At 40.0% G+C, this 72089-nt stretch overlaps 1 protein-coding gene across 2 annotated transcripts; it reads left to right on the top strand.

The window, feature by feature from the left end:
* The first annotated feature begins 4025 nt into the window (after window positions 1–4025).
* Window positions 4026–32428, top strand: herpud2 (HERPUD family member 2). 2 transcript variants are annotated; one of them, XM_008112842.3, is made up of 8 exons: window positions 4026–4569; window positions 13532–13609; window positions 16601–16714; window positions 17771–17925; window positions 23068–23181; window positions 25037–25360; window positions 26678–26792; window positions 31859–32428. In XM_008112842.3, the coding sequence occupies exons 1-8, from the start codon at window positions 4435–4437 to the stop codon at window positions 32015–32017; spliced, it is 1194 nt and encodes a 397-aa protein (XP_008111049.2). In that variant the 5' UTR covers window positions 4026–4434; the 3' UTR covers window positions 32018–32428. The 2 variants fall into 2 exon arrangements, with proteins under 2 accessions (XP_008111049.2, XP_016849911.2); XM_016994422.2 differs by having other exon boundaries at window positions 4430–4569; window positions 13477–13609.
* The last annotated feature ends 39661 nt before the right edge of the window (window positions 32429–72089 follow it).

Genomic DNA, 72089 nt, shown 5'->3' on the forward strand with positions numbered 1-72089 from the left:
GAATTCTGAGTGGAGACACTGGGGAACTAGGCAGGCGTTCTTTTCCCGATTAGGCAATTACTCCCATTGTCGAGACCGGTTCTATCTACATGGACGATTTAATACATCTTATGTCTCACGATTAAATCTAACCGCAACCGAGTGGGCTAGCATGTATCCAGATTATCCTACATTTAGTGTGAATGATTCTATTGAGGGCCTAAAATCTTATATGAACATACTGCAACAATTAACCCAACTGAGCCTAGGTAAAAGCCTCTGTCCGTTATGGCAAATTAGGGATCCAAATCTATGGTTTTTCTTTGATAAATGGGCCACAAATTATCACCCCGGCAACTACCAGTGTGTCGGTGTGGGTTATTTGACATTCCCAGTTCAGGTCTTACACAAAAGGCATCAGCGCCTGAAACGGGACATTGTGCAAACAGGCCCTCTAGGACCAGAATGCTCGGATGAGGTCATTATTAACAAGGCCCTGTCAGGTTCAGAAGCCTCCCGTGTAGGAGGAGGCCTGATCACAGGCTTGTTGACCCTGGGTGCTTACCCAGGGATTGTAGCTCAAGCAAATCGTAGAAGTGTTCTAGGCCTGACTTGCCGCCTTGAAAAGTCCATAAATGCCACTGGTAAAATTTTCCGGGAAATCCAGTCTGAAGTAGAAGAAATCAGCCAGATGGCCCTACAGCATAAGCTGGCCCTTGACTACCTACTGGCGGCCAGGGGGGGTTTATGCGCCATGGTCAGAGGGTGTTGTGTAGTGAAATTTCATAACTTGAATAGTACTATTGAAGATGACATCGAGTCATTACAAAAGTTAATTTACAATAATGTCCAGGAGGTAGAAGGTTGGTCTCCCTTCTCCTGGGTGACTAGCTGGTTACCCTCAATAGAATGGTTGAAGGACATATTGTTGGTAGGGATTTTAGGATTGTTCATTGTTCTCATAGTTATGTGCTGCACTCCAATAATGATGCAAATGTGTACTAGGTGTGTCACACAATCTTTACCTGGAGAAAAGATAGCCATACTCCAAGCCAAGCGGGATTGGATGGAACCATAATGCTTTGCTTCAGCTTCTGTACATGCGCTTCGCAAAAAGAAAATGGGGGAGTGAGGCGGGAGGTTAAAGAACCCCAGGAAATACCATATATGGGCAGAGATGGCGACAGCTAGCAACCCGGGTGCATAAACTCACAGAAACATGTGACTTCTGGGAAATCATGTGTTTCTGAAGAAATGAAAGCTAAAGATAAACAAACAGCGCATGCGTACGCAGGCGCTCTGAATGATTGTGAGCACGGCACAGAAAGAGTGCGGCTGGCCCGCTGGTCAGCACTGATTGGGTCCAAGTCAGGCAGCGTCACAACTCTAAGCCAATGAATTTGCTTGTGGGCGGGCATAACCCGAACCCTGTAGTGTGTATAAATATTTACTCAGCCCGCCACTGGGGGTTCTCCCTGGAGAAAGCACTTATTTTGTGCGAGGGGGAACCCTAGTGGCCATTAGCGGAATAAAACTGCTTTCTTGGAATTATTCCAGTTGTCCGTCTCCAATCCATCCACTGCGCTCAACAAGGACCGTAGCACAAAGGTTCCGCTACAATATTAGTTGAGTTAAATTGTAATTTCAGTGCTCATTTAATTTGGTGGGAATGTCTTGTTATTGCTTATGTTGAGGTTTACTGTCATTTTAACTTATGTTACCGGTATGTCTTGTTTATTGGTTGGTTCTATTATACAGCATTGAATATTGCCATTATATGTTGTTAACCGCCCTGAGTCCCCATCAGGGAGATAGGTTGAGATACAAAGTTTATTATTATTTGTTATTATTTTATAGGCATTTTAACTTTTGATTCTTGAAATTGCTTTCTTTCTGTGCACATGTGCTAGCCATCATTATTGTGAGCAAATAACATCCTTTGTTGTGAGTATGCATGTTGAAGCGAATTGTGTCAGTGCTGGTTAATTGGCCTTGTAGCCCCTTAACTTCTGAGAGAGAATGTATGGTCTTGCTGTGTTGCCCAGACCTCGATTCCCATCACCTCACTCCTGCCTAGAAAACAAGCTCATTAATTTGTACTTTCAAGCTACATACTTCAGGGGTCAAACTGCCCTTGCTAAACTAACTTTCAGGGTGAGGCAAATAGCACCTATTAGGCAACTGGCAATTAGCTGTTCACACATTGGTTAATACATATGCAATTGTTGAACTGAATACACATACATTTTGTTAAGTAATTAAGTAGTTACCATTAACAAGTGGCTGAATATCTGTTAGGCAAAAGCAGCAAAAGCAAATAACATCGATTTCAATTATTTGTTTTTCACTACTTGTTTTTGAAGACAGATGTTTTTTGCTGTTAAACAAAAGGCTGATTTCCACTAGACATGGTAGGACAGAACATTGGCAGACATTGAGTCGACCACTTATTATTACTACAGGGCCACACTTTGCCCACCCCTACTATATAACCAAGATTATGGCAACCAGACTGATTGATAATTGGCAAATAGAGGGAGAAAACATGAAGGCAGTGACAGACTTTATATTTTTAGGCGAGAAGATGACTGCAGACGCAGACTGCAGCCAGGAAATCAGACGTTTACTTCTTAAGAGGAGAGCAATGACCAATCTCAACAAAATAGTGAAGAGAAGAGACATCACACAGAAATGGTATTCTCTGTAGTAACCTATGGATGTGACAGCTGGACCATAAGGAAGGCTGAGCAAAGGAAGATAAGACACTTTTGAACTGTAGTGTTGGAGGAAAATTCTGAGAGTGCCTTGGACTGCAAGAAGATCCAATCAGTCCATTCCAGGAAATAAGGCCCGACTGCTCACTGGAAGGAAGGATATTAGATGCAAAGATGAAACACTTCGGCCACATAATGAGAAGACAGGAAAGCTTGGAGAAGAGAATGATGCTGGGGGAAATGGTAGGAAGGAAGAGGGGCTGACCAAGGGCAAGATGGATGGATGGTTTCTTCTTCATGGTGCTTCTGTAGAAATCGCACATATGGGATTGCCTGTGCAGCATTTTCGGAACCTTCTAGAACCTCTAAGTGAAACTTTTTGGCGTGAGCCCCGCCCACTCTCCCCAGTAGAGTATATAAGGCCCTGTGGGCGGGGCTAGCCAGTTCCTTCTTTCCGCCGCTCAGTCAGCATTGTAGGCACTTCTCTAGAACAGACTGCTATCTATCATCGTTTAGATCTCGGATTGCTTTGGACTTTGATAATTACCTTTTGACCCGGACTGGCTTTGGCTATATCGATTTTCTCCTGCCCTCGACTTGGACCGTCTACTGACGGCCAACAGGGACCTCTGGTGTGGGCTGGTCCATGAGGTCACAATGCACTGGAAGCAACTGAATGAATAACCAACCTTATGGTCATTATTCTGTTTGAAGCCCTTTTCTCCTGGATGGCTGTCTTCTAGTGTTTATGGCGCATCCTTACAACTCTTAACTGGGGCCCTTTCCACACAGCTGAATAAAATCTCACATTATCTGCTTTGAACTGCATTATAGGGCAATGTGGACTCAGGGCCCTTCCACAATAGCTGCTTTGAACTGGGTTATTTGAGTCCACACTGCCATATATTCCAGTTCATGGAAGAAAATGTGCGATTTTATTTAGCTATGTATGTGTAAGGGTAACTGCGCTCCATGCAGTCATGCCGGCCACATGACCTTGGAGGTGTCTACGGACAACGCCGGCTCTTCGGCTTAGAAATGGAGATAAGCACCCACCCCCAGAGTCAGACATGACTGGACTTAACGTCAGGGTAAACCTTTACCTTTACTATGTGTAAGGGTCCACTGTGTAGAGCAGGCCTCCTCCAACTGCCTCCAACTCCCAGAAGGCCTCTCCTGTTTGTTCAACGGTCAGGAATCCTGGGAGTTGGAGGCGCAAGGCGGCAGTTGGCGGACTCCTGCTGCGCCTTCGCCACAAGCATTCCTTCCTCCCTCTCAATTTGGATGAAGCGGGAGAAGGACGCAGTGACGTCACCGTACGACGCTGTTGCGAGAAAAGAGGCCGGGAGCGGCGCGAGGTGGCAGAGCAACATCAGAGAGGGCGGCGCGAGCCTTTCCCTTGCGCCCGCCTTTTCAGGCGCCTTGCAGCACAGCGCCCCCTGGCGACGGCGTCCCGGAGCAGCCCTTCAGCTGGCTTGTTTTCCTATTTTAGGCCGCGGTGGGCGAGGCCGAGGCCCGGTTGGGCCCTTGTTACGCAGCAGGGCCTGTATATGACGCCACTGGCCCCCGACCCCCTCCCCGCCCGGCGTCGGGCCTGAACCGCAACGCGGAGACGCGCGTCCTTGCCAAAGGAGATGGGCGCCCGGCGCTGGGCCGCCCCACTGAGGCCTTCGTCTTCCTCCTCGGCCTGCCGCCCTTGACGCCGTCGCCTTCCTCGCCCCGCCACCTCCCGCCTGCTCGGATGGAGCCTCCGCCGGTCACCCTGGTCATCAAGGCGCCCAACCAGAAGTACTCCGACCAGGCCATCAGCTGCTTCCTGGACTGGACCGTGGGAAGGCTCAAGAGCCACCTCTCCCAGGTGTACCCCAGCAAGCCGGTGAGACACCCCCTTTTCCCCAAGGGCCGCCGCTCTTTGCGTTATCTTCGTGGCCTCCTTCAGTTGAAGCCTGGCACTCGCCCCTTCAGCTCTCCCCACCCTTTCAACCTGTTGAATGTTCGCCTCAGAAAACAACAAAGCAAGGGAGCGGGTGTCTTCTTTCTGTGTTTCTTCCTCTCCTTTCTGTGTTGGACTTTCCTAGAATAATAGACTTGGAAGAGAACACACGGGCCATCCAGTCCACCCCCTGCCATGCAGGAAAAGCACGAAGTACAGTACCCCTGACAGGTGGCCATCCAGGGCTCTTCCACACAGCCACATCACCCAGAATATCAAGCCATCTGGTCTGTAGTTTAGGGCTCTTTCACACAGCTGTATAACCCAGAATATCAAGGCAGAAAATCCCACAATATTTGCTTTGAACTTGGTTATATTTAAGGCCCTTTCCACACAGCTGAATAAAATCCCACATTTTCTGCTTTGAACTAGTGTATATGGCAGTGTGGACTGAGAACCCTTCCACACAGCCCTATATCCCAGAATATCAAGGCAGAAAATCCCACAATATCTGATTGGACTGGGTTATCTGAGTGCACACTGCGTCTGGACACCCTCCAGATTGTCAATACAGTAGAGTCTCACTTATCCAACACTCACTTATCCAACGTTCTGGATTATCCAACGCATTTTTGTAGTCAATGTTTTCAATGCATTGTGATATTTTGGTGCTAAATTCGTAAATACAGTAATTACTACATAGCATTAATGTGTAATGAACTACTTTTTCTTTTCATTTTCCGGTCCCAATTCAAGGTGCAGACTATCATCTATAAAGCCCTAAACGGTTTGGTACCCACCTACCTCCGTGACCGTATTTCCTTTCATAAACCTGCCCGATCTTTACGATCATCCGGGGAGGCCCTTTTAGCACCACTGTCTTTATCCCAGGCCCGCCTTGTGAGTACAAGGGAGAGGGCCTTTTCTGCTGTGGCCCCCCGATTGTGGAACTCACTACCTACTGAAATTAGGCAAGCTCCCACGCTGTTAGCTTTTAGGAAAGACTTGAAAACATGGCTCTTCCGCTGTGCCTTTGGTGAGTAACTTTTGTTATTTCTGTGTTACTCCCACCCCGAACATCTATCCTCTAGATTACCCCACTTCCATATGTCCCTGCCCGCAGTGGAGTACCCCTATGTCCCTCTCACCCCAGGTTTTATCTTTGTGTTCACGTGGCCTGCCCTTGTTTTACTGTTTTTTTGATTTCTTGATGTTGATGCATTTATTGTATTTTTAATGGTGCTATGTTATGTTGTTTTATATTTTGTTATATTGTATTGCTCTGGGCATGGCCCCATGTTAGCCGCCCCGAGTCCCCGTTGGGGAGATGGTGGCGGGGTATAAATAAAGTTTTATTATTATTATTATTATTATTATTATTATTATTACTTTTTCTGTCAAATTTGTTGTATAACATGATGTTTTGGTGCTTCATTTGTAAAATCATAACCTATTTTGATGTTTAATAGGCATTTTCTTAATCTCTCCTTATTATCCAACATATTCGCTTATCCAACATTCTGCCTGCCCATTTATGTTGGATAAGTGAGACTCTACTGTATCTCCTGAATTGTGGTTTCCAGAACTAAACACAGTATTCCAGGTGAGGTCTAACAGAAGCAGAATATGTTGTCGAAGGCTTTCATGGCTGGGATCACAGGGTTGTTGTATGTCTTTCGGGCTGTGTGGCCATGTTCCAGAAGTATTCTCTCCTGACGTTTCGCCCACATCTATGGCAGGCATCCTCAGAGGTTGTGAGGCATGGATGAAGCAGAATACAAAGGCTTTCCTCGATCTAGACACTATACTCCTTTTGTTGCAGCCCAAAATCTTGACTCTTTTAGCTGGTGCATCACACTGTTGGCTCATGTTCAACTTATTGTCCATGAAGACTCCAATATCTTTCTCACATGGACTGTTGTTGAGCCAGGCATCACCCATCCTGTATCTTCATTTCATTTTTTATGCCTAAGTGTAGTATCCCAGAGAAATCTCGTTCCTGGCCCCATAGGTGACAGCTAGGTCTCCCCCCACCAAGCATCCCATTTCTTCACTGTGCCAAGTTAGGCCCGGGAAACACGGCTTTGAGTCGTAGTGAACCTAGTTCCCACTTGTTGCTCCATTTCTGAAATATTCCAGGCCCAATGGTCCACCTCCACCAAGGGTTGATGAACAAGGACTAGACAAAGGATTGAAGTTACAGGCTTTTCAGGGGAATCTGGAAATGCTTCCTTGACTTGATAGCCCACCAGGCGGCTTTTAACACATAAATACTCCTTTAAAGAGGAGAAAGTCCTGTCACAAAACACGGAGGGCCCTTTTGCAAAGCCGTATAACCAAGAATATCAAGGCAAATAATCCACAATATCTGCTTTAAACTGGGTTATCAGTGTCCACATTGCCATATAATTCAGTTCAATGTGGATTTTATACAGCTGTGTGGAAGGGGCCCTAGTGGGCTCTGTCCCCACTTGTTGGTGGCAGCCATAGAATTTTATACCTCTATACCTATTTTCATAACCGGTATCCTCAAATTGCAGCCCTTCAGGTGATTGGGCCTCCAACTCCCGGGAGCCCTAGCCAGCTTGTTTAATGGTCGGGAATGGGAGTTGGAAGCCCAAGCAATGGAGGGCTGTAGTTTGGGAATGCCTGCTTTATAGTGTGATAATCTTCTTAAATATTCTTTGTTTGCAAATTGCGGACTGCCTGTACTCACTTTTCAAAGTGTAGTGTGGTAAGTCATATAGCTGGAAAGGTGAAATGTGAATGCAACGGGTTGTGAATTGCAGGTTTTCAATTGTGTGTTATTTAGGGACATTAATTAGGAAGCTCAGTTTTACTGTTTGCATTAAGTGTAATGGGATAATGTGTAGTGTGAAAGCACCCCAAAGCCTACAAAGGTAATCCTAACCTGCTATTTTACTGGTCAAGAAAGAATCCTAGGCTGAAAATTTCCCTTTGAGTGGAACTCCCTAAGCTAGTGGCATTTCATCATGTGTGTTAATGCATCAGTAAGCCTCCCTGTTACCAGATTTTTACTTTGCTTCAAACAGCCATGCCACATTCCTCGATGGCACCCTTGGTACTTGTATCAGTAACCTTGAGAGTTGCTTCTTATCTTATGTGCTGAAATATCATCTCTACAAGATGGCGATTGTCTTAGTGCTGCTACCTCTTTTAGTATCCTTAGATGTTTTAGTTAAAACATATTTCTTTGAAGATGTGGTTTAGAAAGCCGTAGTATTTCTTTTGCAATGCACTTTGTTTTGAATACATGGGTTCTAGAGAAAATCAAGCCTGAACTGTGGCTAGAAACCAAGATGGTTAAACTGGCTGTTGAACATATCATAGGAAGACATGATTCATTAGAAAAGAGGTCCTGGGCCTCCCTAAACTACAAATCCCAGAATTATGCAGGAGGCAGCCACAGAATGCCAACCTTATACAGTACTCACTTTTTAACGTGTACTCTGATAACAAGTCAATTATACCTGGAAAGGGAAATGCCACAGTTGCAGATTTTCAATTGGGTGTTGTTTAGGGACATTAATTAGGAAGCTGAGTTTTACTGTTTGCGTTAAGTTTATAGTTAGTAACAAACCAGGGCTCAATAGGATAATGTACATTGTGAAAGTACCCCAATGCCTATAGAGGTTCTAGAGCAAATAAATGGCTTCTAGAGCAAATCAAGCCTGTCTAGAAGCCAAAATGATTAAACTGGGACTGTTGGACATGTCATGGGAAGACATGATTCATTAGAAAAGACAAGAATGCTTGGCAAGGTAGACGGCAATAAGAAAAGAGGAAGACCGCAGGATAGGCTCAATTAAGGATGCCGCATCCCTGAGTTTGCAAGGACTGAGCAGGACTGTTGATGACAGGGTGACCTGGAGGAATCTCATTCATAGAGCCACTGTAAATCAGAGTTGACCAGAAGGGAGCTACTAGATCTTGTTTTGACATTGAGTGGAGAACACAACAATCTGCTTTTTCATTATGATTCTATATTTTCAAGTTGAATCTATCCATTTCACTAGCAGATGCAAGTGCCTATCTATTTCTTCTTTGTGTTGTCGAAGGCTTTCATGGCCGGGATCACAGGGTTGTTGTATGTCTTTCGGGCTGTGTGGCCATGTTCCAGAAGTATTCTCTCCTGACGTTTCGCCCACATCTATGGCAGGCATCCTCAGAGGCCTTTCCTTGCCTAGTTTATCCATGCCTCACAGCCTCTGAGGATGCCTGCCATAGATGTGGGCGAAACGTCAGGAGAGAATACTTCTGGAACATGGCCACACAGCCCGAAAGACATACAACAACCCTATTTCTTCTTTCTTTATAGCCTCATTAATTGGAGGTATAACCCAGCCAGATATGGGCTTTTCCAGAATTTCTACCTGTCTTCCCTGTCATTAACTGGTCAACAGTTATGCTATCTCATACCACAGAATTTCTTCATGATATGCCTCAGGAAGTTACATAGCCCTGCATCATCTGTTTCTTTATGTGTTGAGTAACAGCAATTATACTGTATATCCTAAATAATATTAACATTGAAAGGTAGCATATTGTACTTTGCCTCAAGCCGCAAGAAAGGAAGGTAATTAATAATAATAATAATAATAATAATAATAATAATAATAATAATACAATCTGCCAACTGCAAAAGGCCACCCTGCTGGGATCTGCGCGCATCATCCGAAAATACATCACACAGTCCTAGACACTTGGGAAGTGTTCGACTTGTGATTTTGTGATATGAAATCCAGCATATCTATCTTGTTTGCTGTCATAATAAAATAATAATAATATATTATTGTATATTCACAAACTATTAAATTTGCTAGAATCCATCCATTCCTCATACTCATTTTGCCCCCAGTTCACATCTTTCCAAGTTATATAGATTAATATATATAGTTAATGGTATTTTTAGTTGTTAATATATTTCACATCCAGTGTTTAATTTTATGTGCTTGTTTGAGAACTGGGGCCATTTAAACCTCAGATTTGTGAGGTATTCTGAACTATTACCAAAGAATAAAGCTAATTTTAAAAACGGATCATTTTTATGAATTCAGTTGTGGATAGTAAGGTGTGTGTGAAACATTTTACTGTCTTTTGAATTATTTTATAAAACATAAAATAATACAGAATAAAAATATTATAAAGGAAACAATATATACTAGAAAATTGCAATCTCAATATTATACTGTGTACCCTACATAAAAGATTAGAAACATTAAAAAATAATAAAGAACTTCCAATAGCTGGCATAACCAAATCCCAATTAAGCCTCCTCTGTTCTAAAAACCACTTGAAATACTTCTTTTTATAATCTATCAATTTTAATAATATGCATATGAAAAGACCTTGCAATATTAAATAGTTCTTTTGCAGAAACTTAATAAAAGATTAGCTTTCCAATAGCTATGTATTTATAATAATTTACTTCTATTTGAACAAAAATAACCTTCTGTTCTTCAAAACTAAAATCATAACATTTTATTTATAAACATTAAAATGAGCAATTTAACACATTTGTTATCCTTTATTTTTATACTATTACTACTCTGGTATCTTTCTTATGGCTGAAATCCATTATCCTCATTACGTAAATTCAGCTATTCCCTTACTATAACCCCAACATCTCCCCATTTGTTCTATTGTATGGTTTTCAGTTCCTATGGTAGTCTAGTTTCTACGCAATCTTCTTCATTTTCCTTCCCCTCCTCTGGCAATATATCTTGCCATTCCATCATTTCCAGCTGGTTCATTTCTTCCTCTGTATATTTCTCAGATTGTTCAGAACATTCATTGATTTCTACTACTCCAGTCTCTTTTCTAAAAGACTTTGACATGGAATTTCACATTCCTCTAATTTCCTGCCTTTGATGTGTATGGAGGGGTGCCCCTTCCTTGAAACACAGGCATTTTTCCACATCTACCACTAAAGTGCTTTGTAAGCAGGAACCAACCATCAATTTTAAACATTGTCCAGTTCAGTGCCTCCCTTGACCACACAAGTGACAGTTTCTCATGAAGTCTCCATCTTGTAATACAAAATAAATAAATCTAAATCAAATAAAATCAATCAACATTAAAATATTGTTGTTGCTAGTCCTTTTGTCTGTTACAAAATGTGTTATTTCCCAGTGAAACCTCCTGACCATACTTCAAAAAGAAGGCAGCTTACAGAGGTAGAAGTATGACAGTTGGATCAAAGATTCTTTTATTTACAAATATTAACAATTAAAATATGGAAACTAGAAATTAAATCAAGAAAGAAAGGCTTTTGTATCTGGCATCTCCAAAAAGGTTATTTCCAGCTTTTCCGGCAATCACATGAGAACAGGGTAGGCATGATGAAATCCAAGCTCACTCAAGACAGTTTCACTGACTGCTCAGTCTCCAGGGCAGCTGTTGGGTTAAGGAGCCCTCTTTGGCGATACCCTTTGATCTTTCCTTGATTAGGGAAAATAATTGTCTCATTAGTAAAAAAGCCACTGTCACTTCTTTCCCCTTGAACCCCACTAGAGAGAAAGCTTTAACCTGCCATCTTTTACTGGAAGTTGTGAAGGACTTTAGTATCTGAAGTACTTTGGAAATGTGTTATAAGGAATAACAAGTTTTAGGAACCATTGTGGTGGCTCCGTTTTATTCAAGATAGAATATGAGTCCCACTTCTTTGTCTCCAGTTTATGAATCTTACTCAGCTCAAAAAGGCTTATGTAGAGAGGATTCTCTTTAAGTTTAATGTAAATATTAACTCAGTTTCCACGCAGAATTGCAAGTCAGACATCATGATCTAATCCACCAAATAAGGAACTGGGAATATAAACAACTTTATACAGAAAAACTAACTGTGGATTGTTCTACATCATATGTTCAGGTCACTGAGAAGTCAACAGCTTCTTTGCCCATGTGTTCGTTCCCACGACAATTTGGTGGAAGGAACCGGGGCAGCACATTTGTTAATGTTTAATACATAGATGAGCTTTTCATGTAATCATTTATCTAGAGTAGTTCATAATAGAAAGACTCCCACTGCATATTATTTAGAGTGGAACAGGAGTGATTTTGGACTGCATAGTTTTAAAAAACAACATCCACATAGTATCCCACACAGACTGGACATTATTAGAATTACCAGTTAGAAGCTATAAACCAGGAACTAATAAGCCTTATTGAGATATTGCTGGAGGAAACTGTTAAACAAAGGTCTGATTTTCACTCCCGGACACGGAAGGACAAATAGTGGTTCAGAACATTTGTAGAAATTGAGTATACACAAATTTCTTTGGGAGCTACTACTTATTGTGACCACAGGGCCACAGTTTGCCCACCCCTGCTATATATCATTTATATCCTATTATTTCTGCTTTCTAAGGCTGCCAGGTTGAATGCAGGTATCTTTAATACTTCACAAATTCTAGAAAAGAAAGACATTGTATAGTTCCCTATGGAAAAAAACTTGCTAATATATTAACTTTAAAGATACCAAAGCCCTGCCCTGTAATCAGTCTGGTAACCTTACTCTTCCCTTTCACTTTTTAAAAAAAGTTCCACTTTATAAAAACTTGCTTGTAGATCTAGCACACATTCTGTTTTCCTACTATAATAGAAAAACATGTTGACTTTGCATTATAATGTCTGAGGGTTTAATAGACAATACTTACATTGGTTTTAGCCATCCTAATGCTGTAATCTTGTGCAAATTTACTTGAAAATTGACAATTGCATGAATGAGGATTTGTATGTAATTATCTGTGTGAATGTGTAGTTTGAATCTCCAGACTCCTAGTTCATGAAACTGGTATGGAGTCTAGGAAAATAATTGCATGTTAAATAGCTTAAGATAATTCTTTCCAGAAATTATTATTGTTAACCTCCATCAGTGAAGCCAGGATTGCCTTCTAGCAGTCAGAAGTTACAGTATTTTCAATAAAATTCTGAAATATTGCAAACAGAGAATTTAGCAGGAATACTAAGCTTTCATACTTGCCAGAAGAGTTAGAAGTGCATTACTTTGCATTTTATTGTGTTGCAAAACTTATGAATATTAACAATTGCCTGAGAAAAATGTTTCCAATTTATTTTAATAAATGTAGTAAAATGTATAATGTATGCGCTGAGCTGCTGAACTTGCTGACCGAAAGGTCCCAGGTTCAAACCCTGGGAGCGGCGTGAGCGGCCGCTGTTAGCTCCAGCTTCTGCCAACCTAACAGTTCGAAAACATGCCAATGTGAGTAGATCAATAGGTACCGCTCCGGCGGGAAGGTAAGGGCGCTCCATGCAGTCATGCCGGCCACATGACCTTGGAGGTATCTACGGACAATGCCGGCTCTTCGGCTTAGAAATGGAGATGAGCACCAACCCCCAGAGTCGGTCACGACTGGACTTAACGTCAGGGGAAAACCTTTACCTTTACCTTTAGTAAAATATATAACCCTCTGTAGGTTAGTAGTATTTATCTGTAGTCTTAAGGCTTCTGTTCACGAGAAACTTCCTTTGATTCTTCCTAAGGTTATGCCTTTGTGTTTCCCTTCAAGGTCAGCAACACTTGCAGTTTGAAAATAGACACATAGAGAAGTTAGTATTTCATGTCTATAAAGGCATTCTTGGTGATATATTGATAGAATGGAAAGACATGTTATACTTAGAAGAATAGTATGCACGTATTTCTAAGTAGCAGTTTGAAGAATTGTAACATGGCCAAAGGTTATGTGAGAATGAACTGTGGATTCACAAAATATATGTAAAAATCTGATATTTAAAAATTAAATGTATCTAAAAACATTTATTCTGAGAAATTTAAGTTAAGTCTTCTTCATCTACAAATGTTGTTTCCAGCTCTAAACCGTACAGCTAGAAAAAAGATGAATTCTTCCTTTGTCCCATCTCTTAGTCTACAAAGGATCAGCGACTGGTGTATTCTGGCAGATTGCTTCCTGATCATCTGCAGCTGAAAGATATTCTCAGAAAAGTAAGTTTTACTTTAATAATGTATTTTAAGTAGAATTCCTAGTCGTTTAGCGGAAATATAAATTCTAAAGAAACATACTGCTTCTTGAGTGTTTTTAAGTTCTAAAGTGGTTATTGCTGTGATAGAATGCAACAATTACAATATTGTATAAGAAGAAATCATAAATGGCATGTAAACATAGAAATGGGCTTCATTTGACTTCTAAAACATGAACATATTTTAAAAACCAGAATATTACACTAGTTCTTAACACTGCTCAGATTCCTGGCTACTTTTGTCTGAGTGGCAACTAAAGGTCCTGCTAGTAATGTTCCTACTCCGCTACCTATTAAATGAGAGGAATAGGCTGTACTGAATGTTGTCACCAGCATTATGAATTAAAGAGTGGAAACTGATGCCAAAGAAGGGCACAACTCTCCATTTGACTTTATGTTGACTAGCTTAGGATCAAATTTTGTAGCAATCTTGTATGGGAAATCTGTATGTTGCAGTATTTACACCTAAAATTCATAACATGTATCAGAAAGCATCTGGAATTGCATGTTGAAACTCTACCTGGATTGGAAGAATTCTAGTTGTGGGAAAAATTATATAGTGTGGTAATTGTGTCTTAAGGGAAGCTTTTACAGTTCACAGATGATCGTTATGATAGTTTCATATTCATAGAAGGACAGTACTATACTGTGTGCATATTGAATTTAACTATGTTTTAACTAGGCAAAATATATTATGTACAGAACTAAAGACTCAGGAAAAAATCGATCCTTACACACTCTTTGAGTACCCCTTACATGAAAAAAGTCAAAATATTATAGACAAATATTTAAAGAGGAAGAGTTTATGTGTGACTAGAAGAGCTGTGGGTAGGGCAGGAGTGTTCTGGAAGTCAGTAAGTAATTATGGAAGCTCATAAAAAAGAGTAGGTAATAAAACTACTTAAAATGAATACAATTTTTATTTTAAAATTCCAAAATATGACTTAATTACTGTTTGCTTTAGACATTCTGATTTAATAAATAATGTAATTAAATCAAGAGCATATGCAAAACACTGACTTATTCTAAGAATATTTGTTTTTTTATGAACTAAAGCAAGTAATTTGTCAGAATAATCATAATTGTTTCCTGCACTCAGATAAATTTTCTGTTGTCAGCTGTAGCCAGAGCAGCTCTGCGAGTTTTATGTGGCCATTTCTATTCCCATAACTTACACAAGAGAATTCCTGTTTATACACATGGAGTTACACATAATACCCTAATATATGTAAGTCTGGAAAATGTAGTTATCCTGGATCAACGTACTCATTGATCATTGTAAATACTGTACCTTAACTGTTACCAAAAACGTGTCACCCCCTTCTCTAAGAATGGCAAAAGGCAGGTTCATAAACAATTTCAGGAGAATCTAAAAGGAACACTGACGCCCTTCCCCCAATCTCCTCTCCATTGCACCGCTTCTGTCCTTTTTGAATATCTAGGCAGGAAAATAGCAGTAGTGGTGGCAGGAATAGCTGGTTCCCCAGGGTGAAATTGGTGCTTTCCTCTCCCCACAGAATGGGTAATATCAAAATCCATAATTTTGACTCCTAAACATGCCTTCATTTGGTGAGGTCAGCGTATAGATGAGTAGATAATGGTAATAAGAACACAGGTGAATATTTGATGTATGACTTTTAGAGTATTCAAAGCCTTTTATGTACATTAACAATCATTGGAATAATTTTGCAAGCTAGTATAGTAATTTTCTCCAACTATAACTTCTGTGCCATAGTAATACTTCATGCCTGGTTGTTACCAGGAATAAATCAGCGGCTGTGATAATTGTAAATATATTTTGCTCATGCATATTATGATAATGGTATTCATATTGTGTTCAGAAATTCTTAGCATTTCCATGATGACTAAGTTGGTAGCCTGATTTTGTGCTTACATTTAAACTAGCAGGGAAACATTTCCTATGTTCTATGGTGTATACTAATTTTATTTATATATTTATTTTATCTCCAGCTAGTTAGCTTACATCTCACAATTATGGTTAATAGCTTGCAAGTATACAGGCAGTCCCCAAATTACAAACATCCAACTTACAAATGACTCAGTTAAGAACGAAGGTGAAATCCACTTCTAAAAGAGTGATCATGGAAAAAAAGATGTCTCCACTGAAGCTTTATCACTAATCCTTGTTTCCACAACAAGCAAATTTTTTCCAAAATCCAACTATAACAGGGGCAGAATGTGGGGGTGAAATCTTCTGAAGAGCAAACAGACAGCAAAACAAACACCACAAGGGATGTTAACCCTTTCCTCTGCTGTCCAAAGCTACATGTATGTGTGTGTGTGTGTATGTGTATGTTTGCATATATATATGTATGTATGGCTGGAGTTACATTTAAAAATGTACCTGTTCCAACTTACATACAAATTCAATTTAGGAATAAACGGAACCTATCTTGTTGGTAATTTGGGGACTTCCTGTGTTTTGGAGAAAAATATACAATCTGCTAGAAATAATCAATTTTTTTAAAGAAATCTTAGTGGTTGCTGAAAGGTTTTTGCATTTATTTTTCTCAGAGAAAAGCTCAGATGCGTATTCTACTTTTGAAAAAAAAAAAGTAACTGAAGATTAAACTTCTTTCCCATGAATTAATCCTGCAATCACTGAAGACGTTGCTAAATCTGAGTACATATTCATAAATTTTGATGAGAAAAATGGATTTTGAGTGAAAGGTGTAACTGGCAAGAAATGGAATGATATCAAATTTTTATGTGCAAAAATCTTAATGTATTTTAGTCAGATTAATTTGAAATAGGTGTTGCTTCTCGTGTGAGTACAGGAACTTCTGGAACTGTTCTAGCGCCCAGTAATATTTGTAATAAAATATCAGATGAATTGAATAGCTACTTCAATTTGTGCAATTGATCTGTAATTTTGTGTGGTGCTTATTGTGAGTTTTTCTTTGAAAACCTGCTGAATGTTTTGCTTTCATTTTAGCAAGATGAATATCATATGGTTCATCTAGTATGTTCTTCACGGAGTCCTCCAAGTTCTCCAAAGGCTGACACCATTAGAGAAAACCATGAATCTCCAGCACCTAGCAACATTTCAGTGAGTTAACTTTGTGTTTGATGTAATCATTGTGAGCAACAAGCAAAAATAAAAGAAATAACACTTTAAATTAAAAATGCATGTATATTACAGTAAAACAGTTATATTAGGTTATATTTACTTTTATTTTAATTTGCCTTCAACTAGTTCGTCTGCAGTGCCTTTCATGTTCCTTGATTGGTGTTTGGGTGCTGCCTTTGGTGGTCCCTCCATTTGGTGTTTCAAGGAACATGAAAGGCACTGCAGACTAACTCAACCAGAAAAGTCAGCCATAGCAGAGCACTTGATGAATCAACCTGGACACAGCATATTATTTGAGAACACAGAAATGCTGGACCACTCTAACAACCACCATGTTAGACTACACAGAGAAATTCACAGGCATGTGGACAATTTCAACAGAAAGGAGGAAACAATGAAAATAAACAAAATCTGGCTACCAGTATTTAAAAAAGTCTAAAATCAGGACAGTAAATAAAGAACAACACTCTGAAAACAGGAATTCCAGATGTGAAACAATCAGGGCCAGCTAACACCTCTCAACAAAGGATACCCGCAGGCAGGAATCAGCCAGGCTTTGAAATGCAAGGCTTTTGAGTGCTAATCAAGGTGATTAATTGCAACATTCACACTTACTTTCTACAGATGAGTTCTTTCTCCCACCCTGGACCTTCCACAGATTTATAAACCTCACTGACCTAGTTTCCAATATACCTTACAATATCTGAAGATGCCTGCCATAGATGTGGGCGAAACAAAAGGAGATAATGATTCTGGAACATGGTCATACAGTCCAGAAAACTCACAGCAACCCAATGACTGATTTTGATTTTTGGCTAGCAAGCTGCTGTATGTCGAGAAAAGCAAGAGCATGTCAGTAAGATTTTCTAACCTCAGATGCCAGTAGAATTCAGGGTAGATTTCACATGCCAAAGAAGTTGCTGATGTAAACGGGAACATTTATTTTAGTAATGCTTTGAAGAGCCAGGCTATTATTACAAAGCACAGAACTCTGTTTGCAGCTGATGGAAATCATTAATTCCATTTTATTTTAAGAGTACAGAACATTCAGGATCAACAACGCCTTCCCCATCTCAGGAAACATTTCATACTGATGTCAGCAGTAGCTCAAGTGGGGTGAGACATCGAAGCCTTCCCCAAGCACAAAGCAACCCATTGCAAAGCCACCCATTCTCATATATAATGCAAGGGTAAGTAAAATGTTAGCAGATGTATTATTTTTGCAGCTTGTAAAAACATGGGTTGAAATCCTGCATCAGCTGATACTTAACTAAATAACTTCTTTTGTCCTTACCCCCACCTCAGTCTCACAGAAATATGATTAGCCATATTCTGATCTGAATACATACATGAGATCCTTTTTGTTGGTTTTGAATTAGCTATTCGGAAAGAAATTCTATAATCATGGTGGGATGGTTCATACTGCCTATTTTCTATAAGTGTAGATTTGACAGTGTGATTAAGTGTTACAGTAAATTCCACCAGTCATTGAAATGAGCTTAATACTGTTGTAGTGTCCTATTTACTGATTTTGGTCCAGGAGCCACTTCCTAGCAGTCCCTGGTAAGTTTTCATGAAGTTTCAAATGGGCACAAACATTGCACTAGATGTGGCATACTGGTAAGAGATAATTGCTGATCCCCTAATCAGACAATTTCAGTAGTACTGTAGTAGTGTACAGTTGCCTAGTTCATAATACTTCTTCATATAGTCATGAAAGTATCTGAAATGTTGAGAAAATAAGTAGGATTTACATATGAAAACTACAGGGCAGATAAAACTATAAAAATTTAAAGTATGGTATGTTTGCCAATAATCACATTTCAAAAGAAAGCTTTAATGTTACAGATTTCATGTTAAAAGGATTCTTAGAACTAAATTCTAATTGTCACATGGATCATGCACAATTCTCTACTTCCTTACCCGGAATTAGGACTCATTGAAGTCAGTGGAACCTCTCCATAGCCATGCATAGGGCTTCTCTGTTTGTTTTCCCTTCTCATGAAATAGACAAAATAGATTTAATTTATTAGGCACTGAACTGAATATTTTGATCTCTGCCTATCATAGAGTAGTGTTTATCTGCTTATATCATGTGGGTAAAATAATATTTCACCTAACGATAAACTACCCCTTGTTTTTGAAATGTTTTGGACAGCTGGATTTCCAGTAAATTACTTTGAGAAATTTACTTGTATTAGTACTTTTTGTGGTTGTTAATTGCTGTTCAGTTGACTTTAACTTATATGACTCTATGAATGCTAGACCTCCAGGTCATTCCGTTATGGAAAACCATGGCTTGCTTGACCCCATCTACACTGACCTTTTCATGCAGTTTCAAATTGGTACTGAAGAAAGTGGTTTAGCTGTACAGATGATTACATACCCTGTTTCCCTGAAAATAAGACATCCCCGAAAAATAAGACCTAGTAGAAGTTTTGCTGAATTGCTAAATATAAGGCCTCCCCCGAAAGTAAGACCTAGCAAAGTTTTTGTTTGGAAGTATGCCCAGCGCCTGCCAAACAGAACACCAGAGCATGCAGGATTGGTCAATGTACATACCAGTTGTACATGAAAATAATGGTAGTAGCAAGAAATTCTTGACAGGAGTCACAGTTTGTCTGGTTATGTTGGTTTGTGATAATAAATGTTCATTTTTTTGTTCAACAATAAATGTGAATTCTTCTTCATAGAAAAATAAGACATCCCCAGAAAATAAGCCCTAGCACATCTTTGGGAGCAAAAATTAATATAAGACACTGTCTTATTTTTGGGGAAACACGGTAGAAATCCTGGAAGATGGTGTGATTACACATACCACAGAGCTCTGATGCACATTGAAGGCTTTATTTCATGCACTTTTGTGGGAGTTTGTCTTTCTGCCTCAGTTTGAAGCTAGCTTTGATTGGCATTAAATGATGAGTGTAGATGAGGCGCTTGATTGAGTCTGTGAAATGGTGGATGTATGTATGCAGAGAATGCCAAAGAGAAATCCTTAATTTCACAATTGCTCTTCAGTTAAAGAAATTAAAACATCTGTAGCCTCACCCAACAATTTCACCTTTTTTGGCTATGAGAATTCCTATTTTTTTCAGAGACCTTCTGTCTCTGCCTTTTTACTGGTTCCTCAGTCTGAGTAAGATCTCTTGTGACATCTTGCAGCTAGTTTTCCTTCTGATATAGAATTGCAGCTGATGCAACAGAGTTTATAATGGAACACAGAGTTGCATCAGCTCATGTTGTTGACATTTTGAATACTTGGTGTTGTTCCCATGTAAGATAATATGAGGCATTTCAAGAATCTTTTAAAAAACATTCTGTAGATCTTGTTTTTAAAACTGAATCTTGATAACTGTACACTCTTAAAAACAAGTAACTGCAAATATACAACTACAGGCAGTCTCCAAATTATGAACAAGATAGGTTCTGTAGGTTTGTTCTTCAGTTGTACCAGGTACATTTTTAAAATGTTAGTTCCTGTCATATATTGGCTTTGGGCAGCATAGGGAAGGGTTAACACCCCTGTGGTATTTGTTTTGCTGTCTGTGCCCCGGTTCAGAAGATTTCATCTCGCTTTCTGACCCTATGGTAATTGGATTTTGAAAAATCTGTCTTGTGGAAACAAGGATTGGTGATTAAGCTTCAATGGAAACACCTTTTCCCCATGATAAATCTTTCAGGAGTGAATGTTCCTTCTAAGTGGTAGATTTCTCTCACTTCCTGTTGTCTCACCCTTCTCTTAACTATGCCTCATTTGTAAGTCGAATGTTTGTAACTCAGGGACTGCCTGCATGTCCTGATTAATATCTTAAGTCAGGCTGCATATTGGGTAAACTTGGCCACAGGAAGCGATCTTTGAAGCAAGATAGATACATGATACTACTATAAAAGCAGCTGAAGAGAAATCCTTCCATTTCTATTGAGTAGAAATACATCAAAGCTGTTGAGCGCAGTGCTCTGCTTTGGAACGAAATTGGCATTACTTTTGGTAGGAATAGATGTAACCATTGTTGCTTCTATCTCTAGGCGGTGCTGTAGTGATCTCTGTGTTGTTGAATTCCCATGGAAATCAATGTAGTGCTGTATTCTTAAGCATACTTCAGAATTTTTGGAATGAAACGTTTAAAATAAAACTTGATACAGTAAAATATGACATGTAAAATCACAGGAATATGTAAGTGATGCCCACAATCTATATATATAAAAGAGTGATGGCATCAGGGCAGTGGACAAAACAACAAAAGTACAGGCCCCGCAACCTCGAAATTTGACAACACAACCCATCATCCATGCCTCCAGGTTGATACAACAAAAAGAAAAGAAAAATAAAGTCCTAATTAGAGGGAGAGCAATAATTTTTTTTATCCAATTGCTGCCAGTTTAGAGGGCTAATCTCTGCCCACTTGGTTGCCTAGCAACCAGCCAAGGGACAGCCAGGCTTCAGTTAGGGGACAGGCTGATTTAGGCCTCACTTAGGCTTCTTCCACAGATTATCTGATTTTAACTGGATTATATGGCAGTGTAGACTCAAGGCCCTTCTACACAGCTCTATAACCCATTTATAATCTTACATTATCTGCTTTGCACTGGATTATCTTGACTCCACACTGCCATATAATCCACTTCAGTGTGCATTTTATACAGCTGTGAAGAAGGCGCCTCATATAATCCAGTTCTAAGCAGATAATTTAAGATTATCAATATACAGTAGAGTCTCACTTATCCAACATAAACAGGCCGGCAGGATAAGTGAATATGTTGGATAATAAGAAGGGATTCAGGAAAAGCCGATTAAACATCAAATTAGGTAATCGTTATACAAATTAAGCACCAAAACATCATGTTATACAACAAATTTGACAGAAAAAGTAGTTCCATGCGCAGTAATGCTATGTAGTAATTACAGTAGAGTCTCACTTATCCAACACTCGCTTATCCAATGTTCTGGATTATCCAATGCATTTTTGTAGTCAATGTTTTCAATATATTGTGATATTTTGGTGCTAAATTCATAAATACAGTAATTACTACATAGCATTACTGTGTATTGAACTACTTTTTCTGCCAAATTTGTTGTCTAAGATGATATTTTGGTGCTTCATTTGTAAAATCATAACCTAATTTGATGTTTAATAGGCTTATCCTTAATGCCTCCTTATTATCCAACATATTCGCTTATCCAATATTCTGCCAGCCTGTTTATGTTGGATAAGTGAGACTCTACTGTACTGTATTTACAAATTTACCACTACAATATCACAATGAATTTAAAACACTGACTACAAAAACATTGATTATGAAAAGGCAGACTGCGTTGGATAATCCAGAACATTATATACGTGAATGTTGGATAAGTGAGATTCTACTTTAATATGAAATAATTACTGGGATAGAATAATGCAGAACAATATAATCTCTAAAACCAGGACAGTAAATAAACAGGGGAATTCCACACAGGAAACAATCAGGGCCAGCTAACACCTCCCAACAAAGTATTCCCATCATCAAAGTCTGGCAAATCCTCTGTTTTCTCAGGGCCACAGACAGTAGACGCACATAAAATATTGCAAACAACACCACTCTGAAAACAAGGGAATTCCAGACAGGAAAGAATCAGGGCCAGCTAACGCCTCCCAACAAAAAATTCACTCAGGGAGGAAGCAGCCAGGCTTTAAAGCTGCAAGGCCATTACATCCTAATCATTTTTCCTAATTGCAGCATTCATACTTGCCTCACAAGTATGAAGTATATTCACAACCTTTAGGAAATAATATCCCCTGATGGCGCAGCGTGTTAAAGCGCTGAGCTGCTGAACTTCTGGACTGAAAGGCTGCAGGTTTGAATTGGGGGAGCGGAGAGCCCCCACTGTTAGCCCCAGCTTCTGCCAACCCAGAAGTTCAAAAACATGCAAATGTGAGTGCATCAATAGGTACTGCTCTGACGGGAAGGTAACGCCGCTCTATGCAGTCATCCCACATGACCTTGGAGGAGTCTATGGACAACGCTGGCTCTTCGGCTTAGAAATGGAGATGAGCACCAACACTCTGAGTCAGACATGACTGGACTTAATGTCTGGGGAAAACGTTTACCCTTTACCTTAACTACCACCAGTTCCTCAATACTTTATTTCCCATACCACCATATTTTGCCACAGCAACGCGTGGCCGGGCACAGCTAGTACTAAATATAATAGTGCCCTAAAATGAGTCTCATAGAAGTTTGTTTTCAGGGGAAAATGCTGATGTAATTCAGAAATTGCTATGAATATTTATGTCTCCTTTAAATGACAACCTGGAATGTAATTTTTGTTAATTTGTATTAATACTTTCTAGCGACCAGTTTCCTGGGCAAGGGGTACCAGCTGGATTTCCAGTGTACCCTGCTTTCAGCCCTCTGCAGATGATATGGTGGCAACAGATGTATGCACGGCAGTATTACATGCAATAGTAAGTACAAATGATGCTCTATTTTAATTACATTGCATCTTTTTGAAGTCATAGTTAGTAAATGGTTAGTAATGGGAAGGTGATGATTAAGACTTACTGAAGCTATTCTGTGACTTGGGTTAACTATTTCTGCGATAGAAATATGACGTCCTCAGAATATTGGTGATAGGAGTTGCTCCACTATAAGAATTACTCATTCATTCCTTCTTATGACCAAATTGTAGTTCATGACTTATAGTGAAGAAGAGTAATTGACAAGATGACTTCTGCTCATTCTTTTTCCATGATGAAAAGCAGAGATAAGCAACTTCCAGTCCTACAGTTGTTTGGGACTATTACTTCCTATTGTTTCTGCAGTTACTGTCCAACCACAAGTTGCTAACTGTACTTTTAGTTATGAATAGGTTTTTAATCGGTTTAAAGAGTTTTGACTGTTTATTTTTAATACTGTTAATATTTACTTCTCTTTTAATGTTTTTATATTTTTAGGTTTTAAATTGTATTCTGTAAGCCACTTTCTCTTTTTAGAGAGAAAATGGGGTATAAATAACAATAACAAAAACCATTTATTTGGAGTTTTCTTAAGAACTTGCTTTCAAATAACAAAAAATGCTATTTTTCTTACTCCACTACAGCAACCCATTGAATTGCATTAATGGAAAATTACGGAATTTGTGATATACGAGGGTTCTTCAGAATGTTTCCACACTTTTAAAAACTCTTGTTAAGATTTCCAAAAACAAATTACATCACTTTTTTACATAGTGATCTTCCTTTGCAGTGCATTTTTCCCAGTGTCATACCAGCTTTTTAATGTCATCAGCAAAAACTGTTTTTAGTTGAGCTGATAGCCTCTGATGCAAAGCTCCTTTCACATCATCATCACCACATGAAAATCTTCAACTTAAAGCTTCAGTGAACATTTCCAAAAGGTAGAAATTGGATGGCACTAAATCAGGACTAAAAGACTTCCTACTTCAGTTGTGTGAGGGTTTCCAGTGTTTGGGTTGCAGTGTGGAGGTGGGTGTTTCCCTTTGACAGATATCCCCTTCTTTTAGAGTGGATTGCTCCTCTGTTTTTTGTTTAGGCATCCACCTGGTGCACACAGTAACTGAGCTTAAAGATGTTGCACAGGCAGATCCAACACTAACATTTCCTGCAGCCTCTTTGGCTGTTTGTTATTCTTCTGTTTCCACATGTCGGTTCCAGGGTTTGTTCTTCACTCCTTGTGGACGTGGCTATAGCTGGACGTCCAGAGCACTCTACATCCGTCACACTAGAACAGCAATTTTTGAACTTTTCAGTCCACTCGTACACGACTCTTGAGAGTCATTTAGACAATTCAATTAGCAAGAACTTTATACCCATCTGAGTGCACATAGAATCATAGAATTGGAAGGGACCACAAGGGCAATCCAGTCCACCTTCCTGCCATGCAGGAAAAGCATAATCAAAGCACCCTCAACAGATGAACATCCATGCAGAAATGAATTTGTGCTCCCAGCACAAAAATCCTATGGCAGAACACTGTTCCTCTGATGCAATTCATATGTTTCTTGGCCATCTTCAACACAGTGTGACAACCATTATACTAAATTGCAAAGTCAGCTGGCTTGCCAAACAGACTAGTCACATGATACTCAAAGACATGACCAATTATTACTCTTGCCTTACTCTTTCGAGGGAAAATGTAAAAGTGCAGAAACGTTTTGAAGTCACCTCGCAAATTAAGCATGATTAGCCTTATTTATCCAGAATATTTCAGTTGGTGATTACAGAACAGCTCTGGAAAATAAGCATGGAATTAGCCAAATGAGACTTGTTTATTTAGGCCTTTTAATTTTGTATTTCACAGTCAAGCTGCAGTTTCAGCCCAAGCAACATCTGGCACAGAATCTCCTCCTCCTCCAGTGCAGCAACCCACAGATTCCCAGCGTGTTCCTGCCAATGAGCCCCCAGTAGCACCAAATGTAGCCCCGCCAGAGAACAGGCCCGCGAATCAGAATGTCCAGATGAATGCTCAAGGAGGCCCAGTAATGAATGAGGAGGAATTCAATCGAGACTGGTTAGACTGGATGTACACGTTCACTAGAGCGGCCATTCTTCTGAGCATTGTGTATTTCTATTCCTCCTTCAGTCGATTTGTGATGGTGATGGGAGCCATGTTACTGGTATACCTGTAAGTGAACACTACGTTGTAATTCTTCTTATGTGATTTCTTATGTGACATCCAACAAAGGGCAACTTCAACATAGAATTTCCTTGGCAGAATTTATTCAGAGGAGTCTTGATATTGCCTTCCTCTGCAGCTAAGTGAATGTGACTGGTCCAAGGTCACCCAGTGAACAGGGATTTAGACCTTGGTTTCACAAGCCCCATCTCTACTGCCATTATAATGCAGTTTAACTGCATTGATCTGGATTATATGAGTCTACCCTGACAATATAATGCAGTTCAATCTGTATCATAATGGCGGTGTAGATGGGGCCACTGAGTTCTAATTCAACCCCCAAATCACCACCTATGTTAGCTCTCTATTTACTTGTATACAGCATGGCTATATCTGAATTCAATTTATTGTCAAGTCTTTATGAATTGAATATTGATTGCATAGTTTGAGTAATCATTGTACTATTAATATTTAACTTTTGTTGACAAGCATTGCTTTCTGCTTTATCTAGATAAGTGGTTCTCAACCTGTGGGTCCCCAGGTGTTTTGGCCTACAACTCCCAGAAATCCCAGCCATTTTACCAGCTGTTAGGATTTCTGGGAGGTGAAGGCCAAAACATATGGGGACCCAAAGGTTGAGAAACACTGATCTAGATGAAAATAAAAAGCCTATGTAATCACCAAGAAATATCTTTATGTTATAACATCTACTGCTACTGCTTTGTTTTCATTAGTCAGTTCAAACCTCTTTAGGCACAATGGCAATGTGGAGATGGAGCACTAAACTAAATCCTCTATCTTACTGTGGGTATGCCTTAAATGTATTTTTTTCTCAAGGAGGAAGAACCAACAATGAATTACATGACTATTGTAATTATTTGTCCTTTGTCAGTGGGAAAGACAACTTGTTGATGATTCAGGTTTCTGACATACTGATAGTTTTCCTATAATTCCTACAAATTTCACATGTCATTCTACTCTATGTATTAGTAAATACTTACAATATTTTTTCAATTCTAAGACACATTTTTCCTATATAAACATCTTTTAAAATAGGGTGCATCTTAGAATTGCAGGTGTGTCTTATGTATTTTTGTTGATGGTTGTGGTACTGAAATTAGGGTGTGTCTTAAAATCATTTAAGAAATATGGAAGTTTAGTGAATACTGTCATCTGTTTTCATCTGTTCCTTTACAAACAAATTGAATTAATTTCCAAGTGGAGCACTATTTTGTTATCCTTCTTGCCATTTTCATTTAGATTAGTCTGCTGTGTGATTATTATTATTATTATTTTAAAAAATTGTTCCCATATGTTATGAAACAGGCACCAAGCTGGATGGTTCCCATTCAGACCAGAAGCAATACAGCAGCCTGCAGCAAACAATATGGATATGAACCATGATGGACAAAATGTAAATAATGCTGGACTTGAAGAGATGGTAGGTAGATGTAAGTGTACAAGTGGTTTGCAGCTAGAATGAACTGACTGTTATCTCACTTAAACTGCAATCTTAACATTAAAAATGATCCTTTACATAATTAATTGAAGAAAGTTGCATTGAAGACAATTGAACTTTTAGGTAAATATGTAAAGTGGTGCTTCCAAATTGTTTACCTTCTGTGTTGAGAGGCGTAGTGTCTGTTCTTCTGTCTTTATATTTAGCAGTGCTCTGGTGGAAAAAGACCTTCAGTAGCATGACATTAGGGCCTTAATCCAATCCATGTAAACGTTAACTGAGTTCATTCATTGAACGCTTGTGCGCATAGCCAGGTCTTCAACTTCTTTCTAAATCCCAAAAGGGATGGAGCTTGCCGGATGTCACTGGGGAGGGAGTTCCATAGCCGAGGAGCCACCACCGAGAAGGCCCTGTCTCTCGTCCCCACCAGCCGCACTTGTGAGGCAGGTGGGATCGAGAGTAGGGCCTCCCCGGATGATCTTCTAACACGTTCGTTATCATTAAATACTTCCTGTCTTGGAATTTTCATAATCTTATTTTTTTGCATGTAATAATCTTGCCACAGTGGTCATGCATTGTAGCACTCTCGTGCAATCTCTATTTCTTCGTCCACAAGTTCCAATAAAATGAATTTTAATTTTCATTGGATTTTTCTCTTAAATATCTTCTGAGTCAGACAACATATGCTTACTTCTTTCTTTATCAGAAGTCCACCACGTGTGATAAAATGTTCCTTCTCGCTGTTTACATTTACAACATACGTTCATAATTCCTTTAAACATTTTAGCTAATTTTTCTGGAGTCAGATATCAACAATGCATCGTTTTATAAAAATTCATCTGAAGATCATAATACAGAGTAAATTTTAGTCCTTTTAACCATATTTTCCCAATATTTCAGCTATATATGATATCCAAACTTTGTGCCCGTTTTACCAAACAATCTTTAAGTCTTTCTTCATCTCAATTTTCAGTATGTTTATACATTTTACCAATCAAATGTCCATAGTATGTATACAATGGCAATTTTTTTGTTATTTAAAACCTTTCCAAAAGCTATCCATATGAATACCAGTAAAATTAAACCCCTAGAATGGGCAGCCTCTTTGGTGTCCTTTCCTTTCATTGATCAGCTGCTCCTTTTACTAATATTTAGACATTTTTGGTCTCTGCAAGTTGTTTCTCAAAAAGAAAAACACCAGAATTTTTCTCTTACTAGTTTCTTGTTCTTTTCCTGTCTTCTATTTTGCTGACTAAAAATTACATGTGCAAGTAATAAAAGGAAAGAGCCATGTAGATTTGAATTTAGTGAACAGCAAAAAACCCTGCAGTTGCTAGGGAGGCCCCTGCAGTTTCAGCACAACAGGTTCAGTGGTATTTATGGTCTCCCAAACTCTTAGTGGGTATATTGCATCCATAGAATCATAGAATCATAGAATAGTAGAGTTGGAAGAGACCTCAAGGGCCATCTAGTCCAACCCCCCGCTAAGAAGCAGGAAATCGCATTCAAAGCACCCCCGACAGATGGCCATCCAGCCTCTGCTTAAAAGCCTCCAAAGAAGGAGCCTCCACCGCGGCCCGGGGGAGAGAGTTCCACTGCCGAACAGCCCTCACAGTGAGGAAGTTCTTCCTGATGTTCAGGTGGAATCTCCTTTCCTGTAGTTTGAAGCCATTGTTCCGTGTCCTAGTCTGCAGGGCAGCAGAAAATAAGCTTGCTCCCTCCTCCCTATGACTTCCCCTCACATATTTGTACATGGCTATCATGTCTCCTCTCAGCCTTCTCTTCTGCAGGCTAAACATGCCCAGCTCTTTAAGCCTCTCCTCATAGGGCTTGTTCTCCAGACCCTTAATCATTTTAGTTGCCCTCCTCTGGACGCTTTCCAGCTTGTCAGCATCTCCCTTCATCTGCGGTGCCCAAAACTGGACACAGTATTCCAGGTGTGGTCTGACCAAGGCAGAATAGAGGGGGAGCATGACTTCCCTGGATCTAGACGTTATTCCCCTATTGATGCAGGCCAAAATCCCATTGGCTTTTTTAGCTGCCGCATCACATTGTAGGCTCATGTTTAACTTGTTGTCCACGAGGACTCCAAGATCTTTTTCGCACACACTGCTGTCAAGCCAGGCGTCCCCCATTCTGTATCTTTGATTTCCATTTTTTCTGCCGAAGTGAAGTATCTTGCATTTGTCCCTGTTGAACTTCATTTTGTTAGTTTCGGCCCATCTCTCTAGTCTGTCAAGATCGTTTTGAATTCTGCTCCTGTCTTCTGGAGTGTTAGCTATCCCTCCGAGTTTGGTGTCATCTGCAAACTTGATGATCGTGCCTTCTAACCCTTCGTCTAAGTCGTTAATAAAGATGTTGAACAGAACCGGGCCCAGGACGGAGCCCTGCGGCACTCCACTTGTCACTTCTTTCCATAATGAAGACGACGCATTGGTGAGCACCCTTTGGGTTCGTTCGCTTAGCCAATTACAGATCCACCTAACCGTAGTTTTGTCTAGCCCACATTTTACTAGTTTGTTTGCCAGAAGGTCGTGGGGGACTTTGTCGAAGGCCTTACTGAAATCTAGATATGCTACATCCACGGCATTCCCTGTATCGACCCAACTCGTAACTCTATCGAAAAAAGAGATCAGATTAGTCTGGCAAAGGAAACCAGTTGATGACTAGGTTCTTCCTGACATTCTGAACCTAGAAAGCAGATGGCATGGATGATTTATATATAATCTGTCTCTCAGGATGCCAGCATACTGGGGTGGACAAAGCACAACCTCCATGAATGGTTCTGCAGGCCCCCAATGCCCAGTCACTTTCTTGCAAGATTCGTAACTATTCACAGTTTTTACAAGTGTGATTTTTTTGGGGGGGGGGGGGGGGAACCACTATCAGTTCAGTTTTACTTCTGTACACCCCTTCCTTCCAGTTGCCAAACACACAGGTGCTGAAACCAGAAGCTCTCAAATGCAGTTGTTGTGTGCTTCAGTATTTTGTTTCAAGAGGGTACATTAATTTATGCTCCAGACAAGTAGGGAGAAGCAATTTATTATAACAAGCCTATCTCATGGAACCATTCTCTTCCATATTTCAATGGGCAATTTTTAAAAGTCTCCCAAGCCTCACTGTACTGCTTGGCTAGTCATCTCTATGTTTTTATGATTCAAGGATTATTAGTTCTCTAATCATTCCAGATGGTTGCTCATGGGAGACTTTCAGCTGCTTTTTATGCTAATGCCACTGATATCATGGGTACATCTACACTGTAGAATTAATGTAGTTTGACACCACTTTAACTGTCATGGCTCAGTACTATGGAATCCTGGAAGCTGTAGTTTGGTGGAATGCCAGCATACTTTGGCAGAGGAGGCTAAAGAGCTTGTAAAATGTCCACTCCCAGGATTCCAGAGCAAAAAGCCATGTGCAGTTAAAGCGGTGTCAAACTGCATTATTTCTACAGTGTAGATCAGGCATAGGCAAATTTTGGCCCTCCAGATGTTTTGGACTTCAACTCCCACAATTCCTAACAGCCTACCAGCTGTTTGTAAATACACACATATTTAAAAACTTCATTTATGTCTGAATGTTTAGGAATATTAGGGGTGGGATCTTAGGCTTTTATATAGAAAAATAAAAGTGATTGAAAACATAATATAAATATATTCTATCTAAATTGTGTTCCTTGAACACTTGGCTAACTGCACAGCAGCTTCAGCTGCTCACCCTTGTTCCATGCCTTTCCTTCTCATAGCCTTTGTAAGATACAAATAAAACATCCTGCAGGCTAGAATCAACCTGGCCTGACCTAGTTATGTGACTTGTATTTGTATGTCCCATTTTGTTCATTGGCGACTTTTTACCAGGCAAAGGATTTTTTTCTCTCTATTAAGATTCCTAGGGGCCGGGCTGTGGCGCAGGCGGGTCAGTAGCCAGCTGCAATAAATCACTATGACCAAGAGCTCATGAATTCGAGGCCAGCCCATGTCGGAGTGAGCACCTGACAATTAAAATAAAAAATTGGCCCTGCTCGTTGTTGACCTCAGCAAAGACGGTTCTGTTAAGTAGGAAAATTTAGGGACCGCTTATGCGGAGAGGCTAATTTAACTGATTTACAACACCATAAAAAAAGTCCAGCAGCCTGTGTGCCAGATGAGGAAGTACACCATCAAAAGGACTCGTCGTCACAGTTGATGAAGCAGCAGCTCCTCCTGTGGCTGGAATCGAGCATACCCTCACAAAGCCAGAAGCTGGGAACTTAAATAGCCTCTGTCTGTCTGTCTGTTGTTTGTTTAATGGCATTGAATGTTTGCCATATATATGTACATTGTGATCTGCCCTTGGTCCCCTTCAGGGTGAGAAGGGCGGAATATAAATACTGCGAATGAATGAATGAATAGTGAGGCATCGAAGTGCATCAGTGCATGCCTTTAAGGCATCTTTCAATTTATGGGGACCCCATGAATATCATAGGGGTGTCTTAGGCAAGGAATACTCTGGTGATTTTGCTAGTTCCTTCCTCTGAAGCATGAGGCCTCTCAGATTGTCTCTTATCATTACAGAGGTCAATTTCTCTGCCTGTCAGAGCACATAAAACAAACTCTTTGCCCATACACACAGTGTAACTGCCTTCATGTAATGGAAGGGGCATCACAGTTCACCTCTTCTTCCAGCAACTGTACTATCCATTTTTTTGTATTGCATTGGACATGAACAGAACTGGAGAAAGAACTGAGAATCACTGCTACTAGATCAGAAATTTGGGTTGTGTGATTGCTGCTTTCCTGGCAAATATGCAGGCTTAAATTAATCTTTTTGGAGGCCACTGCCTTTAAATGAGCTTCACCATTTTTATTTTCCATGTTGGAGTATAACATACCTTAATCAGAAATCTGATACTGGATATTGTCCAGCATCTAGTGTACAGTTATCCCATTAGTATGGACATGGGCAAACCTGTAGGAGTTGATGTCCAAGTTTGCCCATGCCTTCATTAGTATATATATTTAATATCCCTTTGAACTAAAACAATTAAACCATTTGATGTTTTTATTAAGGAGCGTCTTATGGATGATGGGATTGATGAAGATAGCGGCGAAGATGTGATAGATGTCAATGCAGAGCAGCATCCTGGGTTTATGGCTTCTGCCTGGTCCTTCATCACCACCTTCTTCACGTCTCTCATCCCTGAAGGTCCTCCGCAAGTGGGCAACTAAGTAAAAGAGGAACTGTTAGTAGAGACATAGTAGATCAACTATGCTTTCATGTGGAATTGGACTCTTGCGGAGTGTTTTAAATGCAGTGCAATTTCAAAAGATTTATAATGCAGACTTTCTGATCATGGTGTACAAAAATGTGTATTTTTTCCCTTTTGGCTTTCTCATGGTTATGAATATTTTAAGCAAAAGTGGACTACTTAATGCTTTTTAAAATTCTTCTTTAAAGAAGAAGACAAATGTAAAAATATTGTTCTTCCATGTTTTTTGTTTAATTGTGTTAACACTGAGATGAGATACTTATAGTTGGTGTACAACATCATCCCTTTAAATAGTTGTTAAATATACAGATGGCAACAGTAATATTTCAGAAATAAGATCCTTCACAGTAAAATTGATTCTGTGTAGGAATATTTGTGTGTGTTTAATTGCTTTTTAAACATTTTTTTGAGTTTGTGGTAGGTCAGCCTTACTAGTGGTAAGTACATATTTCCTCACCATCACAGATATTTCATGCCATAAATGTTCTTCAAAGGAGACAAGAGTGCAAATTATTTAGCACATGCTGTACTTCAAAAAAAAAAGAAAAGAAAAAAAAAAGACTGGTCATGGAAAGCATAGGCATGTGTAATTAATTTTTCCCTAAATTTCAAAGAAGAAATAAATAATAATAATAATAATAATAATAGACAGTGACAAAATTATGATCTGCCAACTGCAAAAGGCCACCCTGCTGGGATCTGCACTCATCATCCGAAAATACATCACACAGTCCTAGACACTTGGGAAGTGTTTGACTTGTGATTTTGTGAAATGAAATCCAGCATATCTATCTTGTTTGCTGTGTCATAATAAAATAATAATAATAAATTTTATTTCTAGGCCGCTCTCTCTCCCCAGAGGGACTCAGGGTGGTTTACACACATATAAAATGGCAAACATTCAACGCCACAATTACATCACTTAATATCAAGCTGGCGCACAAGTTTAACTGCGAAGGCATTCCTGGCTACCGCCAACACCTGGGGTTCCAGGGTCAGTGATAAATCCAGGATCACTTAGTGAAAGGTATGTTCATTTCTTTTGAATTATTCTTTCTTTGTCTTCATTAACACATTGGGTCTTTTATTTTTTTATTATTATTTCATTTATTTATATCCCAGCTTTTTCTCAAGACAGCTAATCACATATTTAAAAACAACAACAATAATAATTATTATTATTATTACTATTATCATTATTAATTTCCTCCCCTCCTCTCTTCATGGCTCAAGGAAAGTTACAGCACAATTAAAACACATAAACATTGTAAAATTTATATAAATATTAAAATATATTTATATAAAATACATATTAAAATACAGAGAACAAAGATTAAACTGTGTAGGCCTGCTGGATTAAAACTACACAACCAACAATAAAATATAAACATCAAACTTATTTTAAAAACAAATGTATAAAGTTGAAAACATTAAAATTTATAAAACTATGTGCAAACTATACAAACACCACCACACAGTATCAAATCAAATCATTTATTTCGGTCATAGACCAGCACAGCCACCACTCAGTATTAAAAGCCCATCCCCATCAGTTATTAAAAGTCTTGACATGAAAATGTTTTGATTTAACAACAGAAGGAGAGCAAGGATAAGAGCCATCTTGGCCTTCATAGTAAGGGAATTCCAAAGCCCAAGGAAGTTCTCTCCCATTTTCCCGCCAAAGAAGCTTGAAAAGGTGGTGGGACAGAGATCCTGGTGCTCATAGGGCTCAAGTGGACTCATAAAAGGAGAATGGTCCTTCTGGATCCAAGCCATATAGGGCTTTATTGGTCATCACCAACATTGAATTTTGCCTGGAAATTGGAGCTGCTACAATGAGGGAGATGTGTCCACCCTGTGGCCACCACCAGTTAACAATCTGGCTGCCGATTTTTGGATCAGAGGTTTTGGAGCTGTTTTCAAAGGAACATGGAGTGAATGAAAGTAATCCAAATGGCACGAAACCAAGGCATGTGTTGTCATGGCTAGATTCCAACTTCTCCAGGAATTGGCACATTCATCCAAGTTATACAGGCTAGAGAGAAATAGGAGCCGATTGTAGTAATCTGGGGGTAGAGCTCACAACAGTGTTGCTTATCCCCAAGTTGTCTCTTATCCCACGCTTGAGACCACCCCAGCTAGGTTAGGAAAGGAGACTATTCAACAGTAGAGTGGGTGGTCCTTCAACAGTATTTCTAATCTGTCCCAGTCATCCACATTCAAATAAACACTCAAACCTGCAGACCTAAGGAAACAATACCTTGTTGGGTAAATTATCCCTATAGACCACTGCAACTCCACCTCCCCACCCACCAAATCTTCCTTGCTGCTGCACAGAAATGCCTGGTGTGCAAAGCTAAGAAAGATTAATGCTCCCAGCCAGATTTTAATTTTAAAACTTAAGATGAATACTGAAGAAAAATTTGATGAAGGATGTAGAGTGTAAGGATGTAGATATAAAGCTAACATACCAACATTTTGGGGATACCTTTTTAATTGTGAGCATTGTTTATAGCAGGGGTCTCCATTCTATGTTGTCCAGATGTGCCTGGTTACACTTTCTAATCCTTAGCATAAGACTAGGAAATTGAGGTAACCAGGTTGGGAACAGCAGCCTTCAAAAAAGAGTGTGATCAGTGATCTAAATACAGCATCATAATTTAATGGAGTTTTTTACAGTTACTTGGTAATGAATTGCGCATTTTGCAGTTTTAACAATTCTGAATAAGCTTTCATCTAGTCTTGATAGTTTCCCATGGACTTGACTAATTTACCAAGAAGTTTATTTTTACATAATTATGTATATTCCATCTTTGGGGGCCTCTGGTGGCACAGTGCGTTAAAGCGCTGAGCTGCTGAACTTGCGGACCAAAAGGTGCCAGGTTCAAATCCCGGAAGTGGAATGAGCGCCCGCTGTTAGCCCCAGCTCCTGCCAGCCTAGCAGTTCGAAAACATGCAAATGTGAGTAGATCAATAGGTACCGCTCCAGCGGGAAGATAACGCCACTCCATGTAGTCATGCTGGCCACATGACCTTGGAGGTGTCTATGGACAACGCCAACTCTTCGGCTTAGAAATAGAGATGAGCACCAACCCCCAGAGTCGGTCACAACTAGACTTAATGTCAAGGGAAAACTTTTACCTTATAACACATTTATTTTAAAGCTCTTCTTTCTTCAAAGTTACCAGGATCAGCATTTATTTTGAAAATGCATTATAGTTAGAAAAGACAGTTATCAAGGATGATGGAAGTTATAGTTGAGCAACATTGGAAGAACTACTAGCTTCTTGTCCTTGCAGGAAATGAAGTTATTCCCACCATGTATGCACACACAAGTAGTACTCCTGATTGTACTTCATTTTTCTCTGCTGGTAGCAGTCAATCTAGGGATATTTCTTAGTAATGATGGTAATGATTTATTCTGTTTTTATAGAAGGAAGGAGAGCCAGTGTAGTTCTTCACTTTTATCCTTTTCTAGTAATAGGGCCAATGGTACAGGTAACTGGATTTCATCTGTGTTTATATTTGGTACTACAGTAGAGTCTCACTTATCCCACGTAAAAGGGCCGGCAGAACGTTGGATAAGCAAATATGTTGGATAATGACAGATTAAGGAAAAGCCTATTAAACATTAAATTAGGTTATGATTTTAAAATTAAGCACCAAAACACGTTATACAACAAATTTGACAGAAAAAGTAGTTCAATACACAGTAATGCTATGTAGTAATTACTGTCTTTACGAATTTAGCACCAAAATACCACAATGTATTGAAAACAGACTACAAAAATGCATTGAATAATCCAGAACGTTGGATAAGCGAGTGTTGGATAAGTGAGACTCTACTTCTTTCCAGGCGGTTTCCTGGCATGATTTTTGAAGCCACTATAATATATCCGTCTGAATATTTGCACTGCACTATAACTGTGTGCAAGCAAAGTTTTCCAAAACACCATGGATGGCCATTTGTCACATTGCCCTTCTGGAACTACTGCAAAATCTGACAGAAGTCCTGCAGTGTAATAATAATTGGATTAAGGTTCTTCACTGTGTCTGCAAATAAATGTGTATCCTGCTTTGGAATATTGCACCTATTAAAGGATGTTGACAAATCATGGGAAGAGGTCAGAAGCATGTGGGAAGATTATCCAAGTGCAACTGTGACATGTAAGGGTGGTATTGATTATGTTCTCATGTGCCTTAGATTTCAACTGGATGGAACTCTATATACAGATAACAGTCATTACATGAATGTTGGTCCTTATGTAGCCAAATAATCTTCCTCCATACACCAGATAGTATATGGGTGCCACAAAACCGTCAGTGCAAAGAATCTAGGAAAAACCTAGGGTCATCTATACTGTTGAATTAATACAATTTGATACCATTTTAACTGTCACTTTAACAGTGGGATTTGTAGTTTGGTGATGCACCAGCATTCTTTGACAGAAAAGTCTGAAGACATTGTAAAACTATAACACCTATAATTCCATAATATTGAGCTATGGCACTCAAAGTGTAAATTGAATTAATTCTACTGTGTAGTTGCACCCTTAGAAGCTGTGTTTTTTTAAATAGTGCCAATGTTTAATTCTATTTTAATGGTATGTTTCTTAGTAAAGTAAAGGTTTCCCCTGACGTTAAGTCCAGTCGTGTCTGACTCTGGGGGTTGGTGCTCATCTCCATTTCTAAGCTAAAGAGCCGGCGTTGTCCGTAGACACCTCCAAGGTCATGTGGCTGGCATGACTGCATGGAGCGCCGTTACCTTCCCACCGGAGCGGTACCTATTGATCTACTCACATTGGCATGTTTTCAAACTGCTAGGTTGGCAGAAGCTGGAGCTAAAAGCGGACGCTCACTCAGCTCCCGGGATTTGAACCTGCGACCTTTTGGTCTGCAAGTTCAGCTGCTCAAGTGCTTTAACACACTTCGCCACCGGTTTCCAATTATACAGTAGAGTCTCACTTATCCAACACTCGCTTATCCAACGTTCTGGATTATCCAACGCATTTTTATAGTCAATGTTTTCAATACATCGTGATATTTTGGTGCTAAATTCGTAAATACAGTAATTGCTACATAGCATTACTGCGTATTGAACTACTTTTTCTGTCAAACTTGTTGTATAACATGATGTTTTGGTGCTTAATTTGTAAAATCATAACCTAATTTGATGTTTAATAGGCTTTTCCTTAATCCCTCCTTATTATCCAACATATTTGCTTATCCAACGTTCTGCCAGCCCGTTTATGTTGGATAAGTGAGACTCTACTGTATCTTGTATTGTTTTTTAAGAAAGATAATAATAATAATAATTGACAAGATGCAACTGGAAAACAGGATTGTTGTATGTCTTTCGGGCTGTGTGGCCATGTTCCAGAAGTATTCTCTCCTGACGTTTCGCCCACATCTGTGGCAGGCATCTTCAGAGGTTGTGAGGTGTGGATAAACTGGAAAAGCTTACACGATATGAAGATTTAAAGATCAAACTGCAAAGACCGGCACAAGCCAGTAAAAGTGGTCCCAGTGGTAATCGGCACGCTGGGTGCAGTGCCTAAAGACCTTGGCCTGCACTTGAAAGCAATCGCCGCTGACAAAATTACCATCTGTCAGCTGCAAAAGGCCACCTTACCCCGATCTGCACTCATTAGTCACCGATACATCACATAGTCCTAGACACTTGGGAAGTGTCCGACGTGTGATCCAATACAAAAGCATAGTGATCTTGTTTGCTGTGTACTAATCTTGTTGTGCATCAAATAATAATTATGATGATGATGGCAAAATGGGGTGTCACATGAAGGCAGAGCTATTCATTGTATGGGATGCTGACAAACTTGAGAAAAGGAATGGGAGACAGAAAAGAGGATGAAGAGCATACTGCTTGGCTGACATACCAAATGAGAACATTCCTGATTACAGTGGCTTGTATCAGATCCTGTTAGTTGTTTCTGGCATCTATAGAATGAATGGAAAATACATAAAATACATAAAAACGCATGGAAAGGTTTTGCAGTTTGGAGACTTAGAAAATGTTTACGTATATTTATAATGAATATATAAGATACAGACTATCTCGTATAGAATGTGGCAAACATGTTTGAAAATACAGTACAGTAGAGTCTCACTTATCCAAGTTTCTGGATTATCCAAGCCATTTTTGTAGTCAATGTTTTCAATATATCGTGATATTTTGGTGCTAAATTCGTAAATACAGTAATTACAACATAACATCACTGCGTATTGAACTACTTTTTCTGTCAAATTTGTTGTATAACATGATGTTTTGGTGCTTAATTTGTAAAATCATAACCTATTTTGATGTTTAATAGGCTTTTCCTTAATCCCTCCTTATTATTCAAGATATTCACTTATCCAAGCTTCTGCCGGCCCGTTTAGCTTGGATAAGTGAGACTCTACTGTATATGTTTTATATGGAAATGCTCATCATAGGGCTACAGATCTCTGTGGAACATGTATACACAGTGTCACCATGTAAAGCATGTAAGCCTTTTAGATCTTTTTCTGTATTTATTTATCCTAAATTCCAAACATGTAACCTGGCAGATCTGAGTTTAAATCTCATCACGTCTTTTCCCTTATTAAGAGCGTGAAGTGGAAGATGATCTTATACATGCCACATCTAGTGTGTGGGAATAAGAAGGTTTTCTGTATTGATCATGTAGGCCACTAGATGGTGCAATGGGTATGTCCATCTCTTGTTCAAAAGTGCATTTTAACCATGAGGGAAGATACTCTCTTTTCTGGACAATTTTGGAAATGTCAGATGGGAGATATGTACTAGGTTTTGAGGGCAGAGATTACAAAGGGGCAATGATACAATATTAAGTGCCAAACTTTTCAGTTGTCATCATATTTGAAAAAATATCTTATTCAACTCTATTTAGGCTGGATCTACACTGCCAGTTAATGCAATTTGAAACTGCATGGTATCGCAGTGTAGATCCAGCCTTAGTGGAAAGAAAAAATAACCCAATTCCGGAGCCTCCAGATGGCATAGTGGACTAAGTGACTTGAAGGTTGGGTTGCTGACCTGAAAGCTGCCAGGTTCGAATCCCACCCGGGAAGAGTTCGGATGAGCTCCCTCTATCAGCTCCAGCTCAATGCGGGGACATGAGAGAAGCCTCCCACAAGGATGGTAAAAACATCCGGGCGTCCCCTGGGCAACGTCTTTGCAGATGGCCAATTCTCTCACTCCAGAAGCAACTCAAGTTGCTCCTGACACGAAAAAAAACCCCAATTCCAAAGTCTTTCGATTCCAAAACGTTGTTGATATCATTGGTTTATAAAATGAAACTAGATTGTATAGGAATCGCTAACTGCAGTTTTCTTTGAAATAGGACACTGAAAGGAGCATTATGGCACCCTTATACTGATTGAGTGAAAAGGAAGACTACTCCATCTTTCTTTCATAATTGAAATAGTTTGGAGCTTTAAAACACTACTATTTTTAGCGAGTGGAATTACCTTCCCCTTTTTCTATATGTATGCTTTGAGATTTGATTCATCTGATAAATGGGTTAAACCAGTGGTTCCCAAACTTATTTGGCCTACCGCCCCCTTTCCAGAAAAAATATTACTCAGCCCCCCTTGGAAAGGGGTGTGTGGCTTAGAGGGGTGGGTGTGGTTCCTGCTCAAGAGGGCGGGGCTGAGCCTCTCCCCTAGTCCAAGATGCAAGGCTGAGAGGGGAGGTGGGCGGGGCCACAAATGGGCGGCCAGGACTCGGATGGGCGGAGTTACAAGCTCTGAGGCAGGGCTGAGCTTCTATCCCTGTCCTGCGGCACCTGCCAGGACACAGGGGGTGGGGCTAGAGGAGGGGGCGGGGCCTCTTCCCAAGTGCATGATGGGCCTCTATACCCTACCCCCGTGTTCTAACAAGCACCTCAGGGGAGGTATACAGAGCCCCTGCCCCAAGCCCCACCCTTTAGTCCTAAAAGACCTCTCAGGAGAGGTATAGAGGCTCAGCCCTGTCTCAGGCTCTTGGAAGGAGGCCCCGCCCACGCCTCTAGCTCCGCCCCCTGTGTCCTAACAAGCGCCTCGGGTGCTCAGCCCTATCTCCGGCACTTGGGAAGAGGCCCCTCGCCTCCCCTGGCCACACCTCCATGTCCTAATAGGTGCCATCACTGCCTCCCTGGATCATTGCAGCGCTCACCAGGAGGCGGTAGCACCCACTTTGGGAATCACTGGGTTAAACCCTTGTGCTGGCAGGACTGCTGACCAAAAAGTCGGCAATTTAAATCCGGGAAGTGGGGTGAGCTCCCATCTGTCAGCTTCAGCTTCCCATGCGGAGACATGAGAGAAGCCTCCCACAGAATGGTAAAACATCCAGGCGGCCCTTGGGCAACATCCTTGCAGACATCCAATTATCTCACAGTAGAAGTGACTTGCAGTTTCTCAAGTTGCTCCTGACACAGAAAAAACAAATCTGATAAATACGGGTGCTAAGAAAACAGTGGAACCAATGACTTCATGGAGAGGCTTGTCATGTCTGTCTCAAAGCCCTCCATAGCCAACTTAATCAGGACAAAGACATGTAGTGTGGACTGCTTTTCTGCTGTATGCATCTGTTTAGCATACTCTACTAATTTTCATTAGGAGAGGTCAGGCATCCATTAGGAAGGATAAATGGATACCGCCTTCATTTCTTATTTGATCTAATTGCCTCTACCTTTTAGTTATTTTAATTTAATAACCTCTGATGTGTTAAACTTGAAGAATCAGTTGGAGAGCTTGACGTACTGCTGCAGTGATCACAGTTAGCATCTGTGCTTCTAATTCCATCTATGCATGATAATCACACCCAACCTTTGAACTTGATTTTACTCATTGTCTGGTAGTTATAGGAAAACAGGCTCCTATAAATCAAGTCCAGGTTTCCTAGATGGCAAAAATCTTTGGGTATTGCCATCTCTTTATTGCTTCCAAACGGCAATGCTTACTTCGTAATGATATTTAGGACACTATTTACCATATTTACTCAAATGTAATGCATTAAGTTATTTATTTATTTCGTGTCAAAAGCATTGCATAATAAATAAGTTTAAAAGTGATAAAATAAAAGAATCACAAACAGCTAAATAGTTTTAGACCAAAAGCGGGCAACAGCAATCGAATTGTCCGTAGCTTTAAACAACTCCTCTTCCATACATAAGGCAGGATATTGTGGGCAAGCATACGTATGCGGAGTTGTTTGTTCTGCTCCACAGTCACACAAGGTGGAGGATTTCTCTAGGTACGGCCACCTTGCCAAATTGTCTTTTGACCTGCCCACTCCGCTTCTGAGTCTGTTTAGGGACTTCCAAATTGCCCATTCTTAGTTTGTCCCTTGGTTTGCCTCATAGGGGGCCATCCAGTTGGAATTGCCTGGTTAATAATAATAATAATAATAATAATAATAATAATAATAATAATAATAATAAATTTATTCTTATATCCCGCCCCATCTCCCCGAAGGGACTCGGGGCGGCGACAGCAATAATAAAAAACAGTGACAAATTACACATTATAAAATCAACAAGAGTATCCCTCTGGTTTAGCTGCCCAGAGGGATACTCTTGCTGTTGCTGCGGGAACATCAAGAGGAGTGGTGGTTCTCATGAAGCTTTTCCTAGATTTGAGTCTACTGGGAGGAGGCTGATAGTCATGCAATGGATGGCTTTCACAAGGTTCGACTTTATTTCTCTCACAGTTAGCAGCAACTTCCTGTCGCACATCAGTTGGGGGCAATGCCAGCTAGCTTGTAGAGTTTGCATAAAGTAATATGGAGATGGTATACCACACCGGTTAAATTACATCAGATGGATAAGAAGCAAAGTAACTATGTGTTGTCGAAGGCTTTCATGGCCGTTGTATGTCTTTCGAGCTATGTGGCCATGTTCCAGAAGTATTCTCTCCTGATGTTTAGCCCACATCTATGGCAGGCATCCTCAGAGGTTGTGAGGCATGGATAAACTAGGCAAGGAGGGTAAATAAATATCTGTGGAGAGTCCAGGGTGTGACAAGAATCCTTTATCAGTTAGAAGCCAGCGCTAATGTTTCAGTTAATCACCCTAATTAGCATTGGAAAGGTTTGTCTTTTGCCTGGGGGGCATACTTTGTTCAGAGTCATTAGCTGTCCTTGGGGCTCCTCTGCCCTCAGAGTGTTGCTTCCCATCTACTGTTCTGATTTTTGAGTTTTTTTAATACTGGTAGCCAGATTTTATTCATTTTCATGGTTTCCTCCTTTCTGTTGAAGTTGTCCACATGCTTGTGGATTTCAATGGCTTCTCTGTGTAGTCTGACATGATAGTTGTTGGAGTGGTCCAGCATTTCTGTGTTCTCAAATAATATACTGTGTCCAGGTTGGTTCATCAAGTGCTCTGCTGTGGCTGATTTCTCTGGTTGAGTGAGTCTGCAGTGCCTTTCATGTTCTTTGACTCATGTTTGGGTGCTACTTTTGGTGGTCCCTGTGTAGACCTGTCCACAGCTGCATGGTATCCGGTAGACTCCTGCAGAGGAGAGAGGATCCCTCTTGTCTTTCGCTGACCGTAGCGCCCAAACACGAGTCAAAGAACATATGTGGTATGTACAAAGGGACATATTTTCATGTATGGTGGGAATACCCTGCTGAAAAGTTTCTAGAACAATATATTTAAGGAAATAGGCAACCTTATAAGACTAGTAAACATCACTCGGGATGCTAGGTTAGCATTACTAATGGATGCCACAAAGTGGAATTTAGAAATGGAAAAGAAAGAATTGGTGATTATTTTACTCACAGTGGCGAGACTTATCATTGCAAGGAATTGGAAGATAGTAACCGATCTCCCGCTGGAAGCATGGTATGGGAAAGTATGGAAAGTAGCTTTAAATGATAAATTATCAATGGAAATGAGGGTGTTTAGGGGGAAATTAAAAGATAATAATAAATAATAGTACACTTTATTTATATTCTGCTTTGTCTCCTCGGAGGGACAGTAGACACAAGCAAACATTCAATGCCTTTTACACAGTGAGCAACATGAACATACAAAACACAAACAAAGGTCTAGGCCTCTCTTTCATCTCCAGCATGTGGAGGCAATGCTCAGATTCAGCCATGGGGAGGTTCTCATGTTCCATTTGTCCATGCCGAGGAGTCTGTTGTCCATAGACATCTCCGATCATGTTGCCAGCATGTCTGCATGTTTGCATGGGGCGCCCTTATTACCTTCCCACCGTGCTACCTATTGATTTACTCACATTGCATGCTTTCAAACTGCTAGGTTGACGGAATCTAGGGCTAACAGTGGGAGCTCACCCAGACTCGCAGCTTTGAACTGCCAACCTTCCGGTCAGCAGATTTCCTGCAGCTAGCGGTTTAACTCGCTGTGCTACCGCGGCCCCAATATGACCAATGACTCATTTTGGTGGGCTTTCATTAAATATATATTTTAGAAAGTGATATGGGAAAACTATACAACCCTGTTGGTTAGGAATTTTGGGTATTACATTTGTTTAGTGGTTGACTCATAAATACATGGCATTTAAAAGTTAATTTAAAAATATATTTTTTTAAAATTTTGTAATGCACACCTCAAAATAGAGGTGCACATTACATTTGATGGCACTCTAGACTCAAGTAAATATGGTAATTATTTACTGTGTTTTGCTTTAATATAGTTCAGGTACTTTTAGCCCATTCTTTAAACAAGAAGCCAGTATTTCTATTTTTTCCCCAAGTCTGCAAGGATGTGCTAAATAGATATACAGTAGAGTCTCACTTATCCAACATTCGCTTATCCAACATTCTGGATTATCCAACGCATTTTTGTAGTCAATGTTTTCAATACATTGTGATATTTTGGTGCTAAATTCATAAATACAGTAATTACTACGTAGCATTACTGCATATTGAACTACTTTTTCTGTCAAATTTGTTGTATAACATGATATTTTGGTGCTTAATTTGTAAAATCATAACCTAATTTGATGTTTAATAGGCTTCTCTTTCATCTCTCTTTATTATCCAACATATTTGCTTATCCAATGTTCTGCCAGCTCGTTTATGTTGGATAAGTGAGACTCTACTGTAAATACTGTTTTCCCTTTTATGTTTTTTATTTTTAATTAATGTGTTTTTTAGAACCCATAAAGCTGCAGTTTCTCAAAAACCTCATCTATACTAACCATTAAGTGCAGTTTCAAACCAGTTGAAGGAAGTGGTTTTCCTATGCAGATCTATTTATTTCATGTCAGAAGCATTGCATAAATAGATAAGTTTAAAACTGATAAAATAAAGGGATCACAAATAAAGGGATACATATAACACCACCCTCTCACTCACATTTGGTTTATGCATATTTGACATATTACTTCCAATATCCAAATCCAGAGAAGTAAAATTGATTTTGACAAGTTTGGGGCAAAAATGTCAAGAATAAATAAAAAATAATGGTGTGTGTTCATCCACTTACCCATGACTGTTGTAGAATCCTTACCTTTAAAAAAATTATTCATTTTTTGCAAGGCAAAAGAATTTTTCAGTTAAAAAATCAGTTTCTTAAATGTCCAAACAAGGCAACATAAATTATATTAAGACAATTGTAGAAGTGAAGGAATTCTTGATCACAGACATAGATATGCATAGACAAACATAAGAGACCAGAGGAATATAAAAATGCCTTCATGAACTCTTGTGCCTTGAAAGCACCTCTAATCTAATGAGAATGGATTTTGTTGAAAAGACTGTGCAACTACAATTAATTATTAATGGCAGCGACATCATTAGGATTTAATTTTGTTTAAAGGCCTCTAAATGACTTAGGAAATTGGGTTAACTTAAAGAAGGGTTTCAAAGAAAAGTATGGGAAAAGCTCTCTGTTGTATTGACTTTGTATAACATTTTCCAATATAGGAATTATACACATTCTTCAACTCTTAAAACTCCTGCTTTCAATATGGATCTAAATTGGATCAAATGATCCATGCAAAAGTAAATTCATGATTGAGATTTGCTTAAACAGTTTCAGAATAAAGAAAATTAAATGATTACTAATTTAGCTCTAGGTGCTTTTTTCAGTCCACAGCAGTGGTTGGCTGGACTTTTGCTCTGTTCATACAGGGAATGTTTAGAGAACATAGGCCGGAGAGTAAGTAAAGGTAAAGGTTTCCCCTTGATATTAAACCTAGTTGTGTCCGAGGAGGTTGGTGCTCATCTCAATTTCTAAGCCTAAGAGCCGGCATTGTCTGTAGTTGCCTTCTAGGTCATGTGGCCGCCATAACTGCATGGACCGTTGTTATTTTCCTGCCAGAGCAGTACCTATTGATCTACTCACATTCACATGTTTTTCAACTGCTAGGTTGGCAGAAGCTGGGGCTAACAGTGGGAACTTTCCCCACTCCCTTTCGGTCAGCAAGTTCAGCAGCTCAGTGGTTTAATCCGCTGCGCCGCCAGGGCTCCATACCTGTATCTACACACATATGTCAAGACAAATTCAGTCTAAAGTCCCTTCTCACCTTGTATTCTATAAGCAGGGCAAATGGGTATAGAGGCAGTTCAACCACCAAGCCAACTTGGCAGTTGCCTGTGGGGCCATCTTGTTGGGGGCGCCATCGAGGCAACTCCTGTCTCCTGCAGCCTGCCTCCACAAGGCATTGAACTGCTTTTTCTGTCGATTTGATGTAAAGCATGATGTTTTAGGGCTTAATTTGTAAAATCTTAATGTAATTTGATGTTTAATAGGCTTTTCCTTAATCCCTCCTTATTATCAAAATTTTTCGCTTATCCAATGCTTTTATTTTTCAGTGATTGGTTTGGGGGGGGGGGGGGCAAAATTCTGTTCGCCTACACTTGAAAAATACCTAGGGCCGGCTCTGAATGGGTATGACCCTGGTCCATTTCTCTCGCTGTGGGTTGACTGAACACGCTTTGTATGAACTAGGTGTGGGACATGGGGGGAGAAAGTAAAATATTCTGATTGGACAGTGGATATATTTCTTCCCTAATGGTGCTGTTATAATAATTTTTATTTCAACACATACACTTTTTCAAAGACAACAATTTTCTTCTTGGCCTCTGGTTTTCTGTGTTTTCTGCCATCTCTCATTAACAGCATCCATTCCCCTTGTTTTATTAATAAAAGAAGGATTGGGCATATGCATTTGGACATACATATACAAATACTTCAAAATGTTGTATGTTGTTGTTATCACTTATTAATACAGGCATTTGACAGAACTGACTGCCTTCCAACTAGATGTTTAGTACTCAGAAGGAATCTTTGCCCTTGAAGCCAAATGCTTGGCTTTCAACGCCACTTCCTTTGTATCAAGGGGAGGGTGGGTTTCCCAGCCTTCGGGCTGATTTCACAGCTCTCTGCCAAAATGAAGCACAATATCGAGGGACAAGCCCCATCCTCCATGGGCATGGGTAGGAAATGTTTTCTGTGTTAGCTCAGCTTGTGACCACACTGGGAGAATTTATTTTCACACCAAAGAGATGACTGATTTCTCTGTTTGGGGGAGGAAAATGTATGACTGATGGCCAAAGTGGAAAATCTTTCCTTGGAAGAACCCACAATCAAGAACACCGTTGCTGAAAAGGAAGGCAAAAATGTTAAATGTACCGAACACTTCTTTCTCTTTCATATCAGTTGTTGCTCAGATTTATTTGAAGATAGTTATACTCCAGCATTAGTCATGGGCTGTTAATTTTGAATAGCATGCAATGCCCTTGCCATGTGGGAAGATGCTCTCTGTATACATTGAAAGCTTTATCCAACTTCTTTGGGGAGCTTAGTGATATGAATTCCCTATTGCAGATGCAATTGCTAGGGATGTGTGATCAATAAAAAAAACGGTTCAAAAGTCATTACAAAACTGGGGGTGCTGGCACTTCATTTCTAAAGCATTTCTAAAGTATAGTTTGTGAAAAAAATCATTACTATAATGAGAATAATGAAATTTCGTTACTATTTTGTTACTGTAATTGTGCATGCGCATTATTATTATAATTGGAGAAAATGTAGGGGCTCCTTTCTTCCTCATTCTAAAAGCTATTGGAATGAAACTTGCTAAAGTGATAGAACACATTTACCACTGTTAGCCCACAAAATTTCAGAATGTTTCACTTATCCATGGATTTTTGGGAAATTTTCAAAGTTTTTATAAACAACATTTTTAAAAACCACAAGAGCTATCTATTTGAATTTTATATACAACTAGCTGTGCCCGGCCACGCGTTGCTGTGGCGAAGTATGGTGGTATGGGAAATAAAGTATTGGGGAATTGGTGGTAGTTAAGGTAAAGGGTAAACGTTTTCCCCTGACATTAAGTCCATTCATGTCTGACTCAGGGGGTTGGTGCTTATCTCCATTTCTAAGCCGAAGAGCCGGCATTGTCCGTAGACATGTGGGATGACTGCATGGAGCGGCGTTACCTTTCCACCGGAGCAGTACCTATTGATGCACTCACATTTGCATATTTTTGAACTTCTGGGTTGGCAGAAGCTGGGGCTAACAGTGGGGGCTCTCTCCGCTCCCCCAATTCAAACCTGCGGCCTTTCAGTCCAGAAGTTCAGCAGCTCAGCGCTTTAACACGCTCCGCCATCAGGGGATATTATTTCCTAAAGGTTGTGAATATACAATATTTCTGATTGTTTTTTTGTCTGTTGGAGGCAAGTATGAATGTTGCAATTAGGGAAAATGATTAGCATGTAATGGCCTTGCAGCTTTAAAGCCTGGCTGTTTCCTCCCTGAGTGAATTTTTTGTTGGGAGGTGTTAGCTAGCCCTGATTGTTTCCTGTCTGGAATTCCCTTGTTTTCAGAGTGGTGTTCTTTGTGATATTTTATGTGCTTTTACTGTCAGAACCCTGCTACTAGGGCCTGGATGTGGCTCTGAGTTTCAGGGTCACTGACATTGATAAGACACCTGCGTCTCAGGACTCGGAGAAGAAACGGCTGCTGGACTTGGCGGGGAATCTGCGGGGTTTTGCTGAGCGGGAAGAGACTTTTCAAATGAGGGGGAGGGTATATAAAGGATGGTTGGCCGGAGCCTCCCATTCTTGGCTTTTCTGATGTTTATGTTTTCTGCAGTAAAGTTTCTGGTGATATCACAGAGAGTCTCGTGTGTTCATTCAGGAGCGGCTGTAGTGAGCTGACATCTACTGTCTGTGGCCCTGAGAAAACAGAGGATTTGCCAGACTTTGATGATGGGAATACTTTGTTGGGAGGTGTTAGCTGGCCCTGATTGTTTCCTGTGTGGAATTCCCCTGTTTTCAGAGTGTTATTCTTTATTTAGTGTTCTGATTTTAGAGATTGTATTGTTCTGTCTTATTATACCACATTAATCTTTATATATTCTGATTTTAGTGTTTTTGAATACTTGGAGCCAGATTGTATTCATTTTCACGGTTGACCGCAACACAATAATAATAATAATAATAATAATAATAATAATAATAATAATAATAATAATGATAGTAATAATAATGACTTTGGTAATACACAATGCTTCACTCCCTTCTCAGCTTCCTTTCTGGAAGAATCCTTTCTTGGGAGGTGTTAGCTAGCCCTGATTGTTTCCTTTGTGGAATTCCCAATTTCCCTGCTTTCAGACTGTTGGTCTTTATTTACTGTCCTGGTTTTAGAGATTATATTGTTCTGCATTATTCTATCCCAGTAATTATTTCATATTAAAGTAGAATCTCACTTATCCAACATTCGCTTATACAATGTTCTGGATTATCCAACACAGTCTGCCTTTTCATAATCAATGTTTTTGTAGTCAGTGTTTTAAATTCATTGTGATATTTTAGTGGTAAATCTGTAAATACAGTACAGTAGAGTCTCACTTATCCAACATAAACGGGCTGGCAGAATGTTGGATAAACGAATATGTTGGATAATAAGGAGGCATTAAGGAAAAGCCTATTAAACATCAAATTAGGTTATGATTTTACAAATGAAGCACCAAAACATCATGTTAGACAACAAATTTGGCAGAAAAAGTAGTTCTATACGCAGTAATGCTATGTAGTAATTACTGTATTTATGAATTTAGCACCGAAATATCATGATATATTGAAAACATTGACTCCAAAAATGCGTTGGATAATCCAAAACGTTGGATAAGAGAGTGTTGGATAAGTGAGACTCTACTGTAATTACTACATAGCATTACTGTGCATGGAACTACCTTTTCTGTCAAATTTGTTGTATAATATGATGTTTTGGTACTTAATTTGTATAACGATTACCTAATTTGATGTTTAATCGGTTTCTCCTGAATCCCTTCTTATTATCCAACATATTCACTTATCCTGCCGGCCAGACTGGATATGGAATGAAACCATTAAATAGGAACATTCAACTGTTAGATTCTTCAGTTTACAGGGTGAAGGAGAGGAATCTTAGGGCAAGAGTAGTGCCCTGAAAATTTCTACATATATATTTTCATATTCTGTATGTGAATGGTCTACTCTGTATACCTCTGGTTGGTATTTAATCTCCATGCTTAAGGAAATCAACAGAGTTTCTCTTTGTATAGTACATTATAACATTATCCACTTCTTGAAATATTGCAAGTGATGCTCCCTAGGTCTCAGGGCCTGGAACAGTGATAGGGTATCTTGATAATCAATGACTGATAGAAAGTCAGTTTGGAAAGCCTTAGCAATTGCAATAGTTGAGGCCCTAGACCCTGGGAACTAGTAGAACAAGTATAATTTGCTGCTTGTTTACTGAGAAAACCCAATTACTGGTATTCACAGGAGATTTGGCATAAGGAAGACATAAGCAAGCAAATCCCACTTCAAGCGGAACTTAATTTTTGGGATTGTGCAAACTGAGAGTTTCAGGACATTTCTGTTTCCACTCCTATTTCACCAATCACAATAGAGGAATGATCCCTTAAATGCCCAAATCACAGAAAAAGGAACTGGTGCAGTGAACTCTTCTTATACAGGCCACAAATTCCTGGATGCATTTCAGCAAATTGCTTCTCTGCTTCATTATGGGAATCAAAATGAACTACATGAAGAGGTGGGTTGTAGTAAGTTTGTCCTCTGTCATGGAGCCAATGGATCCTAAGGATTATTGAGATAATGTATGCTGTATAAAGGATGGGGGCACATATCTAAACTGATCTACTAGTTAGCTAATTTCCAGTTAGGTCGATGTTATATTTCAAGTAAATATATTTAGGAGCTGTGTATTACTGAATCTTGGTCTTTGTAATGGTCTGACTGGATGTACTTATGCCTACGATATTAGAAATGACTTGAACTCTAGGTAACAGAAAATGAAGTACTGAAATTCCCACTTTCCACATTAACATAACTGAATCAACTTCAGCTCAGATAGATAGTTCAGTAGCTAATGACCAATTGAAACAAGCTGAATAACTGTGGTCTTTAATATAATTTCACGCAATTGTATTACCTCCCAATTACATTTTTTGACCTTCTAAAGACTGCACTTCCCCTATCTGCAATTCTGAATGTCCTTCTAATGCATAATGTACTGAGCAAATCAATAGATCAGGAAGAATGGGTACCTGACTTGTAACCTTTGTTTGTAGTATATTGTTCAATGAAAGACATAGTGCTTGCTTCTGAAGTATCATAACCATTTCTATACAAAATGACTGTTAATGGTAGAAGCTCTACTCTGAATTCCATGCTCTTCAAAATACTTAAGTCAGCTGATTTCTTCTTTCTAGAGATGTATAAATTAGATAAAATATTTATATTTTTATTAAATATTTGACTTCGAAGTTTCAAATATTTAGGGAGGGAATAGGATACCTTTTGAGTTATAACTCAATCATCACCAGCAATGTTACGAGTCAGATGCCAGCCAATATAAACAAATCAGTTTATTGCAAAAACAACACAAAGGAGCCTAAAAAACAACCAAAAGAGGCTCAAAAACACTTTCTCTTCAGTGTGAGATGATAATGTCTAAAAAGAACTCGAAAAATCCAAACTCAGAATATAATCTGGATTATCCTGGGAAATAATCCAGATTAAAACAAATTTAGTTGAAAAAGCTGGAAACTCGCTCCACCTGCTGGTTGGAGCTAAACAAACACAGGAAAGCTATCAGTAGTTACCCACAGTGACCAACGGCCACACAATGCCCCAAAACGTAGTTAAAGCTAAACCGCATCGTAAAGGAGAAGTCACAGCTGCCACATCCAGTCCACGTTGTTAGGGAGAGTCACAGGCTTCGAGTTCCAGTCCAAATCGTCAGGGAGCAGTAGGAGCCACAGAATTCCAGTCCAAATCGTCTGGGAGAAGTCAGCGTCACCGAGTTCCAGTCCAAGGTAATCACAAAAAGCCAAAGCGACAGAGGCAAGCCGGCAGGTCCCAAAGCAGTCTTCCAAACACGTCTTCTGAAACAGAGATCCCGAAAAGCGCCCAACAAAACGCCTTGCCGATTGAAAAGTTACATTAGCAACAAACTTACTTTTATCTACAAGTCCTCCTCCGAACTTGAGCCAGCCAATGCCCCATCCACAGCTGGTTGCTGCAAATCCTCATCAGAGCTGGAGTCGCCCAACGCCCCACCTCCAGCTGCAGCCCTTCTACAATCTCTCCAGCCAGACCACCTTCTATCAGAACCCATAACTCCCCAGGATCAATCTGTATCTTCTCTGTGCCATCCGTCAAATGTACCACTGCTTGTGGGTTCCTCAAGAATCTCCCGGATCTCCTGAATCCTAGTCCAATCCATCTCCTCACTCCCAGAGTCTGACATCCCATCCTCCTGACTCCCAGCCCCACAATCCCCTTCAAAACCCTCAAAGGTATCATCATCAGTCGGTTCCATAAGTATTTCTTGGATTCTCTTCCTTTATTGCTCCTCATCAGAGTCTTGCTGACGAGTCATCTTCCTGCCTCTTCTAATACAACTAGTAGTATCTCTACTTGAAGACTTCATCACAACAAGCAACCTAAATTTAGGATTGCTGGAATATGGAAAATGTTTAGTGCAAATATGTGTATATTCACAGAAATTTCATAATCTGGGCTGCTACTGAGAGTTGGATTTAGGCTATAGTCAGCATTTATGAACAATTTAGTCCCATAATTTTACTTTACAGTAGAATTGTTCTGTGAATTAGAATAATTTTATGTTCGGACAGGTCATGCGGATAAAATCCGTGTAAACCAACTCCTCTACTGTCAAAGACAGAACGCCACAAGATAAAAGATAACAGAGTTTATTGGAGTTACAGAACCAAAAATGCCCGTAAAAGACAAGGGCTAGGCAAACACTGGCCTTAAAAGTAAAAAGAGACAAGAAAAACGTTCAAAAGATAAACCGAATTAAACCGGAGTTTAATTCGGACTAAATCAAAACAGCTTGCTTCAGCCTGGAATTAAACAAACAGAAGCTGGTGAACAAAAGGTTCAAAAGAATGCAACTAATTGGCAGCAGATGCTTCTCTGCTGCCAAAAACTATGTTTGAGTAACTTAGAAGTTACTCCTCCACACAGCAGGCAAATTCCCAATACAAACACAGCAGACGAGGGTTGAAGCAGTCGGCGTAGTCCCAGTCCGTTCCGAAGGTCGTAAGGCAGATGCAGACGTTTGTAGTTCACCAGTTCCAACGACAGACACAGGTAGGAGAATCCGAGGCCGTAGTCAGTTCAGTCCGTAAATCCCGAGTAGCAGATGGCGTCCGTCAAGAAGACGACGGAAGGTCAAAGCTATTAAGATTAAGCAGAGGTTGCACAACAAAACCCCACACAATTCCTCCCGCCGTCTGAGCCCAATGTCCAGGATAACTTACGTAGTCAGCAAACAAATCACACCCGTCTTCAGGAAAACTTCCCACACAGATCCCAAGCGTTCGTCCAGATTACCTTGCCCAACGCAATTTGCTATTGCTCCCAAACCCCATTTTATGCCAGTTACAAGTCCTCATCGCTATCAGCTGTTCTCCTTAGCCCGGGCGTTTCCTCATCACTTTCCTCCAGCTTGTCCACGGGTCTAATCCTGAAGGTCCCCAATCGTCTTCCATAGTATCATTGCCAGTGGCACCCAAATCCTCCCTTACCCGAGTCCATTCCATATCATCTTCTTCCGAGCTAACCACCTCTTCCTCCATTCTCTCAGTAAACCCCTCAAAAGAATCTTCGTCAGACGGTTCTGCAAAGATATCTCGCAGCCGCTTCCTTTCTCGCTCCTCGAGAGTATCTGACTCTCGAGGAGTCTTACGCCCACGTCTCCCAGTAGTAGAGCCATGAGGCTCAACCATAACATCTACTCAGAGCTGTTCTCAAAAACATTTCTCAAGACAATACCTGTGGATTGCAGAGAATTCTGGGAAGTATTATATGGTCTTTGCACTGATTTGGCTCAATCCATTGATGTCTGTGGAGATTATAGCTATGCAGATAGCTATGCGAGTAAATGTCATTTATCGTCATGGAGCTTACTTCCATGTAAAAAATGGTGTGGAAACATATTTTATGCCAAAATATCATTTCTAAAAAATGAATTAAAGAAATAAAGTAAACCAGGCAGCCAAGTCATGACTGATATTTGCTGCATTTAAATTCATTCATCTCAAGAATGTCTGTGGAAAGAACTGCTTTTCACACCACACTTGTATAAGTGGCTTGTGTTCACCAGATTAAATGTTTGACTTTATTTTCACCTTTTAAAAGCTCCTTAACATTGTATTAAGTTAGGATCGCCTTCCATCTGGAAATGTATGTCCTCACTGGGAAAGAACATGCAGATTCAGAATAGGTCTCTACAGTCGCTTACAGACCCACCGCCTTGGAAGGCAATCACACTTGGCCATATGATGATGAAAATCCATAGATTGTATTAGATTGGGTCAGTATCTCCCCACCATTTGAATTGTCATGATTTGTAAATGTATTTTGAGCAATGATTTCTCCCCTCTTTCACCTTTTATTGTGTGCCCTTTGGATTCTTGCCTCTGTCTAATGTCTATATATTCACTCTGTAGCTGTATTCTTTTTCCTCTCTGATCAATCCACTTCAATAACAGAAACCGCAAAGTAGTTCACTTAAACTAGAAAAGTGAAACCTTCCATGATAGCTCAGTTTAATCTTTTAAATACACCCTTTAAACTAATCTCTGAGAAAGGTTCATAGCACTATAATTAGGAGATTTACATGTTATATGCTTTCCCTCTAGATCATCAGATCAAATGAACTAATTGGGCTATCTGCGGAGTTTAAATACTATTTAAACAAATGTGCCTACTTGGAGGTGAGTCAGGGAAATATAACTGAATCAAAAATTGGATAAATATATGGCTGCACACCTAAGCGTACGTTCCTGACAACTGTCTCTATCAAAATTGACAGGATTTTATTTATTTACTGTTATTTCTGTTTCAGAAACTGAATACGTGGGGCAAAGCCCTGAGGGGCCTTTGCTCACGGTCCTGTCAGCCTCACAGGTGCGGCTGGCGGGGACGAGAGACAGGGCCTTTTCAGTAGTGGCTCCCGCCTATGGAACGTCCTCCCCATTGAAATCAGGCAGGCTCCCTCCCTCCTATCCTTCCGTAGGAAGGTAAAAACTTGGTTGTGGGGCCAGGCTTTCGAATAAGAATCAGCAGCATTAATTACTATTATGTATACTGGAACTCAATTGACAGACCCAGTCTTTTAAACTTGTACACGCCTATCTATATTTTATAAATGCATTTTATGAATGTTTATGTAAGTTAATTTTTTAACTGATTTATAGTGTACTAGCTGTGCCCGGCCACGCGTTGCTGTGTCGAAGTCTGGTGGTATGGGAAATAAAGTATTGAGGAATTGGTGGTAGTTAAGGTAAAGAGTAAACGTTTTCCCCTGACATTAAGTCCAGTCGTGTCCGACTTTGGGGGTTAGTGGTTATCTCTATTTGTAAGCTTGAAGAGCTGGCGTTGTCCGTAGACTCCTCCAAGGTCATGTGGTATGACTGCATGGAGTACCGTAACCTTTCCGCTGGAGTGGTACCTATTCATCTACTCTCATTTGAATGTTTTTGAACTTTAGGGTTGGGAGAAGTTGGGGCTAACAGTGGGGGCTCTGTCTGTTCCTCGAATTCAAACCTGCAACCTTTCGGTCCAGAAGTTTAGCAGCTCAGCGCTTTAACACGCTGCACCATCAGGGGTATTATTTTCGTAAGGTTGTGAATATACAATATTTTTGATTGTTTTTGTCTGTTGGAGGGAAGTATGAATGCTGCAATTAGGAAAAATGATTAGCATGTAATGACCTTGTAGCTTTAAAGCCTGGCTGTTTCCTCCCTGAGTGAATTTTTTGTTGGGAGGTGTTAGCTGGCCGTGATTGTTTCCTCTCTGGAATTTCCTTGTTTTCAGAGTGGTGTTGTGTGTGATATTTTATGTGCTTCTACTGTCTGTGACCCTCAGAAAACAGAGGATTTGCCAGACTTTGCCGATGGGAATACTTTGTTGGGAGGTGTTAGCTGGCCCTGATTGTTCCCTGTCTGGAATTCCCGTTTTCAGAGTGGTGTTGTTTATTTAGTGTTGTGATTGTAGAGATTATATTGTTGTGTATTACTGCACCACAGTAATTATTTCATCTTACAGTAGAATCTCAGTTATCCAACATTTGGTAATGCAATGTTCTGGATTATCCAATGTAGTCTGCGTTTTAGTAGTCAATTTTTGTGTATTCAGTGTTTTAAATTGTGATACTTTTTCTGTCAAATTTGTTGTATAACATGATGTTTTGGTGGTTAATTTGTATAATGATTCCCTAATTTGATGTTTAATTGGGATTTCCTGAATCCGTTCTTATTATCCAACATATTCAGTTATGCAATGTTGTGCTGGGATGTTTATGTTGGATAAGTGAGATTCTACTGTATATTTATAATTTTGCAAGGAAGGCGTTTGCGCCATCCCCCGGGCCCTGGAAAAGGGTAAATAAGAGAAGAGGAGAAGGCGCTCTGTACGTGCTCAGGGGCCAGGCGGGAGGCGTGGCGGGGTGAGGTCTGCCCTTCCCCTTTGCCCCTCCATCCCGGCCCTTCCCCTCCTACCGGAGGTGGCGCCGGTGTGGTGGTGGGTTGTAGGCCAGGCAAGAGCGGGCTCCAGTGGAGGCGCAGGCCTGGGGCGTCGCGGCTTCCTCCCCGCCTCCGCGCTTCCCGATGCCGGCCTCCATGTTCTTCCCGCGGAGGACAGGAGGAGGCCTGAGCAGCGGCGAGGAGGAGGAGGGGAACCGGGCCAGGAAGGCGGGCAACGTGGTGCTCGTCCGCCGCTGCAGGCCCGAGAGGAAGAGAAAGGGGTGGGAAAGGCTTCCCCTCCACACAGAGGGAGAGAGGCAGGACTCGCTTTCCCAGAAGTGCCTGGCGCGGCAATGACAGTGTTGGCGCCAAAAACCAGGAAGGTCCCGAGGGAGGGACCTTTTTGTTTTCCAGGCGAGAGGTGAGGGCAGGGAAGGGTCGGCTTAGGCCCTCCGGGTGTTTTGGAGTAGAACTCCCGATTCGAGGATGGGGAGCTCAGCCTCGTGAGGCGGAGATGTGCCTTCTCCTGCAGAGTCCCTGGCTTCGGCGGTGGAGGAGGTGCAAGAGAGGGAGGGAGGGGAACGGTTCTGTGTGTGTGCGCGCGCGCGGAAAGAGTTGGGAGGACTGTGTTTCTGCGCGTGCGCAGATTGCCTGTTGTGTTTTTTTGGTGTTGTGATTGTGTTTTTTGTTTGATTATGTTGTATCTTACTGGAGGCGGGGATGATGGATTGCGTTGCCAATTTTAGAGTTTGGGGGAGCTGTAGATTTGTTGTTTTGTCCATCGCCGTGATGCCATCACTCTTTTATATATATAGATTGTACTGTTTCTATATGTCTGTTTTATTGTAAGCCGCCCTGAGTCCCCTGTTGGGTGAGAAGGGCGGGATATAAATATTGTAATAAATAAATAAATAATAAATAAAGCTTGCTCCCGTTCCTTCATTTCTATCCTCCATGTCTCCACTCCTTATTCCGATAGGCACACCATCTTTGGAGAATGAATTTTTCATGCCCAATTAATTACAAAAATATACATAAGCCAAAATAGTTTAAAATAAATAAATGTATGGTTCAATCTCAGTTCCTTTCCCTCAGTTAAATGCAAATACAGTAGAGTCTCACTTATCCAATGTTCTGGATTATCCAACACATTTTTGTAGTCAATGTTTTCATTACATCATGATATTTTGGTGCTAAATTCGTAAATACTGTAATTACCACATAGCATTACTACGTATTGAACTACTTTTTCTGTCAAATTTGTTGTTAAACATGATGTTTTGTTGCTTAATTTGTAAAATCTTAACCTAATTTGATGTGTAATAGGCTTTTCCTTAATCCCTCCTTATTATCCAACATATTCACTTATCCAACGTTTTGCTGGCCCGTTTATGTTGGATAAGTGAGAGACTACTCTATGTCAAATTGCCTAAACTGCATTAGCTATTTTGATCTACCAATTCAATCAATTAAAGCTTATTGCTCTAATTAAAAAAGGAGATTGACAGCACAGCTTTCTTCAATAAGGTTTAACTAGTTTAATGTTGTATTTCCTCTTAAAGATCCGTAGACTTCCAAATGTGTCCTACTGTTTTTCAGCTATAAGTACATCAGCATTAGACTGAGAAGGGAAGAATGTTTCAACTGAATTACTGTTTACTTAGTCTGATGACAGCAAGATAGGATCACTTGCCTGAGGCAAATGTTTACCCTAGTGGTTAGGAAACTAAGCACATTCCCTGTCCTACTGCTAGAATTATAATTCTCTTTGGCTTCCACAATCATTGTGGAAGATCAAAAGAAAACTTGCCCCTCAAGCCTGGTGGCATGAAGCAGACTACCCAAAGGTCATTATTTTCTTGAGCAACTCAATGCAAAATCAGTCAAGCAACGGCTGCACTCTATATCAGGGATGAGATCATGTAAGAGTGCTACCAAGCCTACATCTTCGCAAGCATCCTTCTATTGGGCTTCCTCTTCAACTCCCCCCTTCCCCCTCCCCAGCTTAAGGTTCAAGATGGGGATGCTCTTCCTTTCTTCTGTCTGTAAAACTGGGATTGCCCCACCTCTGTTCCATTAACCATGCATGAGTTTATTGTGATGCCATCATCTGACTGTGTGTCTGGGAGGGTAACTGTGCACGGAGGTACTGGATATCTGCTACAATGACTTTAAAAGTACATATGCGAGCATATGTTACCAAATGGGTGCCAGATATTGACTCCTTTACCTTCATTATTGTTCAGTGTTGTGTGTTGACCGGTCATAATAAGACATTGCCTCACTATGGATGATGGGTTCTGTGGATCAACAACATAGATTTGTCAGTGTATTTGAGGCCTTTTCTGCCAGTCTAAACCAGTCCTGCTAACAGTGGTTCTCAACCTGTCAACACTTTGCAATCATTTCTCATATCCTGTCCTCCAGTTTCTGTTGACTGAACTGGCTACCTCGCTCTACTGTTAGTGTTGGGAATCATCCTGGACTACTCAAGTCTAGATGTAGTTAGATAGATGATAGAGTTAGATTGAGGGAATCCTTTCCTTGTTTCCAAAGCATGCCTAGACAGGCTTTACTGTGTTTCACTCTATCCTGTTTATGTCACATCCTTTACTTTGAAGTTAGCAGAAATGTGAATCTCCAGGGACACTAACTTCTCATTGGTCAGAATGTCTTTTATGGCCCCGGTAAACTGGACCATGAGGTTGGAACCATTTTGGTTCTCTCTCTTCCCATTGTTCTTCAAGCTAACAACACGTCCTGCCATCTCTCCTGGCAAGATGTAACTATTTAGATGTTCGTTATTTTTCCTTTCTTATTTTTCCTTAGAAACCAGTCTAGAGTAGACTAGACAGCTCCCTAGCCTTTCTATCTACAATGGAGTTCTATTTACCTGAATAAATACTTTTTGAACTTTTATTGAGACTCTAAAGTCTATTGCAATCCTAAATGGTCAAAGGCTTCTCTTTGCTCACCCCGTGTAAGTAACTGCTGCATTTGAAAGCTTTGCTTTTGCTACTCTGCTGATTTTTGATGGAATCTCCCCCAGAGAGGGTTAAATTGAGTTTAATCGCTCAGAGATTACCACAACAGTTAGCACACTGATTCTCAACCTGTGGGTCTCCAGGTGTTTTGACCTACCGCTCCCAGAATCCCAGCCAGTTTACCAGCTGTTAGGATTTCTGGAAGTTAAAGGCCAAAACATTTGGGGACTCACAGGTTGAGAACCACTGTGCTAACAGGTAGAGCGAGGTAGCCAGTTCAGTCAACAGAAACTGGAGGACAGGATATGAGAAATGATTGCAAAGTGTTGACATAAAGCTACTTAAGCCATATGATTTAATCTGGATTTATACTCTGTCGAGAACACTGTCATGATCACTATCAAAATAAGAAAACTGTCGGCTTCTGTACTTCGAATGGGAGAGGGGGATGTTCTCGGAATCCAGCAGCCAACATCTTAAGCTGGTCCTACAACGGGTCATTAGTGCGGAAATGAACTCCTTCCAGCAAGATCACTTTTTGCTCAACTGTTCCAATTAACACCGTGCTCTCAGGCCCTTGCTGATATTATTTGAATCCTATTTTTCATCTTCATTGTGCTGGCAAACTGGTAGACCTTGCTAATCAAAGCAATGGTAGTGGGTAGGCTCCTAGCCCAGCCAAGAATTAAAAATACTTGGAATTATGAACTGCTAAAATTAATTCATGATGTCCAATTCCTTTTAAAGAATTTACAGTCTGAATAAACAATATTGTGTGACATATAGTGACAATAAGGCTGGATAGTTGTATCTTTAGACATTATTTCTTCCCAGTCTTCATAAATTAAGTTCACAAAAGAAAAAAATAGTAATTTCTGAGATAAATTATTATAATTTCCCTTGGTTTGACTCCTAAAATATTTTCAAAGAAATGATGTATTGGTAGTATTTTACCGCAGTTAAATGGATAAGAGTGTATAAAGAGATAAATAATAATGTTTGGAAATGTAAAAAAGCTGGCTTATTCTTTCATATGTGGTAGAAGTGTAGAAAATTCATGGAACACAGTATTGGAAATACAGTAGAGTCTCACTTATCCAACACTCGCTTATCCAACATTCTGGATTATCCAACGCATTTTTGTAGTCAATGTTTTCAATATATCATGATATTTTGGTGCTAAATTCATAAATACAGTAATTACTACATAGCATTACTGCGTATTGAACTACTTTTTCTGCCAAATTTGTTGTCTAACATGATGTTTTGGTGCTTCATTTGTAAAATCATAACCTAATTTGATGTTTAATAGGCTTTTCCTTAATGCCTCCTTATTATCCAACATATTCGCTTATCCAACATTCTGCCGGCCCGTTTATGTTGGATAAGTGAGATTCTACTGTACTGGAAATTGATAAATTAACTTACTTATTAAGTGATAGATCTGAGAATTTTGTTTATGAAAGATTAGAATTTATTTGTGGAATATCTGAAAAGAACACAAAGGGATTTCATGATAATAGGGTTTAAGGAATGAAGACTGAGTCACTTGATTATAAAGCAAATATACAGTAAGTATGAATTGATTTATACTTAGTTGGTATTTACATTGGTTTATAGGTTATAGAAATAGTCTGGTGATAAGGATATATTTATTTAAGTTTTATAAATTAGTAGGGGTAATAACGATATATAGAGTTATATGCTTTTCATAGATATAAATTGGAAGTCATTTTAATATATGTAAAGTTTTGTTTAGTATATGTTTTATTATTGTGTGTGGTTTTTTTATGTTCTGTTAGTTGCTGTTGTTCCTTTAAATTCAATACAGATTTGTAAAAATGAAAATCAAATCAAATTAACTTACAAATAAAAACAAAGGATAAAGACTGCCTTACATTATTTACATACTCTTTTCCTCTCTCCAGATCTATCATTTCTGAATTTTGGTACCGACTACAGCATTCTTTCATGGATTTGTAAGCCTTGACCACAGCATGTTGAATTTTTCAAATAGCTCCTTGGAAAATTAGGCTTTTCTTTACAGTATCAGTGTGCCCCACTGAAAGTTTAAACATGCACGCACACATGCAGCTACAGTAAATTAGACACAAGAGAGCAATGGAGTGTGTGTACATAAGGGCTCCATCCCAACACCATCCATGCAAAGCAAATAAACTATTGCCTGGATTTGGCTCCATTCAAGGTATAAAAATATAAACCTAAACATGATGATTCAGCAAAGCTCTTAACTATATCCATAACTTTGTTGGGTGTTAGGAATACTATTGCCATTGCTATGTTTTCCTTTGTTTGCCCTATCTCCCATTTTCTGTTTGTTCTAATTTTTAACATACTGTCTCACACTTCATATATTCAAAGAGCATCCAAGGGTTTAGGAGTTTCAGTCCTAGAAATTATATGGTTCTTTGGCGAAAATGTCCCATATACTTCTCCCCGTTTTAATGCTGCAATTATTTCTTCTCATAGCACTATGATAATAAAATCACTTGAAAATTCTGCCTCAAATTTTCCCGTGTGTTCCAAATTTTCTCTAGAGAACTGAGGGACTCTTTAGAAAATACTTTAGGGATAAGAAAGGAAAATGACATTCCTTTTCACAAGCAGCTACTAACTTGAGCAATGCTGTATTTAAGCCAAACCAATTTACTGTATATACCCAAGTATAAGCCGACCCGAATATAAACCGAGGCCCTTATTTTTACCACAAAAACAAAAACAAAAACAAAAAAACGGGAAAACGTTGACTTCAGAATAAGCCAAGGGTGGTAAATTTCAAAAATAAAAATAGATACCAATAAAATTACATTAATTGAGGCATCAGTAGGTTAAATGTTTCTGAATATTTACATAAAGCTCAAATTTAAGATAAGACTGTGCAACTCTGATCAAATCATTATTCTAATCTTCTTCAATGTAAATGTGCTTATGTATCCTTTTAATAATAATAGAGTAAAATAATACATGTAATAATAACAAATACAGGAAAATGATACATGTAATAATAAATAGAGTAAAATAATAAATGCAATAATAATAATAAGATCAGAGTGAAATATTAAATGCATTATTAATAATAATAAAAATAGAGTAAAATACATGTAGCAACAATAATAGAGAAAAATAATAAATGTAATAATACCAATAATAATAGAGAAAAATAATAAATGTACCATATATTCTCGAGTATAAGCTGACCCAAATATAAGCCAACCAGGACCCTCACCCGAGTATAAGTCGAGGGGGGCTTTTTCAGTCTTAAAAAAAGGGCTGAAAAACTAGGCTTATACTCGAGTATATACAGTACTCCAAAATCATTAAGAATCTTTTTTTGTATGTCCCATGTTTTATCCCTGTCTGCCTTTGAGGGATGTTTATTATAGTGTTGATAACATACATTACTTACCCTATAAACTCACGTATACATCTCAAAATCTTAAGAAAAAATCAACCCAAAAAGCCTGGGTTGACTTATCATGTGAGTATTGTGAGTTAAGTGAGAATTAGACCTTAACTCCTATAGGAAAAGAGAATATCCCCTTCTCTGGGGCCCCTTCCGTATAGGGTCAAATTCCGGGAGGAACTGGGATATTTAATTCCATTACATCCCAGGATTCAGGCCCCACATCCACCCCACCCCTTTCCCTGGTGAAGGGGGGACAACATGCCCTCCTAGGTCAAGCAGAGGTTGACCCCGTGAATCATCCAGCCAGTCCTCAGCCCCCCATTTACCCCTAAAAGTAACATGAGGGACCTGGCTGCATGCTCTGGCCCTTCCGGTGAAAGCTCCTGGTGTGTTCCTGGGGGGGGGGGGAGAAATCCCTCCTGTTGGGAATGGACGAGCCGTTAAGCTCTAATCACCCTCTTTATGAGGTAAATTCCCATTAAAATAGCAGAGTAAAAATTGCAGTGGTGAGACTTACGCAGTGTGAGTTTGGAAGGCCTCTGTGTCTTCAGGAAGACAAAGAGATGGAAAGTTAGCTTTAAAGTTTAAAAGCATTTATTGAGGTAAAAAGAAATCAATTGAGTATAGAAAATGTTTGGAGCTAACTAGCTAATATATCCTGTTCTAATACACATAGACGGATTAAAATAACAAAGCTCTAGATAGCTACATCTTGACCAATAGAGGACAGAGGTGCATCCTCTCTGGAACAAAGCAGGAAGTTGGAATGGCGACCAAACCTTGTGGATCGCTTCTTCTCTAGGGCCATAAACATTCTAAAGGCCAAATCGGGGAAGTTACGTCAAAGCCCTAGGAGAGATCACATTTCTAGAAATATCAAAGGGTGGGCTGACCTAAATAGGATGGAAAGCAGGAAACAATGGTGAATCCTATCTAGGCATGCTTTGGAAATGGGGAAAGGATTCCCTCAATCTAACTCTATCATCTATCTGATTACATTTAGACTTGAGTTGTCCAGGGTGATTCCCAACACCTCCTCCTTCTCCAAACTTCCGATACATCATTTTTATGTGCCAGGAGTTTGAGGGGTAAATGGGGGGCTGGGAGGAGAGGGTGGGGTGCCACCCCACTCCTTTGGGATCTTGGTGCCTGAAGAACCGGGATAGCAGTGGGGATTGATGCCTGGGATTGCAGAAGCAGTCCCAAGAGTCAATCCTCACAGGACCCACATCTGGAAAGATCAGGATCTAACTTTATTGACACAGTTTTCAAGTGTGTTTCAACAGATGTTGTGGTATTCTTTTGTAACTATAAATTACCAATTAACAGTCATTTTCAGTTATTTTAAGTCTTGAAACTGTAACTAAAATAGAAAATTGTTTTAATTAAGTCTATATAAAATACTTATTTATTTACAGTATTTATATTCCACCCTTCTCACCCCGAAGGGGACTCAGGGAGGATCACATTATATACATATAGGGCAAATATTCAATGCCCATAAACACATCGAACAGAGACAGACAGACGTAGAGGCAATTTAACCTTCTTCTGAGGGGATGTTAAATTCTGGCCACAGGGGGGAGCAGCTGCTTCATCATCCACTCTGACGACATTTCCTCATTCCAATGTCGTAAATTAGTTAAACTTGCCTCCCCACTTTTTATAAGTGGTACCTTATTTCCTACTTGATAGATGCAACTATCTTTCGGGTTGCTAGGTCAGCAACGAGCAGGGGCTATTTTTTATTTTTAATTGATGGGTGCTCACCCCGCCATGGGCTGGCCTCGAACTCATGACCTCATGGTTTATTATAGCAGGCTGCTCTCCAGCCTGCGCCACAGCCCGGCCCCTGTAGAATATAGAATGAACCATACTATTTAAATTATTTTGTATTATGGAACTACTATTTATGATTCGCTACCCCCCCCCCCCATTTTTTCTGGCAATGGCCCTGATAGGCACCTATAGATTATCCCACATATGGCCCCCATGCTGTGGTTTGGTCACCTGTGCATTACAGGCTTCACGTTAGATGGTGATTTCTACTTAGAAATATTCATCCTCCCCTCATTAGGAACTGTCACATTTTCCCTATTAATTTTCCGCTAATCCAGTGACAGAAATGAAAAATGAGAGAGGGAAAGAGGGAGAGAGATAGAGATATATTTTAAATCACTGTATTCCTTTGCCATGTTGCTGGTTAGGCTGCAATTACTAAAGGCTGTGTGATTGGCTTTGCCCTGTGCTGAAAGATTGTTTCCTTCAAACCTATGCTCTAATTTCCTGTCTTGTAATTGTCTCTTCCACATGGGTACCCCCAATGTGCAGAGCATGCAGCCTTATGATGTGCTTATGCCACTGGACAGGCTCGGCTCTCGCAGTCACATGGCAGGGCTTTAAACCGTGTTGTGGAACTGAAAGATCTTAACATGGCTTGGCAGCCAAGGCAGGAGCCTCACTGCAGACAAGTGATCCCTAGAGTATGTAGAAATTAGCTGGAGCTTAGGCAAGAAGGGGATTAGCCTGGTCAGAAAGGCAACAGGTCGTTCTAATTATGAAAGGTTTTGTGTAGCTGGAGGGCTGGGTGCACTAGGAAACATATGGAAAGATGCCTTGAATGCTGCAAGTCTCCCAGCAGGGCTAGAAAGCAAAGCTTCCAAACCTATTTTAGCACACTTAATTTAAAATAGAAACCTACTACATTAGAAGTATCTGCTATTTTTATGCACCAACGGAGAAAAACATTCCATGGCCACAAAACATTATTGAAGGCCTCTGCTTATCAAAAGAAAGCATTTTTCTATCAAAAATTGGTGACGCTCTTATAGTATTTTTATTCTCAATGTTTCCCGTATAATATCCAAGAACATACAGTTTGTGTTGTGGTAATCTCAGTGGTTAGACTCAATTTAACCCTCTCTGGGGGAGATTCCACCAAAAATCAGCAGAGTAGCAAAAGCAAAGCTTTCAAATGCAGCAGTTACTTACACGGGGCGAGCAAAGAGAAGCCTTTGACCATTTAGGATTGCAATGGACTGCAGAGTCTCAATAAAAGTTCAAAAAAGTATTTATTCAGATAAAAAGAACTGCTCACAACCTCTGAGGATGCCTGCCATAGATGTGGGCGAAACGTCAGGAGAGAATACTTCTGGAACATGGTCACACAGCCCAAAAGACATACAACAACCCTGTGATCCTGGCCATGAAAGGATTGCAATGGACTGCAGAGTCTCAATAAAAGTTCAAAAAGTATTTATTCAGGTAAAAAGAATTCCATTGTAGATAGAAAGGCTTGGGAGCTGTCTAGTCTACTCTAGACTGGTTTCTAAGGAAAAATAAGAAAGGAAAAATAACAAACATCTAAATAGTTACATCTTGCCAGGAGAGATGGCAGGACGCTGCTTGTTAGCTAGAAGAACAAAGGGAGAAGAAAGAACCAAAATGGTTCCAACCTCATGGTCCAATTTATTGGGGCCATAAAAGACATTCTGACCAATGAGAAGTTAGTGTCCCTGGAGATTCACATTTCTGCTAACTTCAAAGTAAGGGATGTGACGTAAACAGGATAGAGTGAAACACAGTAAAGCCTGTCTAGGCATGCTTTGGAAACAGGGAAAGGATTCCCTCAATCTAACTCTATCATCTATCTAACTACATCTAGATTTGAGTAGTCCAGGATGATTCCCAACAGTTTGTTAGGCTGCTAAGAAACTCTGTTACAGATCCCTACAAATACACTATATCAGGGAATCTTAAAAAGAGAGAACAGTGGTTAAACTAGTTGAACCTTATATTATAGATCAGGGGTTCTCAAACTGTGTTCTGTGGAGCTCTTGGAGTTCCATGGGTGATAGGGACTAGGTGGATCCAGGCTGTTTCCGCTGCCCCCTCTTTCCTCCTCCTGAGAAATGAAGGGAAATTAAAGTTTTGAGTTGGAAACAGCAGCAGCAGTGTCCTCCAAGGGTACAGACTAGAGGAGTGTGCAGTATTTTTTCCATTTGTTTCATTCGGGTATTCATTTCGTACAGTCCAATGAAAGAGCTCATTTTCAGATGAAAGAAAAGGTGAAATTAAATAAAAAGTTGCATGGTTGCTGTTGCTTTGTTTGGTTTTCAGGCCGCATGGCTTTCCTCACATGGTCCAGGGAGTTCTTCCACATTCATCAGAAGAGGAGGAGGTGATGTTCGGGGCTTTTGGCCAATCAGAGGACAAGGAAACTGTGACATTGCCAGCGTTTTTAATGGGGCGACCGCCCCCAAAGAGATGCAGACAGAGAGGCAGGCCCATACAGGTTTCCCTCACCTTTTGGTGCTTTACTTTCCAAAAGCTTATTATTTTGACAAATCTTAAATAGAGCCATATAGCACACTTTCGACCACATGCTGCTTTTTCTCCTATTGGCATACTAAGCATGTTTTTTCTCTCTCAGTGCTAGTAGCTAGTGTTCTGTCTTGCATTTACATGTTTAAAATAATGGAGCCTGCCTTTCAATAATGTTCAGCTTTTGACAGTGCCTTTACATGAGGGAGGCCTGTATAAAGTAACTTTCTCAAGCTCTGGTCTACAGAGGAAGACATATAAGTCTTTCCTGTATGAGAAATTGTTAAATGCATCATCCTTGAGTTCTTTTTTAAGAGAGCTCTACTCAATTGTAGATTATGATACTAGATATTAATTTTTAATGTTTACAATTGCTCCTGTCTGAATGATGTAAAGCTGATACTTGAGAATTCTCCTCTGGACCCTAATCAGAAAAAGCAGTGAATTCATATGTGGTCTGACAGACATGACTTCTTTCAACTTTAGTATTCTGACCCATGATCCTTTTACTCTGATTTTGTCTTAACAAAACCTAGAAGTCTATGTGTTGTATTTTAATATGTTGTTGTTCCCTGCCTTGATCCATGAGGAGAGACAGGTAAGAAATTGTTGTTGTTGTTGTTGTTGTTGTTGAAGCTGCTAATAATCTTCTGTCACTGGAGCATTCACTTCTTAAGCAACCTAGACCTTCCTACTAGATCTCCATGGTCCTCAAATAGAAATGTAATTGAAATATTTTGACCAATTTCTTGACCAACTTTCATGGGGCTCTCTTCAGCTTATGCTGTTTCCATTAAGGATATACTGTTTTCCAGAAAGGTTTTAGAACTTGTAAGAAAAAAACAAAACCTTTTTTCATGTTAAGAGTGAAACCCTTTGTACACATCTCTGGGAATAATTTCAGCTGAACTCAGTGAGACTGACTTCTGAATAGACATAAACAGGATGATAATAATAATAATAATAATAATAATAATAATAATAATAATAATAATAATAATGAAGGCCTGAACCTTGCAGCCCAGGAGCAAACCATCAGAACAAATGCAATTAAGGCCAAGATCAAAAAATCAGCTGATGACCCAAAATGCAGACTGTGCAAGGAAACCGACGAAACCATTGATCATATCCTCAGCTGCTGTAAGAAAATCGCACAGACAGACTACAAACAGAGGCACAACTATGTGGCCCAAATGATTCATTGGAACTTATGCCTCAAGTACCACCTCCCTGCAGTAAAGAACTGGTGGGATCACAAACCTGCAAAAGTATTGGAAAATGAGCACGCAAAGATACTGTGGGACTTCTGAATCCAGACTGACAAAGTTCTGGAACACAACACACCAGACATCACAGTTGTGGAAAAGAAAAAGGTTTGGATCATTGATGTCACCATCCCAGGTGACAGTCGCATTGATGAAAAACAACAGGAAAAACTCAGCTGCTATCAGGACCTCAAGATTGAACTTCAAAGACTCTGGCAGAAACCAGTACAGGTGGTCCCGGTGGTGACTGGCACACTGGGTGCCGTGCCAAAAGATCTCAGCCGGCATTTGGAAACAATAGATATTGACAAAATTACGATCCGCCAACTGCAAAAGGCCATCCTACTGGGATCTGCACACATCATCCGAAAATACATCACACAGTCTTAGACATCCTAGTCCTAGATATCCTGAAATCCAGCATATCTATCTTGTTTGCTGTGTCATACAACATTGTTGTGTCAATAATAATAATAATAATAATAATAATAATAATAATAATATCATTGATGTCGCCATCCCAGGTGATAGTCGCATTGAAGAAAAACAACAGGAAAAACTCAGCTGCTATCAGGACCTCAAGATTGAACTTCAAAGACTCTGGCAGAAACCAGTGCAGGTGGTCCCGGTGGTGATCGGCACACTGGGTGCCGTGCCAAAAGATCTCAGCCGGCATTTGAAAACAATAGACATTGACAAAATCACGATCTGCCAACGGATTCTAAACATAAAAGACAAACAGATTGCATACAGAAGGCTGGAAAATGGTTTTTAAAAGATTGGCAATGAAAATTTCTATAATTTGCTGCAATTTTGAGCAAGCTGAATTTTAAGACGAAATGGGACAATATCTTAGACCTCCTTCTTTATTAACTAACCAACATTTTCAAAAATGAATTAGGAATTGCTATATTGGCACACAATTATTTTTTCAAACTCTCTTGCTGACTTTCCTGTCTCTGGAGAAGGACTACTCTGAAGAAGTTCACTCTACCCCTCTGCCCCCTGCAAACCTTCTGCTGTGTCTGTTTGTTTGCAGAGAGCTTGTATTAATACTCCATGCTGACTGAGACTAAGCAAACTAATAGACTCTTTCAGCACCTCCGTCCCACCGCCCGCTGTGGCAATCATTCATCGGCCATGGCTCGCTGCAAACAGCAGCACTAAACTTGCCTTTCAATTACGGGTTTATTATTTTAAGATGTCTTGAGAGGTGAGTGGTGATAACCACATGCCAATACTGTGAGGGACTCTGTGTGAAGTTCCTCACGGGACGCTGCCAATACAAACAGGGGGCCCAAGCAGGTCTCTTACACTGGTGAATGACAACATCTTGCAAAGGCTTTAAAGCAACCCTTCTTGGAAGGGAAAGGCCATTGCTTTCAAGAAGAGCATGCTTTAGAAATTCCAACTGAAGTCTATGGTCAATCTCAGACTTTTTCCTCCACCTTCTTGACTGGATTTTACGGTCAAGGGGAAGAAGGTGTGATTAAGGTAAAAAGAGACTGGCACATTGGGTTGCTAAAGGATGATACTTCACAGCATGTCTGTAATTGGTTTTTATCATCATGGCCAAATGTTAAGAGCTCTGCAGTGGTATACAAAAACTAATTTGTATTGATGACTTTGTCTGATTATTTTTAGCATTAGTATGACAGTTTGAGACTGGGAAAAGATATGAAGGCTGTGAACAGACTAGAGAGTTGTTGTATGTCTTTCAGGCTGTGTGGCCATGTTCCAGAAGTATTCTCTCCTGACGTTTCACCCACATCTATGGCAGGCATCCTCAGAGGTTTGTCTCTTGCCTGAGGAGCATCCTTTGTTCAGTCATTAGCTGTCCTTGGGGCTCCTCTGTCCTCAGAGAGTTGCTTCCTCTCTCATCTGCAGGAGTCTACCGGATACCATGCAGCTGTGGACAAGTATACATAGGAACCACCAAACGCAGTGCCCAAACACGAGTCAAAGCACATGAAAAGCACTGCAACCAGAGAAATCAGCCATAGCAGAGCACTTGATGAACCAGCCTGGACACAGTATATTATTTGAGAACACAGAAATGCTGGACCACTCCAACAACTATCATGTCAGACTACACAGAGAAGCCATTGAAATCCACAAGCATGTGGACAACTTCAACAAAAAGGAGGAAACCACGAAAATGAACAAAATCTTTGCTACCAGTATTAAAAAACTCTAAAATCAAAACAGTAGATGGAAAGCAACACTCTGAGGACAGAGGAGCTCCAAGAACAGTTAATGACTGAACTAAGGATGCCCCTCAGGCAAGAGACAAACCTTTCCAATGCTAATTAGGGTGATTAACTGAAACATTAATGCTAGCTTCTAACTGACAAAAGACTCTTGTCACACCCTGGACTCTCCACAGATATATATTTGTTCCTTTCCTTGCCTAGTTTATCCATGCCTCACAACCTCTGAGGATGCCTGCCATAGATGTGGGCGAAACATCAGGAGAGAATACTTCTGGAACATGGCCATACAGCCCGAAAGACATACAACAACCCTGTGATCCCGGCCATGAAAGCCTTCGACAACAGACTAGAGAGTGAATTTTATTCTGGTCCTAACTTGCTTGTAAAGTTCTCATAGTGGGGAGGGGGGGTGGATCATTCCTGTATGCTTTGAGTTTACTTCTTGGCTTTCTGTTCTCCACCTTTCCTAGCTGACATGAGGTCTCCCTCAACAAACCTTGGTCTCTGCTCCAAATGGTTGCTTTTGAAAAGAGTTGGATGTGAAACTCTCCATCTTTGCAAATATTGTGATCACTGCTCAGGACTTCACTGCTGCTCCCTCTCAAAGGAAGCCTCTATCATCTGCACCAGTATGCTGAATACCAGAGTAGTCATCTGGCCAAGGCCATTATCACGGTGTGCGAAACCAACCCGGAGATTAAGCTGCCACATAATGAACATGAAATTTGACTTGTAATACAACACCCACCCACCCCTCCATGTCTATTGCCAATGCTAAAGCAGCAGATCAAATTATTTCTCTGCCTGTAAAGCTTAGCCTGACTGCAAATACAAAATAATGGCAGCATAGATACTTTTGTGGGATGAAAACTTGAGAATCAAAAGTGTTCTGTCATGTGCTGGGCCTGTAACTATTGTCTTTGTATAGGATGTATACTTTATGCCCAGCGGGAAGCCAGGACCCCTCAAAAGAGAGGTTGTTGAGGATTTTCCTGAAAAGGATGGCCCTTTGAGTCTTTAATGAAATAACGAAGTCTTTATTGATGAACAAATAATAAATTTTCAAGGAGTCAAATACCACTTCAAGGTTTCCTTAATAAACTGTTGGCCCTTTCAGTCTTGTCCCCAGGGAACAGGCAACTGGCTTTGGATAACTGTGAAAACCCTCTTATAACCTCTCCCAGGCTGTCTATTATATTGGCCTAGTTGATATGGGACCCACTACCGATTCCAAATGTGTCTGGATATCGAGTGGACCTACCAACAAAGACTTGCAGATGTTTCAGCTGGGGTTCCGTGGATCTGTGGTGCTGTTTTCTCTCTGAGGTTTCTATGAAAACTTCAGGGCTGTTTCCCTCAGGAGCTGAGAGGTTGTAAGCTCTCAGCCAGAGCTTTTGGGACCTTTTCTCCTGGAATTTCCGTTTCTGTTTTCTCGGATGTTCTATATCCCCAGATGTTATTGAGATATGAAGCTTTTCTATGGGATGAGCTGGTTTACATCCTATAGCTTAGCTTCCTTAAGTGAGACTGATTTAAAAATGGCTTCTTCCCTCCCAGAGCCCTGAACAAGGGGCGGAACCAAACTTAATGATGATTGACAGGCGGCCTGTCCTATGACTGCAAATATTAGCAGCAGGAAAATATAGTTGGAGCTTCTGGTACAGCTGTACCAGCACAAAACGTGTGTGATTGTGCAACAGCAATAAAAATAAATAAATTACCCATATTTTCTCGATGCATTATCAAATCTAATGTGCACCTCCATTTTCAAAACCCTGAAACTAAATATTTGCTGGTGAATGTAATGTGCAGCAGCGAAATGTGCACTCTTTTT

This window comes from Anolis carolinensis, chromosome 6 (genome assembly GCF_035594765.1).
Source record: "Anolis carolinensis isolate JA03-04 chromosome 6, rAnoCar3.1.pri, whole genome shotgun sequence".
Classification (NCBI taxonomy): domain Eukaryota; kingdom Metazoa; phylum Chordata; class Lepidosauria; order Squamata; family Dactyloidae; genus Anolis; species Anolis carolinensis.

Excerpts from the sequence above, each read along its gene's own strand:
- herpud2 (XM_008112842.3), top strand. The coding sequence starts at position 4,435 with ATGGAGCCTCCGCCGGTCACCCTGGTCATCAAGGCGCCCAACCAGAAG. Across the intron at positions 13,610-16,600 it reads TGAAAGATATTCTCAGAAAA|CAAGATGAATATCATATGGT; the intron begins GTAAGTTTTACT and ends CTTTCATTTTAG. Across the intron at positions 16,715-17,770 it reads CAGCACCTAGCAACATTTCA|AGTACAGAACATTCAGGATC; the intron begins GTGAGTTAACTT and ends TTTTATTTTAAG.